Below are 60,948 nucleotides of genomic sequence, written 5' to 3'. Positions count from 1 at the left end.
AATATTATATGTTTATATAATATATTATTGATTATATATATATATATATATATTATACATTATATATAACTTTAAAATTCTAATGTGTTTGTTTATACATTTTTTTGGGTGTGTATACATATATAGTTAAAATTCAATTGTATAAAGTATAATTGGTTTGTATACGTTTGTAGTAAAAAGGGTTCAATCATGGAAGGAGAATCATGAGTATTTTTTGTTATATAAAAGAAGAATATTGGGAGATGTTGGAGATAATAATGAACATTAATTACTCTTCCTTTCTTTTTAAATTAATATTAATTATATTGTATAAACAAGTGTTAAATACATTTGGTCACTAAGGAATGTCTATAAAATGTAATTAGTAAAACTTAGGCCTTAGTTAAAAAAGTCTGAGGTGTCTGTATGTAAAGTTTTGCCATATTTTATTCAATGTACCATTTCAATATTAAACTCAAAACAGTTTTTAAAAGAGGGGAATATTTTAGTTGCATTATAACCTCATTACAAATAGTGAACAAAAAAGATATTAATTTAAATGTTAACGAGACGCTATAATCATTAATCATAGATAATATGTGTCACTACAAAATAGAATTTACACATTTTTTTGAGGTTAAATTTTTTATAATCATTTACAATTTATTTTTAATTCTACATTTCCTATTTCTATTTCTTTTTTTGTTCTTCACATACAACATTTGAAAATAATACATTTTTTTTTTCAGGATCATAATCTTCTATTCAAATAGAGTTTTAATCACCCATTAATATTTGCATAAATAACCAAAACCAGCGAGTCCTTTTAAGGAAATACAAAGCGTCATATAATCCTAAGTTATTTTTTCCCATATTTGGCGCCACTTTCTCCCGCGTTTTTTTTCCTACAACCTCAAAAATTCCGAACAATAAAACCCCTCCTAATAACTATACCAAAAAAAAAAAAAAACCCTTTTTCCTACAGAGAGAACTGAAGAGCCCCAAGAGTACTAGGTCATCGGAGCTGAAAAGGTTCGCCGCCGTTCACCGCCATTCACCGCCGTTCACCGCCGTTGAACGTTCTTGGTTGAGGGAGGATGTTTTATTCGCATACGTTCTTGGCTAGAAAGGGTCCATTAGGGACAGTATGGTGTGCTGCACACTTGCAACATAAGTTGAAGAAACCTCATTATACTTCTACTAATATTGCTGCCACCGTTGGTATGTTTTCTATTTTTTCTTTCTATATAAATAAATTTCTCTACTGTTGTTGTGCTTGTTTATGTTTTCTTGAATATTTGCTCCTTTTTATTTGTTCAATTGTCAAGATTTCTGTTTGTTTTAATGAGAATTGATGGGTTGCTTTTCTTTCTTCTTGAAAGTTTTGCCCCTTGTTATTTGCTCAACTGCCAACATTTCTCTCTGTTTTTATGGGGGTTGATGGGCTGCTTTTCTTTTTCTTGGAAATTTTGCCCCTTTTTATTTGCCCAACTCTGTTTGTATGGGAATTGATGTTTCTTGAACTTGTTTTAAAAAATAGTGTTTTTTTCTTTCTAATTTCACATGGTTAAAATAGGAGTCTTGTTTTGCTGATATCAGTCTGGGAGTTCTTGTATGATACAACTGTGATCTTTTGAATCTTTTAATTCATCTTGGATTTTGTCACTTAAGTGTACATCTTTATATTTTCTGTCGTGCTTTAATTTTCTTGAAGTTTTGCCCCTTTTTATTTGCTCAGCTGCCAAGATTTCCAATCTATTTTAATGGGAATTGATGGGTTGTTTTACTTTTGTTTTTTTTCTTGACCTTTTTTGTAAAGAATCTTTTGTCCTTAGTTTCACATAAAAACCAGGAGTCTTGTTTTGTTGATATCAGTTTGGGAGTTTGGGTGAGATAAAGATTTGATCTTTTGATTCAGTTTGGATTTATTACTTGCACGGATGAATGATTATAATTCAATGTTCTCTCTTTGTTCTAGTCGTGCTAAGTGAAAGCTTAGATTATAATGTGTTTTCATTGTATAATTCAAATTGTTGTTGCAGATTGTTGGTTGAATCTAATTTTATGTATCCAGTATTATTTTTTGTTGCTTGAGAATTTATCCCTTTTTATTTGCCTAGCTGCAGAATTTGTCTCTTTATCTTCTGGGGTTTGATTAGTTTCTTTTTTGTTGCTGGGGATGAGTTTCTTTTCTATACTTCGACTAGTTTATTATTTGATTCTTGTTTTGCTCATATCAATTAGGACCTTTTCTACTATGTTGCTCGGACTTTTGAAAAATGTCATTGAGCGCGTGTATGATCCTTAAAATAGTGCATTTTTGGAGGATCTTACACGGGGTGCGACAACATTTTTGAAGAGTCCGAGCAACTTAGCTTTTTTGAGATTGGCCATTTTTGTTCAGTTCTTGTGATTTGGTCTGGTATGGAGGTTCTGTCATCTGCATGATGAATTGATTTCTAATTCAGTGATTCCATTGCAACTGTGTTTTGTTAGTTATTCATTGATCATTTTAAGGAGGTTATATGAGAATTTTCATTTTGATCTTGACAATTCTAAAAGAGTAAAGTGTATGCTCCACACATATGCCCATGATTGAATAAGGGGAAGGGAGACATTTTAGCTGTGAAAAAAATTAAATATACTAAGAGAGACTTGAGTACCTTGTGAGGAACTCTAGGCATAAAAGATTGGAACTTGAACTTAGATACTACATCAACTCTTGAATTCTTAAGCTAGTAGGAGAGAATAAATGTGTTCATCACACCAATAAACTAAGGTTTAGTGGAATATCCTTTTCAGTAAATGTGAATTCTGGACCTTTCTCTTGAATGAGACTAAAGATTTGAATTTTACAGATGATTCTACCCATGGTTTTAATAGGGTAAAGGATCAATTTTACGTCTAAGCTATTTTGAATTGTAATAATTGTGCTCTTCATTTTGTTTTGGGCACAAAATTCCTTGATAATTAATCAAATAGCTCAAAACTCGGCCCTTTTCCATTTCACTACAAACGACAAAACTAATTAAGAAAAGTTGGCATTTATATACAGCAAACTTTCAGGGGGTAACTGAAAATAGATGGACAAGTTGAATAAAAGAATTATATGTTGTCTCAGAATTTGGACATAATGCAAATAACAATACTAATCATAAGTCATAACAACAATATTTTGGGATGATAATCTGTTGAACTATAGAGAATGAAGAACAAAATTTTCCCATTTCAAATAGTTTAGGGACAGAATCAGCCCTTCATTATCCAAGATGGAGCAATTGTTTGTCGGAGGATATTTTTGAGCTACTTGGCTAACAATGAGTGCATTTGTTAGCTACTTGATTGATTATATGTGTATTTTGTGCCAAATTCAAATGGATGGCAAAGCTGTCCCATAATAAATCGTGCACCATATGTATCTTAAACTTTTAATGGTCCAAATGCTGCTTCAGTTTTTCTGGTATATGCCAAATACCAATTCGAGGCAGTGGTACGTACTATGTACACTTTTACCCTTTCCAGACCCCACTTTGTGGGAAAATATTGGGCATGTTGTTGTATGCCAAGTGTACTTTGTTTTGATTAGTTAATCCTTGAAGCTTTCTTAATTGCTTGATTGTAATATATTATGACCTTTCCCTTGGTAGTATATACTCGGTGGAACAATTGAGGTGTATATAAATTGGCCTAAACACTATCCTCATCAAATAATCTTGCTAAAGTTGATGCTTTTCAAATTTATCATCACTTTATCTCATTGGTATCTTATACAACCACTGATGTTGCTAGGTGACTTGAGCATGATTTCATAAAATGCCAGAAAGGATGTATAAGTTGCACTACACAAATATGTTGTATCAGCTTTGATATGCATATAATATTTTAAGTCTGTTTTCATGATACTATTGCTTATTTTTTGAAATCTATTTCTAGAGCGCATCATGACTCCTGAAGTACCCATTGCACTGCGGACGTCTGGCCACCTTCTACTTGGAGTTGTTCGGATATACTCAAAACAAGTCGAATACTTCTCCGAGGACTGCAAAACATTACTTCATGGAGTTCTAAAGGCCTTTACGTCCACAAATGTCAATCTACCAGAAGATGCCACTCATGCACCATACCATTCTATCACTTTGCCAGAAACGTTTGAATTGGATGCCTTAGTTTTTGATGAAGATCTTGACCCGAATAGGTAATTTTGTATAGTTATTTTTTGGTTATCATCTAGAGTCTGCAGTTAGTTACACATGCATTTTGAATCCCAGGGTTAAGGATACTCATGTTAAAAGTTACGAAGAGATAACTTTGGAAGGTATGTATTGTATTGTATTGTTTACTATAATTCTTCTCTGTATCATTTTCTGTTTAATTTTCAATTGAACTTTCAGTTCTGAAATTCTCTTTGCGCAGATCAAACTCTACCGCATGAAGATCAGTATGTTGCTATTTTCATTGATGAGGTGCGTTCTCTTTTGCTTCATATTATCAGGGGAAGTCTAGATTTATTTTCTTTAAGCTGCAACTCGGTTTTTTTCATTTTACAGGATATAGTGAAGAGTTTGTCAAAATCAGGTGAAGTTTCTGGATTAGGTGCCACGCCTGTGGAGACAGAGTATGGATCTTATTGTCTATAGATGTTGATTTTGCTTCTGTTTATTGACATGTTTGGTAATAGATGTTTTTTCGATGATGCAGTTCTGGTCCTTCAAATCTAGATAGAACTGCTGCTCAATCCCAACATTCTTCCCCTGAGAATCATGCAGGACGAAGCGAAGGAACTGCTCATGATGACATTCCTCAAGATATTCCAGAAGTTGAAATCATGCGAGATGCTGTCCATGATAGCTTCGAGAATGTTGACTTGTGGTCAGACCGAGGGAATGATGTCATGGAACCAGATAAAATTCTGGAGGAACAGATGATGAGAGACAAGGAAACTGCAAGCCCAGTTGTGGAGGAGATGTTGGCCCCTGGAGGACATTCTATACCATCTCAACAGCGAGAAGAACCACCCCCGACTACTTCAGTGGAGGCTCATGAAATTGCTGATCCACAGATGTCATTTGGTGGGTGCAGGGTTCTTATTCTTAAACTGAAGTTGGATAGAGATCATGTATATATATTCTAACATTGAATTCCTTGCTTTCATGGATATTCAGGGCAGCAGTCACTTGACTTAGCACTTCTTTCAACACCTCCTCCCGAGGAGCCAAAAAATAGAAGAAAACGAAAACAACTCATCTATGATGAGGACATAGTATTGTCAAATCGGTATGTTAATGTTTTGTCATCATTAATTATATATTTCTATTCAACCATTAGTCTTTTTGACAATTATCATGTTCAACTTTACAGTGAGATGAAAAGGAGACTACAAGGGTTCGGTAAAAAATTACGCGAAAAGAAGAAGCTTCCTTGTTCTTCTTTGGACATCTGGAAGCAAAACAAGAGACAAAGAAAAGATGGAATTTTCTTTGAGTCGTTAATAACTGGTGGGAGTCTCACTGTTATTATCTTATGAGTCTGAATGTTCTTCATCTAAAATTTCAGCTTCTGTTAATTTGTAGGATTATGTGATGATCTCTGCAATATCTACAAGAAAGACTTCATTTCAGCAAAAGTCAAGATGGCTTCCTCACAGGAGGATCATGCAGGACCCAGCAATTACCAATCCCCTCCACCTGTGAATGATCTTCCAATGGAAATTGAAAGACTACGTGATAGCCAAGACATTGCATCCACCAGTTTGCTGTCTGAAATTTTGCCTTCACCAAAGGAGTTTGTTTCCTCTCCACAGACGTCCATGCCTTCCTCAAGCAGAAGAGATGACTTCAGTCCTGCTACTGCAACTTTTGGGACAGAGTCAGGTCCGATAGGAAGAACCATGGATAGTGGGGTGCGGCCCACACCCGACCCAGCAGCATCTACTGGGCATATCGGTTCTGATATGGAGACCCCTTCAACATGGTTTGGAGGGGGACCAGATGTGGAAGATACTGTTCTATCTGATATTCCTGAGTTTGATAATTCTGTTGGGGTATGTCCGATCAGTGCTCACTTCCATATTAAATAATGAATCTACTCTGATAATTATCTGGATAACATTTTTAGCAGATTTGTGTCATCAGCCTCGTTAATCCCTTAACACATCTTTAATGTTTAGACTGGGATTTGTAAAGGGCTTATACGTGAATGTTCTTGTGGTCATTCTTATTCAAGGCATCATTACCTAGTGCATTGCTGTGGTCAAATTGTTACCCCATAGATTATTCAACTTAGTTCTGCCTTGTTTTGCATCTGATAAATCGCTAAATGCCAATGCAGGATCTAAGTTTTCTAGAACAAGATGACGACACTCCTATTGGTGAGTTATGAACCTTTTTTTTCCTTTTTAGATTTAAGGTTTTGCATTAATTCAGATAAAGTTGGTCAATTTTATGTGCTACTATCCGCAGCATCGTATTTCTGGATTTTTTAATGACGTGACATATGCCTGGAGCTTATATATTCGCATGCTAAAGCAGGACTTCGAGGAACTCCCTCATCAAGTAAGCAACGCGGAACGCCGGATTTTGACACATTATCTGCTAGAACAAGGTAGCACTTCATGAGAATTCTTGTCATAATATAGATTTACTTTGCAAGATATTATTTTAATGCTATTATTGCAGAGCCGTGGCTCAATATCTGAAAGGGCAGTCACCAGTAACCCCTATATCAGAAGAGACTGGAGATATCAGTTTAAATGCCATTTTAGAAGGCAAAAAGAGAAGAATATGTGCTCGAATGTTTTATGAGACTCTGGTAAGTCCTCTACAGTATTTCCATGATTAATTCCTCTTACTTGGGGTATGCATGCAAGCCAGTTTTCAAATATTGGGTACCTAGAGGTCTTCTAATATCTGTATAGCTTGTAGTTCGAATATCATTTATTCATTTTGAACTCTTTGTGGGTGTTTGAACTGTGTCACACAAAATTGTATATATAAGTTTCCCTGTTTAGTTGTATATGTTATGCTTTATTGCTTAATCTTATTTGGTATAGTGTGTATCATTTTAGGAGCTATTTCATAAGATCCTTACTGCTTTCCTTCTGGAAATTGATTACAGGTGTTGGAGAATTGTGGACTTGTACGTGCGAATCAAAATGAGCCTTATGGTGATATAACTCTAAAAGTGACTTCCAAACTGAAGGAGAAATTTTCAAGCTGAGGCCATTGTGCAGATCTACATATAAAGGTATAGTTTGTCCTAGTTTTGACTGCACCCTTTTTATTGTTTAAACAAATTAAAGGTGTGGTCTTCTTATTAGCTTAGTCTTTGATCTGTCAATGCAGAAAAGTATAAGAGGTAGATTTATCGCAAAGCTTCAGGTGGTATTTTATCAGTGAAAGGGAAAAAAACTAGTATGTGTATAGATCGAGACTTGTAACTTGATTCTTTACACATTCCTTACTGGGAGAATTGTAGGAAATTGTTCAATCACACTTTTTATCTATTTCCATCAATATTATACTAGTGACTATTATATTCCTTGTAATTTTTAATCCTTTTTCTAACAAATCTGAATGTGATCTTTTGTTTTGAAATGCAGATAAATCACTGTACATAGATGCAGCACTCAGTAATTACTATATGACGATGTACAACCTTGGCAGCCATTTTGTCTAAACTATTATGTATCAGCAGTTGCTTTACAAGGCAACTGGCATTTTGCTGCTCCTCTTTGGAAGTCTTTGCCTGCTGATTTTAAGTTGTTTTCCCTAGCCTTTAGGTGTAGTTCCTTTTTAAATTTTTTTACTTATGTTTAAAAGTTATATGCTCCCTCAATCATAGAGGGTATCCTTTATAAATGATAACATTTGGTGTGACTTTTTTGTTTTAGTAGTTGAATTTTGTATCATTGTACAAAAATGGTCCTAATCTTTGTGCATTTTAGCTCTTCCGATTTCTATACAAGGATATACCCAGTAGTCTGATACAACAATATACCCGGCAACATGTATGCAAACATTATCTTTACCTTGGGTGAGAGAGGTAGCTGTTTCTAATAGACCCTAGGCTCAAAGACAACATTCTAGAAAAGGATGTAATGCGAGTGCTCTCTGCATGTGTACAGCAACAACTGACCTAGTATATTCTCACAAAGTGAGGTTTGAGGAGGGTAAGATGTACGCAGTTCATACCACTATCTCCGAAGAAGTAGAGAGACTGTTTCCGATAGGACCCCCGGCAATAATGGAGATACGGGAATGGCAAAATGTTGATGACAAATTACAAGGAATATAATACTCACTAGTATTAAAAATGGAAAATATAGCATGAGTATTTCTTGAACTCCTTATATATCACACCTTTCTTTCAGCTGGATGCTTTTGCTGCTTCAAATTGAGCTATGTATAGAGGCACTAATGATTCTCTAGTAGGGAGATGTTCCATGACTATTCCACAGCACAAGAACTCATCAATCCATTTGCTCAACTTGGTAAACTTTTGTTTGGTCAATAGTTCCATCCCTATTGCTTCTTGAATTGCTCCAAACCAGAGAGCTATGTAACTGGCAACGATGTCGAGAAATCCAATGTTGTCTCCTCCAAAGAATTTCTTGTCTTGAAGTTCATTGTCAAGATATTTTAGGACCTCAGAAACTTCATCAAGGCCTTTCTCCTTTTCTTCTCCTTTGCCATAACAAACTTTGTACATTGCGCCCATTAACTGATCACACATTTTGTTAGTAGACAGTAAAATAAATTAAATGAGGTAAGATACGAATATGTCTAAATTATACTCGAAGTTGTTATGCCACACCTAAACTTAACGGGAGTCTTATTATCCTCCTAGACTAATTTTTCTCTATTTTTATGCTCCTTATGTGTGGACATGATTGCTGACACCATGTCAGCACAGAAGGAGCAAACAAATATTCTGCTATTTGGCAGCCATGTCGAGCATTAAAATACAGAAAATGAATTAGGGTTAATAGGATCCAGGTTATAGTTTGAGGGGTACTTGCCTTATCTCTAAATTAAATATAAGGCAGGGACCTTGAATTAAAAAAGGACAAACAAGTTTCTCAATTAAGTGAAGTTTTAAAAATTAGATAAAAGGAACAAAAAAAATTTCAGTTTTTTTTTTTTAAACATTTTCGCTCCAACAACTTTGCACAGTTGTTCGACAACTTTGATAGTTGTTGAGACAACTAATGCAGTTGTCGAACAATTATCCCAATTATTTAAGCGACTTTATTTTTTAACTTAATAATATTATGGGATCCACTTGTCTCCTTTTTTAATTAAAGACTTAGAGGTTCTTTTCAACTCATTTTGCCTATAAAGCACTTGTACTCTTTTTAAATTAAAAACAAAACGCTTCTAAGTTCAAACAATTGTAATAGTTCGTCAGATTAAGGGTTTTTGGTAATGAAGGAATTTTTTGTGATGGAAATTTTTTTCTAGAAAATGTTTCTTCAAAAATAAGTTGAGAAATAAGTTTGATAAACATTGCCTTTTTTGGATAATTCAAATTGAAGAAACTGGACTGAGTATATAATGACAAATTCTTCAAATAAAAATTTATGTCTTCCACCGTGAAATCTGACAAGTGAAGTCTCAAGTAGTGATAATATTCTTATTACTTAAACAAAATAATATTTTTATGTAATCTAGATAAATACTTTGTAATAAGTGGGATGAGGAGTGAAGGTAATACTGCTGAGACAACGAGTTTGGTTAATCACTTTGTTTTTGCTAGTTTCACTAAACTCATTTTATTGACTAGTCAAACATGAGAAAATTTATCAAACATCTTCTAAAACTAATTATTTACCTCTTCCTACTGCAGTGTCGAAGCCAGAATTTTCATTAAGGGGGTTCAAAAGTAAATATACGGATTAATTGAACATCTACTATACATGCATAAAAATATTTTTGACCATATAAAAATAGTATAACTTTTCAATGGAGGATATTCGGATCAACCCCTGAATTCAATGTGGCGCTGCCACTGTGTTACTGAACCTGCTCTGTGCGAATTCAGATTAGGTAGCTAAGCTAAAACACAAAGAACTAATTGCGAGTAATATCATAGTGCATGGGACATATATATATATATATATATATACCTTATCATCAATTAAGTTAGCACAGAAACGAGCGATGGATCTCTGATATGGATCATTAGGCAAGAGAGGAGCAGCACTTTCCCAAGTCTCATCAATATATTCAAGAATTATGAGTGACTCACATATTGGCTTTCCATTATGCACAAGCACTGGAACTTGTTTATATATAGGATTATACTTTACAAGTTCAGCACTCTTATTCGACCTATCTTCTTCAATATATTCATATTCAACCCCCTTCAGTTTCAAGGCTAATTCTACTCTTTTATTAAATGGCCCTGCAAAAATACCATGAACTTTCACCTCTGCCATAGTTGTTTATAAAGCGTTTTCTTTTAGTTGGATAAATTCTGGGGAAAGAATACTTTATACATAAAGGAGGCAATAATTTCATTGTTCAATTATTTAAGGTTGGAATATTATGACTTCAAAATTATGGACTTTTCTTTTAGGATGGCTTAACTACTTACCTCATGGCTCATGTCATGTCCACTAATTAATTCAGTTAAGTGTTTAAAAAGGTGAATTAATTTTGAACTTAATTTTTAATACATCTTCGAAAGCGGGTTCATGTATGATATGAGCTAAGCTTTAATAACTGTAGATTTATGTATCCGATCTCAACTTATTTTGGATGGAGACAAATTAAAGGCGTTTGAGAAGTCCATATGAATTTTGCGAGGTGAGGTTATTCTAGTAACATGACTGCTACAAAAGTATTTTGATGTATTCGTTACGTCCAGGAAAAAAAAAGCTTAGTGATAAGGAAGTTGATTGGACTAATTAAAATACTACAAAGAAAAAGCTGAATTGATTTTTCTTGCAGTCTTACCTATAATCTATGTTTAGATATGTTATTCTGAGGAGATAAAAAAAGCAGCCAAATAGTTAATTTCAACCTTAGAGAGCACGAAATGCAATAGTAGGTCAAAGATGGCGCATAAATATTCAACAAAAGGGCAATCAGATAAATTAAAGTGTCCGCGATACGCAGGATTCGTGAAAGAATTCCACCACAAGGATGTATTTCGGGAAAGGACCTCACCATAAGGATATATTGTACACATTTTTATCTTACATTTCTGACCGAATATATTCAAAGATTAAATGCGTAACCTACTGATTACATGACAACATCCTATTCAACATAAATATCTAATAAAAATCAAAAGGACCAAAGGCAGTGAATAGTGATAGTATATTCTCTTGCCAAGCAAGAAAATGGACCTGCCCCCGCAACTTGCGTTGCGTATGCTTCCTTCTTATTTCATGATTCATGTGCCTTTATTTAATTGGATTATTTATTAATCAATCATACCCTTGACTGTGAAACTAACAACTTAAAGAAAAAAAATTAGAGCAAAGAAAAGGAAAATGGGAGAGGTAATAACAAACAGAAAAATTGAGCTTTCACCAATAATGTAAGAATTCTGATGTATACTATTTTTCCATGTATACTGTTTTAAATTAGAAATTTAAATTTGAGAATCACATACTTTAACAGTCAATTTCTGTAGACTTGGTTTATTAGAAATTTGAATTGAGTGTTTCGTGCACACGATTATTAAGTTAAAACTTTTGTTATATCGAAATAAAATTGAAGTAAAATAAACGTCTTCTAGAATTTGTATATTCTTTAGGATTATATGTTTTTCCAATTAAAGATAAATGAATGAACATTAATTCATGCTAACACTTTTAAAAGGTGAATCAATTTCAGATATAATCTAAAATTCAAATCAGAGTTAAGTAGGTACTTCCTCCGCCTCAATTTATCTGATACACCTTTCTTTTATTTTATCTAAAAAAGAATATATCACTTTTAATAATAAAAACAAATTATTTTTCAAGTTCATCTTTTACCCTTAATAAAAAATGATGCATATAATTGACAAATATTTAAGATTTGTTTTAAATCATATATTTTAAAAATATTCCTTTTTTTATATTATTTTATGTCAAGTTAACTGATGTGACATAAATTAAATTGAAAGGCAGGAAATACAATTCTGATTCCCAGTCAATTATAGTCCATAACATGTATAGCCTAAAGTCAAAAAAGAAATCTGGGAAAGCAGTAGGAAGCACCAGAATGATCATCATTTTCAATTTACTTGGTCAACAAGAAAAGCAAAGCCACATAAACTGCAGATATTTCAATTTCCCCATATATAGTTCTTCTGGTGGTTCCATTAGCTCTCATTACTAGGAAAAAAGGAACAACAATTAATTAGCTTAATTAGCTCCTCTCATTAATTATAAGCAAAAAATCATTCATAAGATATATATGGCAATTTTTCCAGGTTTATTGAGCTGTTTCAGTGGTGGTGTTGGAGTTTCTTCATCTTCAAGAGTTTGTGATGATGTGATCCACAATAATGGTAAGTCAAAGTCATCAGCTGCAAAGACCAAAAAGAAATCATCGTCATCAAGTGCTCCAATTCCTGTTTCTTACTTCCCCATCAACTCACAGCTTTCGCGCCTGTAATACATGCATATATATATATTTCCAAGAATTTTTAATTGGATCGGATCAGACATGGACGAGTTGAAAACTGATTCAATAAGGGAATTTCAACTCCCAAGTTGCACTAAGAAGCTGGATGCATGTTGAATTTTATATGTATATATAGGCTTGTTTTGGAGGTCGACGTTGTGATGAATTGTATTTGAGTTTTTTTACTTTTTACATACTCCATATATTTTGTTGTAATAACCTTTGATTTGATTATATATTATTTGATCAGTTGCTCTAGAATTAGGCTTCTAAGACTTTGTTTTCAGGATATTATTTCCAAGGATTGATTATTAGGGGTCGAGTAATTAATTGGTTGAATGAATAGCTATTAATTAGTATTGTGCACATAGATGGATTGAGTCAGATTGAACTTCCAAGTTGCGTTGAGTTTCATATATAGGCAAGTTTTGGAGGCTGCGATGATCAATTATTCAATTAAATTCGTACTTTGAACTTCTTACACACACACATATTCTTGTATATTAATCTTTAGTTTGAGCGTGTAATGATTTTTCCGAACAACTACAAGGTGCGATCTCTAGCTTTTTTCTAATTAAAAAATAAATTATCGTAAATTGTCAAATATTCCTATTAATTAACACTAATATTTTCTCAAAATATCAGTATGAGGTATTTAGAAAAAACAACAGATAATTTAAGACGAAAAAACCAGTTTACATTGATTGACCGTGACCAAACACTCCTGAATTAATTGTAATTGAAAGGAGAGGATAATTGGGAAGGTATGTTTAGGTCGGGTACTAGAGTATTTAATTATAAGTAAGAGGTCTTTTTCAGTTTTAGTCAACAATATAATACCTTAATAAAATTGATAAACAAGAAAGTGTGATCACTGAGCAGATATGATATGATGAATAAACAACACAAAACCTATGTCATGAGACAATTTTATATTAAGAGGAAGAAGAGAGAAATATTGACTACTGATTAGGTGCAAACGAGCATTAAAATTGTGCATAGAACAAACAAAAAACAAATTTTTAGAGTTAATTCCTCAAAATGTGATTGAAATTATGTAAACATCCTACTAAAGTAACTTTTGTTTCTTTTAGGACAATATTGTCACTGAACTATGCACTTCTTTCCATTATAAGGTAAAACTAAGAAATTGTTAAGGATATGTTTGGAGAACCACAAGAAAAGTGAAATTAGATATAATTACATAGTCCAATTCTCAATTAAGAATAGAGAATTAGGTGCAATTACGTGATGTAATTACAAAATTACATTTTTTTTTTAATTTTAATTTCTCTTTCTTTTAATTTTATTTTTTATTTCTATTATTTTAATTTCTTTTTTATTTCTATTTTTTTCATTTTACATTATTTATCTTTCACCTCTTTTCTTCTCATTTTCCAACCTTTACTTCTTATGATTCAATATAATTACTCGTATTTTTTCTTCATTTAGCGATTATTGCATTTTTATTCTAGTGTTTGAATTAAAATAGTATTTCATTATTGAATTAAAGTAGTATTTCAGCATTTCCTTTCTTTTGAATTATTTACTCGTAGAAATTTTATATAAGAGTATTGTGTTTTTTTCTTGAATTTTCAATTTGTGTTTTGTTTTATGTTTCAATTTATTTGTTTTAGTACTATAGACTTGTTATTTTATATTGCATATCACTTCAAATTGTCGAGTTAATTTTTCAAATTGCCATTGAACTTGTGCAAATATTCTACTAAAGTAACTTTTGTTAATTTTTTTTAGGAAAATATTGTCATTAAACTATGTACATCTTTCCAAAATAAGGTGAAACTAAAAAATAGTTAAGGACATATTTGGAAAGCCATAGAAAAATTGAAATCATATGTTATTAGACAATTTGCGGTGACATGCAATATAAAATAGCATGTCTATAATACTAAGACAAATAAATCGAAACATAAATTCAAAATTCAAGAGAAAAACATAATACTCTTGTATAAAATTTTGACGAGTAAATATAATTCAGAAGAACGAAAAACACATAAGTCTATAATCTCATTCAATAATAAAATACTACTTTAATTCAAACACTAGAATAAAAATTATAAAAATTCAATAATGCGCTAAATAAAGCAAAAAAATATGAGTAATTATATTGAACCATAAGAAGTAAAGTTGAAAAATGAGAAGAAAAGAGATGAAAGAGAAATAATGTAAAATGAAAAAAAAAAGTAAAAATAAAAAGAAATTAAAAGAAAAATATATTAAATTTTATTTAAAAATAAAAAATAAAATGTAACTTTGTAATTACATCACGTAATTGCACCTAATTCTTTATTCTTAATTGAGAATTGGACTATGTAATTACATCTAATTTTACTTTTCTTGTGGTCCTCCAAACATATCCTCACCAATTTCTTAATTTTACCTTATAATGGAAAAAAATGCATAGTTTAGTGACAATATTGTCCTAAAAGAAACAAAAGTTACTTTAGTGGGTTGTTTACACAAGTTCAATGACATTTTGAGGAATTAATTCAAAATTTTACTCTCCTCTATTTTTATTTGTTCATTATTAATTTGATACACCTAAAATAATAAATACAATAATAATTTTATAATATCACTCTTTGAATATAATAAATATAATATCTAGAAAAATATATTAAAAAAATAACTGTAGTTAATGACAAGAGTAAATTAGAAATTAAATGCTAAATTATTTCTTGATTTTTTAAATTGAACAAATAAAGATAGACGGAGAAAATAACATAAAAGTCTGTCATGGAGTATACTCTCAGTCTACTATACTAAAAATAAGTATTCATTTTTAATTGTCCGATTTAAAAGCTCAAGAGATAATCTATCATTTACTCCATCTATTTTATTTTACTTGGCCTTGTTTGCACATTTTTAAGAAAATTTTAATTAAAATATATTTTATTAAATAACCTTATTAATGAGGAAGAAGAGAGAAATATTGACTACTGATTAGGTGCAAACGAGCATTAAAATCGTGCATCGAACAAACAAAAAATAATATTTACTCTCTCCTTTATTTTTATTTGTTCATATTGATTTGCTACACCTAAAATAATAAATATAATAATAATTTTATAATATCACTTTTTGAATATAATAAATATAATATCTAGAAAAATATATTAAAAATAACTATAGTTAATGACAAGAGTAAATTAGAAACTAAATATAAATTATTTCTTAATTTTTTAAATTGAACAAATAAGAATAGACGGAGAAAATAGCATAAAAGTCTGTCTTGGAGTATACTCTTTGTTTACTATACTAAAAATAAGTATTCATTTTTAGTTGTCCCATTTAAAATCTCAGGAGAAAATCTATCACCTACTTCAACTGTTTTATTTTACTTGACCTTGTTAGCACATGTTTAAGAAAATTTTAATTAGAAATATATTTTATTAAATAATCTTATTAATGATGTTTTGAAACTCTAAATTTGACTACTATTATTAATTATTAGTATGAGGAAGAATAATTGGAACTTTTTTAATTTGAGAAAAATAGATAAGTAAATTAAAACCCTATGACTAGGCGGAAGCCAAATGAAATGAAATGGAGAGAGTAGTTTCTAATTAATCATTATTATTAACTATAGGCATTTGTTAATGTACCTTTAAAAGCAGTAAATTTATGGGAAAGGGACATGGGTTGACAATTTTAAAAAAATAATAATCACAATTTGAAAAGGTGGACACCTATTTTAGCCATTTGCCTAGTTGATCATATGCAGTTTCTATTCTCAGTTGATATACTTTTATATCATATTGATACATTTTTATACTATATTAATACACTTTTTAAAAAAGAAAGAGGGGATCATATACTCAATTGATACTCTTTTATACCATATTGATACACTTTTATAACAAGGTAGAAGGGAATTTATGCATATGCAGTATCCATATATCCAATTGATACTCTTTTATACTAGATAGATACACTTTATACCACATTGATACACTTTTATCTTACATTGATACACTTTTTAAAAAAGAAAGAGAGAATCATATACTCAATAGATACTCTTTTATACCACATTGATACACTTTATAACAAGATAGAAGGGGAATTTATGCATGCATATACAGTGTTCATACATTCATACAATCTTTGCAAGCATATACAATAGCTATTTTTTATTAACCGCCCAGCTAAGACAAATAACAATTTTTTTAAAAATAGAAACGAAAAGTATATTTTTACTCTATAATTTGATATCAATAAATCTTCTTTTGTTACACTTTTTTACCGTATAATCTACCTAAAAATTCTTACTCTGCTTCAAAATCCTCTGTTTGATTTTGAGGTTTTTGTTGAAAATGATGGAAAAATCGAATCCATCGAATGGAAAAGCAACCAAGAAAGTGGTGAAAGAGAATCCTTTATCTGTTTATGAATTTACTGAGAATCATTTATCATTAAAGAGAGTAGTTGTACAAATTGTTCCTGATTTCAAGTTGCAATCAAACTCTAAATCCATTGGCCAAATCTCTACTAGAAGAAACACTTGATCGCAGAGTAAAACAGGTGTGAAAGGTAAGGATACTGAATCTAATTTGAAGAAGAAATTGCTCAAATCGCGTACAGGAAAAGGTGGTTCGATGGGAGGTAAATTAGCTTTGAAATGAAAGTTGATGAACACATAAAGTGTGTTAATGTTGTTGAAAAAAATAAGGGAAAATTTGTAAGGGTGTAAAAATTTGTATACGTGTTTGATGGTGGTATTCCACCGAACTTTTGAGATTCAAAAATGAAAATGATACACGGCTAATGGCTATTTTATGAGTATTTAATTGTGCGTGCTATTTTTATGATATTATTTTAATTTTAGGTGCTAAATGAATTGTTGAATTTTGGCACACAGATTAAGAAAAAAGCATTAAAGACATAAATTTAATACAACTTTTTATTTTTACCCCTAAAAAAGAAAAAACTGACCTTATAATACCTTTTCAAAAGTTAATTGATTGTCAAATCATAAAGGTAAATTTGGAAAAAAATTCAATGCACCAATAAATATCTCAATAATTAACTTATCTCGAAACGGAGGAATTACTTATTAAAATAGTGTGTGAAATCAATACTACTAATAAGAATATAGTACTAGTATTAGAATTAGAGTGAGAAATTTCCAGGACGTTTTCCAAGTTAATTAAGTTGGTAGAATAGAACATTCATGAGAGAGACAAATCAAAATTCAAAATTCAAAATTATTCTTTGTAATTTACTTGATCACCAAGCTTACCAAACAAGCTAAGCCACCTTTACATATTAAACTTTCCCTATATACACACACATCATGTTTGGTTAATAGCAGCTCTCATAACTTAACAAAAACATTTTATCATTATAATATTATGGCTTTGTTTTCATGGTTGTTGAGCTGTTTCACTAGCACTAGTGCTCTTCCTTCAAGAGTTTGTGATGCTGCTTGTAAGGAGTTAAAATCATCAGAGAAAATATCTGCAAAGACCAAAAAGAAATCATCAAGTTCTCCAATTATTGTTTCTTATTTTCCTGTCAACTCCCAGCTTTCACGCTTGTAGTATTAATAATAGAATTTCAAATTTTATTACGTTATCAGGTCATTCAAATAATATTTAACAAGTTCTGTTTCACATAGAATATATGGAGATCCAAGTTATTGGAATATTAGTATATTGAATTTCATCGGAAGTAGAGTTGGAATTAGTTGAGGTTTTGATGAATTGCATTTCTACATAGAGGTTGTGTTTGGTATCATGGAAAATGTTTTAGTTGGTTTTTTACTTTTATCTCATATTTGGTTGGTGAGTGGAAAATATTTTATGGTGTTAGGTTGGTGAGTAGAAAATATTTTTTAGTGTTTGATTAGTGAGTGAAAAAATATTTTTTAGAAAATACTACTAACTGTTAACTAGTATATCAGTGTCTCTAGCAACTCAACAATTTGTAAAAAGCATAGCAAATAATATTATAATATCGAATACTAAAATATTACAATCATTAAATTTAAGAAACTATTAATTAGCAAATATAGCAAAGTAAGGACAATCTCAAGATACTACAAGCAATAGAAATATAACAGAATGACAAGTTTATTCAATCTTGTGAAACAAGTTACATCGATAACAAAATAAAATATGTAATTAGCAAAAGTAACATCTTCCTTTATGCATATGAAAATAACAATACATTCAACGAACATTAAAAAGGGGAAAAATTCGGTCTTCACTATTTTTTATTTCAAGCAGTGAAAAATATTTTTGAGTTATGTAAATTTTTTAGAAATGCAAATTTTTTTAAGTTGTGTGGATATGAACGTTGTTGGGGTAGGGATGGAGACATAAGTCACATTTATTATTTTTCAAAAAAATAACTTTCTTTGCTCCATGAGAAAAGTTATTTTTCCTCAAATAAAATAAAATTATCTTAGAAAATATTTTTCCAATATTTTACTACAACCGAATACAAAAAAAATAAAAAAATATTTTTCATCATATTAAACACACCCAGAAGGAAAAACTAATTGGGTCTATCTATGATTTGTATCACTGTATGTATTGCAGTACAAGTTGTGTAGAAAAAGGGATTTTAGTTTTTACTTTTTCAAATATTCTTGTATTGTTTGATTTGACAGATTTGAGTGATTCATTTATTGTTAGGAAAAATTATATCGCACTGTAACTATTTAAAATCTTATTTTTTTTTAAAATAATTATATAAATTCTGATCACTGAAAAAATATAATATATTTGTGTAAAAATAAATGACGTATTAAAAAATATATATATTCATATAAAATTAAGTTATATATTTAAAATAATGTGATATATCATGTGAAATATGATGTATTTGTGTAAAATTAAATAGACATTTGGACATGCGATTTCGTGTTTGTGATATGAAATCATGAGATGAAATTAACGTTTGATCATGCGATTTCATCTCATGATTTTATATCATGACAACATTAAATCCAAATTATCCAAAAAGTATGATTCGAAAGTTTCAAATCATGATTGAGATTTTTCAAATACAAAAATTAATCCATAAATTTATAATTTATAAAAAAAATCTCATCATTTATATTATCAATCGCTTATTTCATACGTAAATAAAATTTATAGTTCATATTATTACTTTTATCAATTTTTAAATTATTTATATTTTGTTTAACCGTTACCCTTATCAATATATAGCTTCATTTGATCATGAAAAATATTTATTTTTTTCAAAAATAAATAAATTATTTTATTAAAAAATGATGTTTAGCGATACTTGAAGTTTTATTTGAAAAAAGTGAAAACAAGTCTCACCTTTATAATTAATTTTTTCTTTTTATATGACTAAACACAACTCCGATAACAAATTTGGCCAGCCTTTGATTTTTTTTAAAAAAAAACACAACTTCGACTTCAATTTTTTTCTAAAATTTTCAGGACAAACGCTTATAAAATTTATTATTACTTCAAGCCAAATCCTAAAGAAAATGGAAGTCAATTTCTTGCCTATTATGATTCAAATTAAGGTCGCTTACAAAATTAGGAGGTTAATCACCAAATATCTCTCCGTTTCTCTTTTCTTGTCTACTATATTAAAAATATATATCTTATAATAGTTGTTTGATTTGAAAAATCAATGAATAATCTTACCTCTTTATGCCGATTTTATCGTAGTTATTAAATATTATTCATTATTCAACGTGTTTTTTAAAATACTAAATTTATTATATTCAAAGGGTTATAGTAAAATTATCCTATTATTTATTATTTTTTTAAGATGTATGCCAAATCAATAAAGGATAAGTATTATTGGAGGGAGTATTTGGTTAAGCCTGAGGTACTCTAATCACCGGCAGAACTAGCTTGGATGAATACCCAAAGAATTTTACACTATTTATAAATGATGATTAAAATTATTTTTTTTATATATATAATAGTTGTTAAACTCTTATTTATACACTTTTAAACTTTCCTTAATAAAAACTTTATCTGTCTATTATCCTGAAAATCAAAGCAGGAAACAATATCCAAAAGTCCTGAATTCTAAAGCATGAAATTTTGGGTAATTAGATTGTTCAGAGAACTTGATGCGTGATAAAAGCATCAATCCAATCCAAATTGCAGAAAATTCATTTTTTTTTTAGGAGAAATATTAATCAAGGGATGTTGGAGATTGATATGTGCCCCTCAGGATAAATTGACAGATTTGCCAACTTACAAAAAGCAATTCAAACCATTGTCTATTATTTTTTTTTTTACCGATGTATAAATAATAATTTTATCCTTGAAAGATTATAAATGAAAGTTTAATAAATTACCTATTTTTATCATTTTCTATAATTTTTTCACACTTCATTAGAAGTAACAATCAGATAGGAGCATATTTGAGCCGATTTGCTAACTATAATTTTTTTTTTATCTATTTTTAATAGTTCAGATTATGTGTGATTAAGTGGTTCCTTTGGTGTGACAGTGTGGAGCTTAATTATGGTTACTAATCAAGTGCTATTAAATTCGGATTTTGCTACGATAATGAATTTCTTAATGTTTAATTGAATGAATTTGGTCCAAATTGAGGCCTTCAATTGACACAAAATACACATTTGCCTCCTCTCTTGCCGGCCGCCTCCAACTCTCTCTCGCTTTTCATCTGTCTTTTTCTCTACTTCCCCCCCATTTCATAATAATGAATTAATTGTTAAATTTTAATATACAGATTAAGAAAAATATTAAAAGCATAAATTTAACATAATTTTTTATTTTTATCCCTCCAGAAAAGGTTAATCTTGTAATCTTTTTCAAAAGTTAATTAATTATTAAATTATAAATATAAATTTTAAAAAAAAAATTAATGATTCGTTTATTTTAAAAATAATTCACTTGTTCCAAAAGAACGGAAGTATTTCCTTCCTAAATCTACTTGGGGCTTTTCAGCTATCAGATGATATGTCATAGCCCCCAAGTTGCCTGATTTTCTTTACTCATTTCTTCTTTTTGTTTTCCATCAATTAAGAAAAAAAATAGAATCTCCCCCTTTATTAGATTATAAGTTAAAGCCCCCAAAAGAATGCTTGGTTGTCTCTTTCAAAGCGTCAAAAGCTACTCAAAAATTGCCTTTTCATGACCCTTAAAGCTCGAGAATTAAAGGCCCCTTTTTGACGCATGCAATTACATATATATACTCTCTGAAATCTACATTTTTTAGAGAAGAAGTCTGCACCTTTAACTGCCTCTAGGGTATCCCTCATCTTCTTGAAAGTAAAGGGGATGGCTCTTGTGAGTAGAATTCCTTCAATTTCTTCTACTTCTACAACAACCCAATTCAGAAAAATCAAATCTTTTGGGATTAATCCTGTTTGTTCCGTCAACTATGCATCACATTCATCATCTTCTTCCCCTTTTACTGAGAAGCATTCAATTGAGAGGTACCAAAGGGACAGTTGGATTTACAAGAATGAATTGGAGCAGTCTGCTTCTTGCCCAATTCTACCTGATCCTAGCTATGTTAGGGAGTATGACATAGCTTTGCAGTTGCCTGAGCTGAAGAAAATGCTTCAGGTTTTGAGGGAGAAGAGAGAAGGAGGAGGAGGGGGTGATAGAAGAGGGCCTGGGAATGTGTTCTTGGTGGGTACTGGACCAGGTGACCCTGAGTTGTTGACTGTTAAGGCTTTGAGAGTTATTCAGAATGCTGATCTTTTGCTGTATGATAGATTGGTTTCTAATGAAGTTTTGGATTTGGTTGGTCCTCATGCTAGACTTCTTTATGTTGGTAAAACTGCTGGTTATCATAGCAGAACTCAGGTTTGTGCAGTTTCTCTGCTGTTTTTGAACATTTCTGCTTAATGTTTTGTTTGATTTGGGGAGTTTTGATTCCTTCAAATGGGCTGAATTCTAGATTTCTAGCTGAAAATGCATTTAAATTTGGGTAAATATTGATCCTTGGCTATGTGACCAAGAGTTCACGGGTTCAAGCTGTCGTAACAGTCTCTTGCGGAAATGCAGGGTAACGCTGTGTGCGATAGACCCTTGTGGTCCGGCCCTGACCCACGCTTAGAAGGAGCTTTAGTGTACCGGGATGCCCTTTGCCCTTTATTGATCTTCTGCCGTCAACTTTTGGCATTCGAATTTCGTGGTGTGTAATCATTTGGGAAATGCTTGGGATGGTTAGAAACTGAACTCACTTTTAGATGAAAGCTTTAAAATGCTTTTGGTGAAAAATTGGGAATCTCAATCATTGTTTTCAATGCGGGGGCTTTTTCTGTTCCATGTTTTAGGTGATACCTGAATTAGCCTAGATATGGAATCTTGTGGCTCAAATGGTATAATTTAGTCAGTGCATTAATGGCGGCATTGATGGTTGAAATTCTAAATGCTACAAGCTTCTTAGCTGAATATTTGTCTTCTGCATGTCATCATGATAACAAGTCAGGTTGCAATTTGCTTATGACATCTATGTGTATGTTGCATTTTGCAGGAAGAAATTCATGAGTTGCTTCTGAGTTTTGCTGAAGCTGGGGCAAATGTTGTGAGACTAAAAGGCGGTGATCCGTTGGTATGTCTTTGGCTTAGGTGTTTGGTTTATGCTTATACATTTATATATAGTTAATTTTTATTATTCTAAAGTTGAAACTTTGGAGCATTTGTTGGATTATCAGGTATTTGGACGGGGTGGAGAAGAGATGGATTTTCTTCAACAAAAGGGAATTCAAGTTAAAGTTATTCCAGGTATGATAACTTTGTGAATCCGGCAAAGAACTCGATTGAGCTATAAAGCTGCAGAATGTAAAACTTCCCAAGTGTCATTAAATTGGTGGCTCGCAAACTTCATCTCACTTAGTAATATTTTTTTAGTTATGAAGATATGTTCTAGTTTAGAGAAGTAGTATATATAATGGTCAAAGAAAGTGTATTTTCTTTAGTATTAGTCTAGGGATCAAAAGGCAAGTACCTCCATAATAAGCACAGGCTTGCAACTTCAAGTAAATGACGTCTTTATTCTGTAATCCGTCTTTTCAAGATTTTCCTTTCAGTTTTGATGCCAAAATTTATGTCTTGGCTTCTGTTGAAGAGGACATCTAGTTATCCTGAAAAATTTACAGATTCTCTCTTGAGAATCCTGTATCTTGATTCATTATGAACCTATTTGTAAGCTAAACATATGTAATCTCCAAAAGGCAGCTATTGCCACATCTGCCAACACTCCAAAGTTATATGTTTACAAATTTTATGGTCGTTGGTAGTTCCTTTTGTTGATTAAATGATTTGATTTGCTAACAGACTCCACCTGCACTTTCAATTGTAAAATCTTTTATAGGTGAGAGTGGGCTAGTTATGTGTCTTGCATAAGTTAATACATAAGGTTGAAGTGAAATCTGATTCTGCCATACACACAACTTGAGGCAGACCTCATTCTGGTCCTTACATTTCAGGTATTACTGCAGCATCTGGGATATCAGCAGAGTTGGGAATTCCATTAACCCATCGTGGTGTTGCAAATAGTGTTAGATTTCTCACTGGACACTCGAGGAAAGGAGGAACAGACCCACTTTTTGTTGCAGAAAATGCAGCTGACCCCGACTCTACATTAGTAGTTTATATGGGCCTGTCAACTCTTCCTTCCCTGGCCTCAAAGCTCATACATCACGGGTTGCCAGCTGATACACCAGCTGTTGCCGTTGAGCGAGGAACAACACCTCAACAACGCATGGTAAACGAGCCCAGTTGTTTCTCTTACACTTCATTATTTGCCTAGGACGTGTCTTTCTTCAGCTACCTTTGAAAATAAATCATTTGTTTTTTGATAGCTGCAAGAGAGAAATTGGAACAACAATTCGCACACATGCATTTATGGAAAGGATATTTACATGAGTACATTTGCTTTATGAAACATTTCAACCCCTCTTCCTGAGAAATTAGATAATGATACTTCCGTTTGATCTACTGATTTGCTAATAGATGGTTACAAAAAGGTATTAGGAAAAAATGAACGTTACAACAAAAGTACCTCTACTTTCCTCCAAGGTTGTGAGATATTTCTGATGTTGACCTTCCCATTGAGACAAAGAACTTTTAAGTTGCCCAGATATTGCAGAACACCAGTGCAAAGATCCTTGGTCCCTCATTGGGGGTATATTGGCAATCAGTAGAACCAATTTGATAGCACCTTTAAAAATGAAGTTGAGCTTGTCCTTGGCGGGTATAAACCTGAACAAATGTTATAGTTATTTTTTCAAAAAATAAATGCTCGTGATGGTCTTCTTTGTAATATTGCCACCCCATTGGTTTGCTTTAAGACTACCTACCACTTCTGCTCTCACATCATGCTCAACCTCATTGGTCACTATAGTCAACAGGGTCGTGAAAGCAGCATTTGTATGAAGTTGAGAAATATGTGAGAAGGTTGTTTATACTATAAGTTAAATGGGAACAAGTGAGATACTGAACCTTGTTTCAAATGTCTAGACTTGGAGAAGCTATTTGAAATAAAGCTATAAAGTGATGTAGATAATAGCAAGGTTTGCGTGTGGTGTTGATCTCAGGGTAAGAAATAGGAATGAGGGGCAACCTTCACATTCAAGGATTAAGCGAGTTATGCTACTTATTGATATTATATCTGAAACAACTTAAGGAAGTATCGTATCATTTGTTTATTGGTGTACTGTTTCTTTTCTGCCTATTTAAGCATTCAACTTGACAAGGATGTTGGATTGCATGGCTGATTACAGTTCCGTTGTAATTCATTCAGGTATTCGCAGAACTGAAGAATCTTGCTGAAGACATCGTCTCACACAAGCTAGAGTCACCAACCTTGATTATCATTGGGAAGGTTGTAGCTCTTTCGCCGTTATGGCCGCATTCAGCCGAAGAGTCTCCTGTCTTGGTTGAAACGACATCTTCAACCAACACATTGTTATAGGGCAGCCTCGCTGAATGGAATGATCATTTGTGATCCCAAAACGTCATCTCTTTCTTGCAGCCAAGCTGGACACTGTTGCATGCTAAATGATTTACACCTTACCGATGCTCTTTCAGATTGCGCAGTGAAGTCCATACACTGGAGGGGGTCTCATTTCATGGTAATATGCGCATATTTGGAGGAGAATCTCCATCCAGCATGCACCGAACGGGACAGATTTTTACTCTCATTCCAATAACTTGGCAACTCTGGCTCTATTTTCAAGAGCCAATAAGTGACACTAAGCTCTTGACAGTATCAGATTCTTTTAGCAAAGACCAATCCATAAGCATTTATCAAGAGGCATGATACGTCCATCGAATAACTGATAATTTTCTAAAATGAGTATATTAATGGTGATGGGTTTTCTTAATGATGTACTTTTAGAATTTGCCTATTTCTGTGCCATTGATTGCATCTCTTATCCTCTTGTTGTTGAGCAACAGCCTTTTAATTCTTTATTTGGTAGTGTTCTTGACCCCTCTTGAGAACTGGAGATTGTCATTTTACTTTTAAATTACACACAATTTCATTTTGACCATACAAATACCTTAGGTTGTATAATTAGATCAAATTACATTCAACACAAATTATAAGATGATTTTGCAAGTATGATTGAACAACATCATTTTCTTTCAGATAGGAACTCAAGAGTAGGTCAAGCAACATGCTCTCAAGCTCCTTTGTTTGCTTGTACCATGTTGTTGATAATGTACAATTGGAAGTCTATCTGAAACCATAATGATATTATGATTTAAATTCTTATTTGCAATGATTTATCAATATTAAGTTAATTCCATAAGATAATAGACTGAAAGCTAAGTCCAATATGTACAAAATATTAGTAAATAAATAGTATATAATAATTAAGTGAATTATTCTGTCTCCTCTTATTCTTTTCTTGTTTAAAGAACAGGATTTTTTAAACTTAAATAAAATTACATTCTGTGTACCAAGTTTGGGTAGTTAGGGCCAAAAGATTTTTTATTTTTCTGCAATTTAAACCAAAAATTATTTCAGCCCCATTTCTAGGTTGTTTGCATTATTGCCCCACTCTAACCCAGCCAAATCTTCTCACAATCCACATATTCTCTCCTACATTCTATATTCCCACGCAAACTTATTATTAGGAGGAGTAATTTAAAGAAGATATTATATTCTCCTACATTCAATATCACTTTCTTTTTTTAGTCTGTTTTAAAACTATTTTTTTTTCTCTTACATTCTGTATAACTTTTTTTGTTTTTTTTAATCTGTTTAAAAAGAAAGTCTTTTTCTCTTATTGGCAACCAACTCTTTGATTCTAATTTTCTACATACATGTAGTTTCTTAATCTTTTTGTCACGTCAAAAACAGACAAATTGAACCAGATGGACATTAGAGTTTCCTGCCATTAGGCTTTAACTATTCTTCTGACAGCAATTTCAAGAATACTTTCAAGTTTAGCAATACAATAGATTTTCAAAGAATGTATTAACTGGCTCGGAAAGAAATACAAACAGAATGGCATGTATACCTCAAAAAATTTGTATGATTATATACATTAATACATATATTACATATACATCAACTATGATATATTACATTGACATTTTCTAAAGAATGAATGAATAAAATGAAACTATGGTTCATTTTAACATTATAACATATAGTAAGAAATAGGAATTGGACTTGTATAAGATGTTGCTTTATGTATCAGAGAATTATCTTCCCAGTTCAGCTTGCATCAGAGTCATGTTCACACCAAGGGTTTGCTTCCAAACATAGTCGAAAAAATAGTATTGCACCTCAAGTAACTCAGTCTGCTCGTCAGAATCACAGTGAGGCTAATCCAAAATTCTCACGATGTTGTAAGAATGTGTGATTAGCTGCAGAAGATTGTGCTTCGGCACATGTTATTCCTCGATAAGGAGTTACATTGACGAATGGTTCATAGTACCATTGCACATGCACTCTGGGACAGGGTACTTTGTCACGTCCCTTCCTGCTTTCCTCAATTCTGGCTGACCTAAGGAATCTCTATGCAAGTCCAGTATAATTGCGTTGAACTCTGTCTCAGACAGTGATGAGTTCAGAAAATGTTGAAGCATTTTTCTTTTGTTGGGAGTGATAGTTTTTTTGTGCCCTGCATAGGCCCTTTGTCCCTATTGCAAAACAAAATACAGAAAATAGTTAGAGAAAAGGCCATACATGTTCAGATAATCCGATTAGCAGAATTTTGTTAAAGAAAGCAAAGTTTTGTGGAAGGGGAGGCAATACCTGGATAGCATGGCCCATGTTTCCACCATGAGATGGCATGAAAACATTGCTGTTCTCAGACACTATGTAGTCAAGAGCAGCCATAAGGGATGCTTTCTTTGCAAACGGCTCAAGTTCCCCCGGCAATGAAAGATCCTCTTTGTTAAAGAATTGAGGGAATTCATTTGTCAATGGTTGCAATGCTTCTTTTCCACCCAACGGAATTCCTCCAGCCCAATAGATTCTCGCACTCTTTGGTGCTCCCAGAGCTTTGAGCAACCTAATCAACAAATGTAAATTTGTTTAGAAAGGAAGTGATTTTTAAGTGCATCAAAAAAAGCAGAATGAAACTTTCGTAAAGGCTATTACGCTAATATGCTAACCTTGTAACCTCCAAAGCGTTCAAAGGGCAGAGACCAGCAAGCTTTCTGTCATGATAGGTCATGTTTGAACGTGAAGTTAAGAGTTCGGGCCTTTGCTTCCTCTCATTGTTTATCATCTCATCGTACTCATGGCTTAAACCAGGAAGACATCCAGTCCTCACCCACACATCTTTTTCCATTCTCAAATGAAGCGCAACATATGGTCCCTTGCTCCTCATCCTCTCAGTAAGTTTGTTACCGAGTTCTAAGATTGATGGCGAAAACCTTAAAGCATGAAATGCCACCTACAAGATCACAAATCAGTATTTAGTCAAATTGACTGCTAATGCCTACAAAAGGAATTATTAGGTGGGTTCCAATTAAAATTAGCAGTTGGTATAAATAAATTAGTTATACGACAGAAAATAAAAAAGGCAAAGCTACTAACAGTCGAGCATTAGACAAAGCACTTAAATAGGATCAGGTTATTATTGCAAACTAACTTTGCCCTACTTATCGAAAGAGACATGTCCTGAATTGCACTACCTGGTATGTCCATGTCTACAATAAAAAACAAACATCTGATGACAAATCAGATAATCTAGTTATTATTGTTTGCCCTAATTGCAATTCATGAATCACTTTCCCGCGAAGCAAATGTCCCCAGACAAAAACAGTTTCCATTATTCCATAAAATGCATTGCAGAATCTTTGAGATTGCAAATTAAACTCGGTTACAGAACAAGGAGGATTAAATTTACCTTGCAGCGAAGTTTTTGAAGATCAGAAGGAAGATCCTTAGAAAGCCTCGAGTCAAGGCTACGTAAAAGTAGAACACCATCCCTCCTAATCTGCAGGAAGATCAATTCAATAATCAAAAATAAGATCCTCTGTAATTTCCCAAAAAATTGTTTCAACTTCAATTCACCAACCACTCCTCTTAGATAAAACCAAAAAATTAAAAACACTTATATCCATAGTAAATATCCTTATGAATAAGTCTTAAGAGTTGAATAGGTATTTGCATTTTTTGGTTTAGGTACCTATCCAAGAATATAGAAAACCATTCCAGCTGCCATATTGTCAAATTTCAAGACTTTATCAAAACTAGCCAACTTGAAAGATACTACTCCAATATCTTCCAAAGATACTCAACTTTGGTATAAACCAAATAACAAGCAATCTTGATATCCTCTAACCACAATATTAATTTCAAAAGCCATCAAGTTTTACAATTTTGATATTTTCTAACAGTGTGGACTTGCTAAAGACCATTGAATACACATTGAACCTCAACTACCAGAGGAGATAAAATCATTTAATCTTATTTTACCTTCCCATTTTGGTTTCTTTGCTTTCAATTATTTTAGGCCGTTGGACCAAACATTAAAGAAGTGGTCCTTGTTACTGAACCAAAACCAGGAAAGTAATAACATCATAGATTAATTAAATGATTCTTCTAATTACCTTTCTAGTATAATGTAAACGTATCCATTCAGGAGAGGCATGGAGAGGAGTCCTTTTCTCCTCCACAGGTCTAGTCATCACGTGTGTGGATGGAAGTGATGAAACGATTCTTACATCATTTGCTAATACTTCCTTAAAGTGATCCAAGTCAAAAATATCGGAGAACTCACTGCAAAGCAAACACCAAAAGCAACAAAGAACATACGTTAAGAAATCAAAAACATCCCACAGTAGCAAAGAAATCAAACTTAAACCAAACACAATGTTAATTTATGGAAATGACTAGTTTTTCAACCAAACTCTTGAAATATTTCTATAAATGATGTGTTCCCAAATAGATGAAATTACCATAGGTTACTTGTTAGTTTTGAATAAGGAAATTAGGAAGGACTAACTTTACTGTTCAAAAAAGGAAGTTATTCAAGTTCAATAAGTTGCCTACATTCAGAGAATTAGGCACGAATGACAAACCATTTCCCTAGCTAAAAGAATCAAACAAACAAATAGATAAACTTCTGAGCTGGAAAATAAAGAAATATTGTTCGACAAAAGGGGTTGCTCGAGTGGTAAGCACCATCCCGCTGCAACCTTAAAATTGTGAATTCGAGTCACCAAGGGACCTCCCGGAAGCATAAAAAAAGAAAGATTGTTCAAAAAAACAAACCTTTCATCACCCCAGATGACATTAACTTGCAAAATGGGAACAACAAGAGCAGCACCAAGAATCCTTGCAATCACCACAGCATCAACAATCTGATTTCTCTGCTGATTCATTCCACCAGAAACCACAACCATCAAGTACCTATTCCTTCCTTTAACAATATCCAAACTTGTTTTCCTATACTCTCTACTGAATTCCAAACAAGGCCTATAACCCAACCCATCAGGCTGTTTCCAAAACTCACTCTTTTCATCCCCATTTTCCTCTTTCCCAACACTCACAGCTCCAGCACTCAGCTGAGAACTTTGCTGCTCATTTTCAAATGACCCCTTTTCTTGAAAAATCCCACATGGGTTTTGTGAAAAAGGAACTAAAGTATCAAAATTAAACCACATCTTTAACATACCAACAAAAACAAAAACAAAAAGAAACAAAACCCAAAATCTTGGATTATTGAGCAAAAGTTTAAGCTTTACAGAAAAAGAAGGATTTTTTCTCTTAGGAGACAGTAACAAAGACTGAAGTCCTGAAGAAGAAATTGAATTTATTATCTGTGATGGTACTGCTATGTAACATTGCTGTTTCTTCTTGTTGGATTTTGACACTGCCATTCTTGAAAATGGCTCCTTACAATGAAAATAATACTAAGTTTATTTCTTTTCTTTATATACGTGAATTGTTGGTTTATTTTTTAGAACAAGATTTTCTATGAGACTTTCTTAGAAAGTTAGTGAAAAAAATAAAATAAAGGGCGGCGGGAAGAAGGAATAGGAGGATTAATGCGCGTTTAGTATTGAACGAAAATGGTAGTAGTACAAGTCAGATGGGTATTTTTATTTTTATTTTGCTTTTTTTCTTGTTTCTTCTCATTGTGAGTAGTGAAAGAGCTGAGGGTATTTATATAAGTTGTGTGAAGTTGGATTTTGGGGAGGGGAAATTTGATTGGGTGTAGGTGTGCATCAGTTGATTCGATTGGATTTTATATATTATCGATTTAATTTATTAATTTTTAATTTTTAAATATATTAAATTAATAATTAAATAAATAAAATATTTTTTATTGATTTTCGAAAACCTTAACGATTCGATTTTTGATTTGACCGATAAGAAAATACTCATAAAATAAAAATAATAATAACTAACATGAAAAAAAAATCGAATCTTGGTTGCAACTAAAAATCCTACATAATGTATTTTAATTTACAAGAATCTTCAAGTTTGAACTAAATATTGTTAGGAGAAATTCAGAGAAATATATAAGAATATATATATATATATATATATATATATATATATATATTCTTATGAGGTTAACGGTTTCCCAATAACTCAATAAGAAAAAATCGAATCGAACCAACAACCCAAAATTTTTTTTTATAAAATTATTAACCCAATAATAATAAACCAATAACATTTTTATCGGTTCGATTTTTGTACACCCTAATTGGGTGGATATGATTTGAAATTTAAATTTTATTTTGGTATGTTTGAAATTAAAATTTTATTTTGATTTGTTTGAAATTAAAATTTTATCATGAAAATTTATAATTTGTTAGAGCTATCAAAACAAAGGGGAGCGGTGAAGTAACTGATAAAGTTATTGTCATCTAATCAGGAGGTCACGCATTTAAGTCTTGAAAACAACTTTTGGCATAAATGCATGGTAAGATTGCATATAATACACCCTCATGGTGGAACTCTTCCTCAAGTTTGCGCATAACAGACACTTTAGTGCACCAAACTGACTTTTTTTTTTGTTAGAGCTATCAAAACATGTGTAATATAACTTTTATATTGTCTTACCAAATTATTAAGTAATACATAAATAAAATATCAAAATATTTCACGATATCACATAAATAAATCACATATATTTTCTGTTATATGTTATTATAAATTTTCAAATACGCGTAATTTGTAAAGATTCAATTATTCAAAAAATCAACAACAATAGTAGCTTACTACTATTTAATGTAATCATTCTATGTGAACAATCTATTTAGGTGGAACATGTGTTTTTTATATAAAATATAAATTTGTGATTTAGAATTCCTACTTTCAAAGAATTTGAGATTTTAAAAAAATTGAAAATTATAGTTAGAATTTTATATAAATTTCATAAATAAACACTGATATATAGCCACACGCCAAATTAACGTGTTTATGCCAACGTCTTGGTTTTTTAAATTGAAAAATAAGTGTGGCAAATGACGATACTACTCTTGGTCAAAAGTAGAATAAGAATAAATCACAGTCCATGAGAGAATTTATATGATTTTTTTTATTTTTTTTTGTGATTTCTTTTTTTTAATTGAGGTGTTGAATTTCTTAAACTTTTTGGCATATTACTCGTGAAAAACGAATAATTGTAAAGCTGTGATTACGATATCTCTACAGTTATTTAAGAGTTTTCACATTTGTTCCAAGGCTAGGAGCCAAAATCTATTGATCATTTGATCCTTCCATTTCATTTTAAAAAGCATAAATAACATAAATATCAACCCTTTTAAAAATAATTATATTTTTTTCTATTTTTTTTATTTACTTTACTTTCTCTCCCTATTAATATACATAATATAGCCGACATATACATATCATTCTGTGTATATATTGGGATTTTTGTAATATGTTTAGGGAGTTGAGATTTTTTTGTAATATTGAAAATTTAAATTGTGTATTTGTGTAATTTTTAGTTTTAAAAATTTAACTTTAGTTACTAATTACTTCATATAATTACTTCGTGATAAAATAACATAATAATAATAATATATTTTATGTAATTTTATAAATAGGATCTAGAAAAGATAAAAATATAAGCAGATCTTTAGAATAAAGAGGTAATTGATAGACTCTTAGTTCGAAACAAAAAATTTTGAATTTTTTTTTATAAAAAAATACAACAATAAAATAGTAAGATACATAACGAATGAAGCAATAAATAAAAATATATATTAAAAAATAAAAGACTAATATTACTAGTAAGTATGAGAGGAGGGGTAGATTAGCTCCTTACTCCTCCCACATAAAAATACAATCCTACTCGACTATCTATTAATCTTTTACTCTAACATTCACCTTCACACTTTCCTAATTTGCAAAAATAAGAAAAATATACTCTTGTCTCTAAGAATCTAAAATGAAACGGTCAACATAGAAAGACCATCAAAGAATATGGTACAATGACCTGGGTTGTTTCTCCCTTAACTAAAAGTCTCGGGTTCAACTCTTAGGTATGAAAAAATTCTTAGTATGGAGTAATATCCCCAAATGAGTCATATTCAACGTGAATCCAGATTAGTCGGACTCCAATATGAATACCGAAAAAAAAAACGCAGAAAGTATAGAAGTAGAAAAAAAAAAAACTAAGGGTGAGCCTGTCGTTATAAACTTTAACATAGTTTTGTCCATTTTGTGATTTTGGTCTATTAGAATTTTTCTTTTACTTTTAAAGTAAGAATAATTCCTATGTTTAATTTTTAGGTAAGTGTTGCACTAATTACATCCTTTGGAATGGCATGATAAATGTTGAAGTGAAGTTAACAATCTTTTTCCAAAGTTAACTTAGATGGACACAGTTGGAACTAAAAAGAATTTTCTAATAATGTAATCATCACTTGAGAAAAAATAAAGAGAAGATAACTATTTCCATGCCCTAACTCCACCACCGCCCAAACATTTTCTTTACTATTATTTTTTTTTAATTTTAATTTATGTGATGTAATTTGATTTGACATGAATTTAAATTAATATTTGATGATATTTGTGTGACTACATAAATTTTATAAATGAAATTTTTAAATAATTTTTTATTTTAAATATTAAATACATTGCATTATTTTAGAAACAAGACAATAAGAAATATAATACTTATTATAAATAAACAAATAATGTACTATATTATTTTTTACAAAGCATTTTCTACTTATTTTAAGAAGAATATAAATGTCAAATGTCATTATATAAAACAAGAAAAAAACTAGCGGGTACCACTTAGTAAGTAAATAAATGAAACCTGATAAATTTGTAATAGATGTTAATTGTAAATTTTTCAAAAAATATTTTAAAAATTATACGTTTAATGAAATAATAAAATCACATAAATTGAAACGGTAGATAAAGTCAATAATAAGAAATACTAATCAAACAATTAGTCAAAACAAGGAACGCTAGAGCGTAATTCGTAAGGTAAGGTGTGGGGGGCTTTTGCCTAGTGGATTTGGGAGGAAAGGGGACTTCATATGTTAATATGGCATTTGTATTCCACATACACTTTTTATGATCATTAGCTGTTTGAGAGGATTTACTATTTTTCTCTTTTTTATAATCTTTCAATTGATTTATATTTTACGTTACATTTTTTTAATCGTTTAAGAGAATAAACTTTTCGTGAGATTATAATTTTTGAACTAATTTATAGTATATGAAAGTTGGTGTTAAATATTCTCATAGAATGTGATAAGGTGGGATGTTTCAAAACTATATTTGATATTGGATTTATATTATATTTAATTAATGATATAATTTAATTTTGAGATAAATTTATATCATTAATTAAATATAATATAAATATGATAGTATGATAGTAAACTAAAATTTGAGATAGGCTATCTTATCCCGACGAGCCCTAATACTCTCGTGGAAGGGGAAAAATATTTCTTTTTTTTTTTTTTCTCATTCGGTATTCGGTACGCACATTGAAATCCGACTAATTTGAATTCGAATCGCGTAGGGTTTCATTCAGGGGGAAGCGCTCCCTATCAAGAATTTTTTTATACCCAAGACTCGAACCCGAGACCTCTGATTAAGGAAGGAGCAGTCTCATCCAGTGCATCACATCCTTTGCTAGTGGAAAAATATTTTATTTCGAGCAATTTTAATTTATTATTCATTTTTTTTTGACATAAAATGGTACTACTACTATTCAAAATTCAAAAAAAAAGGTGTAGTTAAAAAGGCCAAGGAAATGACAGTGAAATAGGATAATGACTAACCCCGGGGAATGGTGTCGTGTAATGAATTGGCCAGCTGGGCAATAAATAAACATATACTAGTTTATGTGGAAAAAGCAACATGTGACCTGCTGCCTTTGCATCCTTTGACAGCCTGTTTCTCTCTATTCTATTCTACTACTATCCTCTTTTGCTTTCTCTTCATAAAGCAACCCCATTATCAGCCTAATATAGCCTTGAACACCTACTTGTGTGTAGTTTTCAAATATAATACTCCCTTCTTTTGAATTTATCTGTTCGATTTTAATTTGACAATGTTTAAGAAAGAAATAAAATAATTCAACAACTTGTAGTCTTAGTTAGACGAAGGGGTCCTTCGAATAGCTGGTAAAATTATTGCTATAAGATTAAGAGGTTACAAGTTCAAGTCGTGAAGATATTTCTGAATGACTTATAAGACAAGACTCCACACAATAAGCTTTTATGATTCGTTTTTTTTTAAACCCAACGTATAGTAGCAGCTTTAATGCATAGAACTGTCTTTCTAATTTTTAAGATATATAAAATATATCGAACGTTCTTTAATATTATGATATTAAATACTCCCTCCTTCTCAAATTGAGATGACATATTGATTAAGAAAAATATTAATAACATGGCTAGTTTATTATAGTGTCCCTATTAAATGATGTTTATATTTTAATTTAAAGAAAAGGTAATTAATGCAAAGGGTAAAACATGAAAAAAAAAAATTATCTGTTCTTGATTAATGAAAAAATATAAATAAAATAAGAAATTAAATTAAAAAATTTTGGACGGAGAGAGTATATTCTATGAAATGTGAGAAATACTTGACACATTTTTGTTCGGCATACTAAAAAGATAGTTGAAAGAGGGGGATTGATAAAGTGGTAATCCTATGCCAGCTAGACAGTACAGTATATTACACGCTGGCATTTGGGCCATGGTGTACGAAAGTGACCTTTCAACATCCTTGCCACGTAGGAAAAAGACCAATGCATTTGGCTTTCCTATATTAAGGGTCCCTTTCTGCACAGAGTTGTCTTTCTTTTAGGGTGCACTGCAGGAGATAAAGAGGCTTATTTACTGACTTCTTTCCTTTAAATTATCCTACAATTTCAAGAATAAAAGGCACTGCAGGAAATGAGATCATATTTAGGGACTTATTAAGTGTCTTTGCTTAATGTAGGACAAATTAGTCCCTTGAGACCAACAACAAGTGTTTATAAAAGTGGACCTTACTCTCTCTATTATTCAAACAAACACAACTCTAAAAACCAATTACTTTCAGAGTTGGCTATGTTTGAAATAGTAGTTTTTTGACCAAGTATTCTCGAAAGTCAAAAATGCTTATTTTAAGAAAAAAAAAAAAGTGGTGTTTGATCTTGTTTTTACAATAAATAAAAATGAAGTATTTTTGAGTGGTAATGGAAACGATTTTTTAGAAGCTGAAAAATAATATACTCCAGTAGTTTTTTCATAAGCATTTTAAAATTTTGGCCGAGAACAAATTCCTGCTTTAAAGTACTATTTATTAATGATTGTTGAAATTGGAATGATTACTCAAATAGAGATTATTATTCCTGAAAAGTATAGTAAATTATAGAACTTTGACCAAACAAATTAATAGTATTAATATCATTTCCAAAAACCAAGCGTATCCTTCTTGGCAAGGGTGTAATATGTAAGGTTGGTTCGATTTTTATTAAAAAAAAATACACCAATCATGTCGGTTTATTAAAATTATAAATTAAATCAAATTAATATAAAATTGATTTTTTTGGTTTAGGTTTTAGTTGTTTTTATTTCGTTTTTTTTTTATAATATTTAGTTTTTATAATTATATCGTGATCGAAGACTAGATCAAATATGTTTTCACTCATGTGCTAATGAAAAATCATAATTATGAAAAAATGAGGAGCGAAAAACTCTCTTAAAACTAAAAAGTGAGATGAAGAGTGAAAAATTTAGATTTTAAGTTTATATTGGGTTTTGGATCATTTAATTAGCAATTAATGAACAAATATTACAACTTAAAGGCTCAAATCTAAATATATATCTACATCTACTTTCAAATTATTGAAAATTACTAAAACTAGTTGAAAAAATATTTAAAAAGTAGATTATAATTATTATTTTGTATATATATATATATATGTATTATGTCGGTTTGATTCGAGTTCAGTTTAACTTTTTTTTTTTTGTCAACACCAAACCAATCAAACCAAACCATAAGTCGATTTTTTTCTCGATTTGGTTTTGATTCGTCGGTTCGATTTGACTTGACGGTTTAATTTGTACACTCCTACTTCTTGGATAGTAATGGGAACAAAGTTTTACATTTTTGGACTACGGCCATAGTTGCATATCAAACTGCGCGTTATGCAACTTGCTCGAACCCCGGTTTGACATTAGATCCACCTGGTCATTGTTATTAACTAATTGGGTTCGAACAATGTTTCATATTTGTTGTTGAAAAGAAAAAAAAACTATTTACAAGGTATTAAATATTTTCAATGATGTGAGACATTTTGAGAAAATTATACAAATTTAACTCAAAGTGGATAATATTACATCGTATTAATTAGGAGTAATCTTAGATGATTTTAGTCTAGTTTAATTGTTATTAAAGCCAACGATATCACGAGGCAAGTATGAAGATGCCAGAGTGCATATGTGATGTGGGACCTAACTTGGTGCCTTTTTCCTTTTATGGGCATGTCGTAGACATTTACCCGTAGCTTTGAAGACACATACATAATCTCTTGACTTAATTGACCGCAAAATACTTTGATCATGAAAATGGCACATGAAAATATTGTATCTCTTACTCGTGAATCATGATAATGAGTCATGTTGAACTTAGAACAATGAAATAATTGTTGGATGTATGCAAAATAATTTTATGACTTTAATGTTGCATATATTAGTATTGCATATCGGTGAAAAAAATAATCCACTCGTGAAATTAGCCCCAATAATTGTTTGTAGAATAGTGTGCTCTTGAAGCAAACGTCTAGTGTTATAGTGGAAAACAATATATGAAGTCTTCAATTCATAGGGACATACTGCAAGAAAATAAAAAATAAAAAAAATCACAGGGACATGGTTTTTATGTCTTGTGACATTAATAAATATGCTGTCACACAACTGGTTGGGAGGGTTTAATAAGAACAAGGCGTTCCCTTTGACATGTTTATTATCATATGCTGTTGTTTCTCTTTCATTTTTTTCTTGGGCCAAAGGAGGGACACTCAACACCGTGTACTGTGACATTCTTATTCCTTTTCTTTTAATTTAGAGTAAATACATAATTACTCTCCTGATTTTATTCGAAATTTATAAAATGATACCTAAACTTTCATTTCGACCTATTATTTCACGATTCTTCTTTATTTTATTGCAAACACACCATTTTGACCCTTAAGGGCTCGAATTTGACTTTTTTAATCAATTAAAAACTGCTACGTGTAAAATAATTGATATATAATCTATATTTTTTTTAAAAAAAAAAAAATAGTATTTATTTATTTTTTAAAATTATCCCTACCCCCTCTCCGCCCTCCCCCCATCCACCCACTCTTTCTTCTTCAACTCAATTCACCATTAAAGCTCCTCCATTGAAAAAACTTCATTAAAGCTCCATTTTACAATTAAATCATATCATTTAACTACCCACCATTTCTTCTTCAACACAGTGTATTCTTCAACACCATTAAAGCTCTTCAACACAATGTCACCATTAAAACTTCTCCATTGAATTTTTTCTTTTAAAAAAAAAATTATATCAATTCATTTAACAAATAATAACCTCATTGTCTAAACACTTTAATAAGTATGCTTTGTTGGTCATTAAGAAAGTAGTAGTAAAAGATATACTTCACGAACCGTCATCACTTTTAATTTGCTAACAAACTTATCATAATTATGGATTAATCTAGAAGTAAGATCTGATTAGACTAAGCCAAAAAGGCACATCCATTTTTCTTCCTAAAAACTCAACTATGAAACATTTTTATTTTTTTAGTTGCTTTTATTTTAATATAGGAATTCTGATGATGTTTCATTTTATTCCAACTCATTAATTATTTTAATCATTGAAAGTCTGAAAGCTCTTTGGCTGCTTTAAGGCTCCACCAGGGACTGCAGTAGGTCGAAAAACTTTATTTTGAATCTCATACAACAAGTAAAAGTTGTATGAGGACTTATTATTTGATGGACATGTGGCATGGGTCCACTAGTCCTCCTTTACTTATTTTTATCTTTGTGGAGAAGCCACCATTGGCATTATTTTTCATCCTCTACATTTTTTGTTCTTTTTCAAATTTAATTTCAATGCCATCAAAATTAAATATAATTTCTTTGTGCAGAAATATTTTATCTTCCCATCTTTATACTTTCTTCGTCTCAAATTATATGTCATCATTTAATTGGATACGATATTTAAAAAATAAGTATTGACTTTGTTAAAGTTATAAAATTACCCTTCTAAAAAAAAGAATAATAGTATTTAAAATCAAGTGGGACCATTTTTAATTGAAAAAATAAATAAAAAAAGAAGTAATAGTATTTAAAGTCAAATGGGACCACTAAGGGTAAAATTGTAATTGTATTTTTAAAAACTTACCAAATAAGAAAAGACGACATTCATTTTGGGACGGACCAAAAAGGAAATGACGACACATAATTTGGGACGGAGAGAGTATCATTTTTCCAAGAATTTTCTTGCTCAAATGTTCAATCTCAGAATTTCTAGTTCCCACTAACTAATTCTTTGTCAAATATTTATTTGATCATGATGCTTTTTTTTTTCCTCGCTATATTATAAATATAATTTTAAGTTGTTATTTGACATGAAAATTTCAAACATAATTTAGAGTTGTATCTGAAAAAAATGAAATAAGTACTAGCTTTTTTCACTCTTAAACGTCGTTTGGTCATGAAAATACAAAACATATTTACTTTAATTGATATTTTAGACGTTGAAAATAGAATTAAAATTGTGTTTAACAATAGTATTTTCTAAAGTATTTTAGGCTTTGAATTTATTTTTTTCTTCTATAAAGTGATAGATTGAATCAAAAAATAAAACACCTCAAGAGGTGTTTTTCAAAAAATAAAAAATTGTGAAAACATATTTCGAAATACGTAATTTTCATGATCAAACAAGTATTTCAAAATAAAATGAAAAAGTATTTCAAAATATTGTGATTAATAATTATGGCCAAACGCCTACTTACTCCTCTCTCAAAAATTTAAAAACAACTCAAATTTATACTCATAATCAAACACAACTCCAACTTCAATTCTTCTCTTGAGATGGTATGAGTATGTTCATATGATGGTATAGCGCAATTCTTGAGTGTAGATTATAAATCTCAAATTACATTAAGTAACATACACACAAAAAAGTTTCGCAAAAATAATGAAATAAAAGTTTAAAACTGATTGTTATGAAAGACGTTGAAAGAGAATATAAAAATCAAAGAAAGAAAAAAAAATTGAAGAAATTTTCAAAAAACAAAAATGTGAGAAGAACATGAATTGAAATAAAATAAAAAGGTGAAGAGGGAGATGGTTACAAAGAAGAATATTACAAAGTAATGACAATTGGGTTCCACAAATTCCAAATGTCAAATAACGAACCCCTCGTACAAGTATGATATGGTGCATCTCATACAAAATAATTTTTTCCCAGTAGGTCCTATGTAGTGTTGGCCTTACCCAGTTACAGGCCAATAAAATATTATTTTTATTTTCCTATCGGTCTAGCGTTCGTTAACTACTTTGAATCATAAGCTAAATCTGAATTCGTGTCACATTACGTTAGCCATTACGGAAAAATATTCTCTATTAAATCCTTTTTTGTTCACAAAAATCAAACCTGAAACATCTGATAAGAATAAACATAGAGCAATTATATTCATTCTATCACTACTCTCTGAACTTGGCTGATGGCCAGAGCTCACCAAGTGGAAATAATGGATGGAAAAAACTATTTCAAAAAAAAAAAATAAAAAAAAATCAGATGGGATCAAAATTTATACTAATAGGAAAAGATGTATGCTATAATTGTAGCCATTTATCAGTTTGCGTTTACTTTCAGAAAAACACAAAAAGAATTTATTTTTTTTAAAAAAAGATTTCAGTATCATGAGATCATATTTTTTATTTCATGTTTCCTTTGGAAACGATTTTTTTCTTAAATGGAGAAGCAAGTATAATTAGTCATATGAATTAGGTTGCAAGGAAAATGACTTCCTACTTTATCACAATTATTTTCCTCGAGGTGATTCCCACCTATCTAGAGTACAAGTCAATTGGAAAAATAATTTTGAAGTGGATCATTATTCATTGCAGATTGATTTGTATTCAAGCAAAAATAAATTTATAATTTTGAGAAATTATGACTGAAAATCATGAAGATCCATTAAAGAAGCTCTCAATCTCCAATGAAATTGTAAAATTATGCTGCCTTTTTGGGACCAAACAGCTGCATGGAAGTTGGAGTAAATTTCAAATTTTTCTAAAAAAAAAGTTTTACGTTTCTCTTTATGTAAAATTTGCTTAAACCGAACGAAAATGTTGAAATTATTGTGTAAATAACAACATAAGAAATTATTTCTTTTTTTTTTTTTCCCCCAATGATTGAAAGAAATTATCAATCAAACAGGTTGTTCTTTTCTCCAAGTGTTTGAGCCCACCCCCCACGTCCTTTTTTTTTTTCGAAAAAATGTTTTGTTACATGAATTTTATCTAATGTGAGATTCAATAAATGATTTTATACCTATAAAGGCGGCGAATTACATTTTCTTTTACTACTATTAAACCTCAACAAATTAAAATGTACTCTTGCTTCTCAACTTGTGTTAAAAGAATTCAATAACCAATTATCCTATGTATGTTGATTAAAAACGAGTCTTTCCAATTTTGTAGCTGTCCACTATTTCAAATCCCTCCGGTCACTTTTAACTGTCCGTTATTTCAAATATAAATTTTTATTTTTATTATTTTAAAAAGTAATTATTTTTTCTTATGTTTTACCGCTAACATAAATCATTTATTCTTCAAATCATTTTTTTAATTATCTAATGTTAAACATTATGATAAAAACCTCATACTTATAAATTATTAGTATTTCTTAAGGAGCGTGCAAAGTGCAACCAAGTAAAATGAAAAGAGAAAAAATAAAAAATTAGAGCGTAAAAGAAAATCCAAGTCCCCATAGGTACAGGAGTAGTAGCTGAGTTGAGGGCAACAACACCTTGCATGTGATTAATTCCATTCATGCAAATTGCAGTTAACAAAAAAGGAAATCAGTTTTTTCCAGAAAAGGGCTACAACTATTTCATCTTTTTTCATTGGTTTAATTCTTATCCCAAGTGGATGCGTGTGTTGAACGTGCAGTATTATTCCTTTGAAGTAAAATAAAATTGAAAAAAAAAAAAAACAAGTCCCTTTTGAACTAAATTTCATTTTAGAGCTGGCATTCCCAATTATTACCTATTCTCTTTTATGATTAATAGTGTTATGTCCAAGACACGAGATACAAGAAATAGTTTTGATACTTTTGTTATACTTCCTTCGTTTCAATTTATCGAGTTAGAGACACATTTCTTATCTCCTAGAGAAGCAACATAACAGTTGCGGGTTGCTAATTTTATTTTTCAAAGTTCGAGATGTGAGTTCAATTACCTTTATATATATGGCTCATCCTACTAAATTTGCTCTAAGCTAAGTGTTTGAGTTAATGTTATTAACTTTAAACATTAATAACATGATTTATTAAATATTTTTTAAAAATTCATCTTAAATTATAAATTTCAAAAATCAATCTTTCTTAATTTTTGAATTCAGTCAAATCCTATCGCATTTTAGAGTGGACTTTTTTAATCTTATAAGTATAGCTTTTGCAAACAGCTCGATCAGTCGAACATAATTAATTGATGCCTGGTTCACAAGTGTACTCATTTTGTAACATGAGTACATACACAAACGAACTCAATGTGTTAAAATTTGTTTATTTTTGGAAAAAGTATTGGCTAATTATAGTTGGAAAGACGTCAAGAACTTTTTATATCAAGGAGGAAAACGAAATGGAAAAATCAAAAAGATCAAATCAGATTTTTTTAAAAATAGAACAATTAAGGCACTGATTATTAACAAGACCGTACGATGAGTTAATTAGCAAATTAAGAAATAAGATAAACCTTAATAATAATAAAGCAACTACTATTCCAAGAACCACAGAGAGGATACCAATCATAGTGGTTAATTTAAAATTATTAGTAGAAAAGTAGGTATTCAATCTTTTCTTGATAAGCATCCATACGTAATTAAAATTTCATATTTTTCTCGTAAGGAGCTGGAACTAAAACTTTAGAGCAAAACACAACTCCTTAACCACTTCAATAATCTGTGGCTTTTAATTGTTTAATCAAATTATGGTTCAATTAATCTTCAATAATATTCTCCAAAATAATTGACACCTAAACCTAATATTTTCATACGTAATCCCTTTTCTTAGGTGGATGTTTGGTGCCTATATGGGTTAAATTGCTGGCCAGCGACCACACCAACTTTTACACATATAACTAAATAATATTATTAATCCAACAATTTATGAATGATTAAGCAATAATTTACTTTAATTTCTAGATTATTTCTAAGTGAAAATAGCTGTTTTGGGGCATAATTACATACAATTGCCTTCAAATTTAGTGCTATATGATGATTAACCATCCCCTGCTTTCAAATAGTACCATTATCTCCCTTGATTCTATGCTGTCAAATGATCAGTTTCTTCGTTAAATTTGAACCGATCAAAATATATTAAAATAAATGAGAAAAATCTATATATATCAATATTTTGTAGAAATGTTAGTCAAGCTAGGATGATTTAGGTAAATATGGGCTAAACAATAGGTAATACCCTAATCCATTCAATTCTTGCCAATTTCAATAATTTGTTTGTTTTCTTATAAGTTATGTAATTATCAAACAAAATTAACAAAACCTTTTCTCTTCTTTATTATTACTATATATGCGATATCAAATTTTCTTTTAATTTAAATATTTCAGCAAAGTTTCTCATGGGTAAATTTGTGCTATATATTTAGCTCAAATTGACCCAACTTCTAGATAAACTGAATTTAACCGATCAAAATGAGCTAATAGAATTTGGGACTGTTGAAAATTCAAAAAAGTAATAACGACCTGTAAAAATAGTATTAAACAGAGATGCCAATTTGCCCTTACATTTTGGGTCTGTTTGGAAAGCTATCTGAAATTGGTGTAATTATTAGAATAATAATTATCAATCAAATAATTAAACAACCTAGTAATTATGACAGCTTGTTTGTTTGACACAACGTAGTTATAGTGTAATTACAAGTGTACCGTTTTGTTGCACAAGTAAAATCATGGTTATATTAAATTTTTAAAAATAAAAGTTAATTATCAAAAATTAAAAATTACTAATATTTGACAAATATGGGATACATAAAGGATATCTAATTAGGCATTTAAGATATATATTGTCTTTTGAAAATATATTAACTAACAAACATATGTTCTTAACTAAAACTAAAAATACATGATTTTTAAGAACATCATGAAATGCATGTTTGACGGAAAGATTAATATTTTATAGATATAATGTCATAGAGTTATCAAAAAAAATTGCCAAAAAGATAATCTATCAATTCTAGCTACTAAAACAATGTGAACTATCAAGTCAATACTACTAAAACAAATAAACAGAACCAAAAAAAACAACACTCGTTAAAAATTAAAAATAAAATAAAAATTAACATAATACTTTTATGTCAAATTTCAGCATAACGTACATAAATATAATTAAAAAAAAATGTAAGTCAATAGCCTTATTCAACAATGAATTCTACTTAAATTTGAAAATTAGAATAGTAAAACAATTATGTTAAATGAAATAAATAAATAATAAATTATACGAACAATCGCATAGAATTACAAGAAATAAAAGTTGAGAAATGAGAATTAAGGAAATGAAAGATAAATAATGTAAAATAAAAAAATATAATTTTAAAACATTACAATAATAAAATAATAAAATTTTAAACAATAGAAATAAAATTTAAATTGAATGAAAATAAAAATAAAATAATGAAATTAAAAAAAGACAGCTTGTAATTAATTACACAATGTAACTACCTGCTAATCAAGTAATTAACAACCTGACTAACCAAATTACACTAAATCTAAGCTTTCCAAATAGCTTAAGTTAGTGGAGAAAATTGAAGGAAAGGTGTTTTTTAAGTCTTGAATGAAGGATTGGTGACATTGACCAACAGATAGGGTCAAACATCATTAGGAAACTTGATTAAGTTAATTGTGGACTTGATTAATATTTTCAAAACTTTCTAATCTTTTCAAAAATACAAATCAACCCAACCCACGCCCCTCTTCAATCCAAATCAACCACTCTCTCCTCTCTCTCCAGCTTCTCTCAACTCTCTCCCAACAAACAGTTCTGCAAAATTTCTCCCTTCAACCCCTGACAACTTCTACCTCCGGCGACAAATAGTTGGGCTTCGGGTTCCCCTCTTTTCTTCCTTCAACCCCTGACGACTTCTACCTCTGGCGATAAATTGTTGGGCTTCGAGTTCCTCTCATCAATCTCGAAAGCTTCTCTCAACTCTCTCCCAACCAACTGTTCTGCAAATTTCTCATTTCAATCCTCGGCGACTTCAACATTCGACTACAAATAGTTGGGCTTCGAGTTCTTTTTCGACTTCAACCTTCAATTGACGTGATAGCCTTGCTCTCCGACCACAATAGCTTTAAATTCTTCATCGTTCTTTTTCTTCTTTCACAAATAAAAATTTATGACCTTTTTAGTTTTGAAGAAAACGAGGAACTTGAGCCAACTTCTCTTATAGTATTGGTTAACAATTTCAATATCTGTTGCACTAATTTGAAATGGGGTCTGAAATGGCCTTTTTATTGTTTGTATTTATAAAAACAAAACAATAATTTGGTTTGATTTGTTCTGTTCTTGTTCTTGATAAAAATGGTAAAATTATTGTTTTTTGTTAAACAAAATCGTGCTACTATTTTTTGTTTCCTCCGACAGATTACCTATTTGGTGCAACATATTAAACATCTGATGCAACAGATTTATTATATGATGCAATAGGTCAACCATCTGATGCACCAGAGGAACCATCAGATTACAATTCTGATGCAACAGATTAATAATCTGATGCAACAGCTTAACTATCTGATGCAACAACTTTACCATATATTGCAACAGATTAAACATTGGATAAAAAATCTAATGCAACTAATTAACCATCTGGTGCAATGAAAGAACCATCAGATTAATGATTTGATGTAACAGATGAACCTCCTGTTGGATAAAATTCCATCAACTCTTCCTACAGGAAATGTCCAAGACTTGATTTTTCCAACTGATCATTCATTTACCGCGATATATGACCCTATGTTGGAAGAAATCTAAGCAATATTGACCGTTGATAACTGTTCCAATAGATCACTCATGTATTGCAACAGATGTGTGACGTATTGCACAGACCATTCATCTTTCTCAATAGATGAGTGATATATTTTGTATTGTCGTAATAGATTACCCAGCCGTTGCTATAAGTTAGTTAACTGCTCTGACAGATCAATCATATGTTGCAAAAGATGTGTGATCTGTTGCACAAACCATTCATCTTTCTCAACAGATGAGTGATATATTTTGTATTATCGTAACAAATTATTTAACTATTCCAAAAGATCACTCATATATTGCAACAGATGATGTCACAACAGTTGTGTGATCTGTTGAACAGACCATTCATCTGTCTTAAAAGATGAGTGATATATTTTGTATTGTTGCAACAGATTACTCATCCACTGCAACAGTTTGGTTTTATGCTGCAACAGATATACTACCTGGTGCAATAGATCGGTGATCTATTGCAACTGTTATTTTACTATTTTGCTTGTTTGATTTACTGTTATTATTTTTTAATGATGCATTAATCAATAATAATATATATATATATTTTATGTTCCTGCTAATTTTAGATAATATGGTTCCCAAAAGAACAGAAATTGAATCAAGTCCAAGTAAAGAAACAAGTGAAGCAGCTAGGCTACATCCACCACTCTATGAGCTTACTTTACAAGCGTTATCTCAATCGGGAGCAGAATATGATGAACAAGGGGAGGAGGGATATTTCAAAAGAGATGATGCAGATGCTAATAGCCCTTTCCACCGAAGAGCTGGTTAAAGTCTTCAGCATTGATCGTTATCCTGTGAGAATACAGTGCGATGGTGCCGCAGATTTAACGGGTGATTTCATGGTTAAGTCAGCCATGGAAAAATCTTTCGACGCCTTCAGAAAAATACTTCGAGAACAAAAATTGGATGCTTATTTCAGAGACAGTTGCTTTGGGAAATATCTTGATTTGTCGGAGGACAACAATGCTCGTTTCCAAATGAAAATGATATGAACTACTCAAGCGTAGGTTTATGTATGAAAACAAAGATAAGATGGATGAAGTGTGGATAAATTACTATGGCATGCCTGTTTGTTTTGGTTGGAAGGAGTTTGCCATAGTTACTGGACTAAAATGTTATCCTCCTTCTCAAGTTATACCTATTTTAACTTTAAAAAAAGCACCCCGCACACCCAAAAAAGGTAAAGGCAAGTCGTGTGATCGTGATGACCTGGTGTCCATTGTTGGTCCAAGCTTCTAAAACAAAAATTTAATAGAAGCGTTGAAAGGTAAAGGACTTTCAAAGAATCATAAACAGTCATTGTGCTTGGTTTGGTTTGGTTTGTACATAATATTCTTTAGGCGAGAGACGTTAACAAAAACATAAGCCTCGGTTTAATAAAGCTTTCCGAGGATCTTTATGCATTTAACAGCTATCCTTGGGGGTATGAAAGTGTCAAAATGACTGTCAAATATTTCTTGACTACGTTAGCGCCAAAGACAGTCAACTTATATGGCTTCCCATGAGCTTTCATGGTAAATGTTTCTTTCTTTTATTATGATATCATTCATTTTTTTTTGCTCAATAATGATTTTGATTTATTGGCGTTATTTTATAGGATTGGGCGTTTAAAGTCATTCCTTATTTGAGACAACAAGTGAACTACCAAGAAGGAGTTTCCTGTCCAAGAATCTTGAGATGGTTGTCGGCCAAAATTGATAAAAGTGCAAAAAAATTTTATCTCTTCAACCCCTCGAAGGATGCAGTTAGTATAATTATAATTAATTTTTTCTTTTAATTAATAATTTTTTTTGAATGATCTAATCATCATTCTAATATATGTAATGATTTATGTTAAATTGTGCATCCGTCGCTAGTTTCGACCAATCGAGAGTTGAAGATGTCATTTTTTCTTACTTTACGGTCTGTGCAAACTTTATCGGACCCTAAGGTCATCGACAGAATAAAAATAGAATTGTTTAGAACAACAGCCTTTAAAAAAAATAGTTTCGAAGGGTGGGCTTATTGTTGTTGTTGTTGTTGATGGTCTTAGTGGTGATGAAGCTGTTGGTGGTGCTAGTGGTTATACATATTTTGCCTCTCTCAGCGAATGTTCTACATGCAAATGTCAAGACTGTCGGGCGAAACATGATGTAGTGATTAATGTTATTAATGCATTAACTGCTTCTGTAAAGGAATTGACATCTAAGAGGGGTCTCATTCCATCAAAGAGGATTTTATTTCCATCTGCTCCATTAGAGATTGGGGCTAAGAGGAGAAGGAGAGTTATTTTCAGGCCATTATCAAGCATCGAAAAAAGTAAAATTGCAACTTCTCTGTCTGTGTGTTGCACTAAGCAACGTACAATGTCCAAAGGAGAGCAGCACGAGCTGAAGAAGGTGAATATATTATATGTCTTCCAATTGACAAAATAAACAAACACATATCTATTTCAACAGATGACACATCTGCTGAAAATTATCAAACAGAAATATACATCTGTTGCAACAGTTGACTAACCTGTTGCACCAGATACTTGATTTGGTACAACATATGTCTCGTCTATTTTAGTAAATCAAATAGCTCTTCGTACCGCTTTTATTTGTACCAACAGATGACCTATATGCTGCAATAAATGATTTGTATGTTGCAACGAATGGTTCATCCGTTGGAAATTATCACACAAGGTCTTCCTCATGTAGAAATTTATCCCAATAGTTGATTCATTGTTGCAACAGAAATATAATCTGTTTGGGATAATTTAAAATGGGAGAAAGACCTGTTTGATTTGCTAGAAGAGATGAGTTATTCTTTTCTATTTTGTTGTATCTCCGTGATTAGCATTGACCAATTCTGACTTTCCAGGTGGATGTAGAAGAAGCTACTATTGAACAACATTGACAATATGCTACTCTTTTTATGAAAATACGGAGAACAGAAAGCACAGAAACCATACGTAAGTGACAATAAAGATCCACGATGAGCAAAGCCAAATTCCATAGCACCAGATGAAGAACAAATTTTTCATACTGAGTAGATCTTTATAGCTTAAGCTTGTCAAATCAAAGCAATCCTTGGTAGTATACTTAAATTGTTGTTGATGTATTTGTTGAGATCTGTACCCATAATAATTTTTTTACATTTCATTTATTCATTAACTTATTTCAGCTAATTTATGAAGGGTTCGATTTATTTTATTTTGTCTACGGATTTTATTTATTTCTTAAATTTGAACTTATTGAAAAGGAATACTAAATTTAAATATTGCAACAGATAATGTATCTGTTGCAACAGATGACACATCTATTAGAAAAATTGAACAGATTTAGACATATGTTGCAATAGGTAGGTGATCTGTTGGAATTTATCAAACAGGTCTTCCCACTGTTGCAACAGATTGACTTTAGATAAAAATATCGAGACAATGCAACAGATGACCAACCTATTACAACAGATAAACTATATGTCAGAACAGGTAGGATTACTGTTACAACGGATGGAGAATCTGTTGCATTATAAAAATTCAACTTTCGTTGGACATGAAAAATTATCACTTCGTGTAAAAAGGTTAAAGTGAATTGAATTGAAATAAAAAAGGTGCAACCCATCGACGGTGTTCAGTTCAAACACCTAAAATAAGATAGGCATCAAGTAGACAGTGTTCATTTTAAACACGTAAAATAAAATAGACATCAAATGTGTCAGTGTTAGTCTGTCACATTTCGCTGACTTGCCGTCACTTGGCCCCCAAAGGTCATTTTCCCCCCCATTGTCTTATATATTCATCTTCCTCCTAAAATTTAACCCTAAATTCTCAAATCTTCTTCTTCATCGTCACCTTCTTTTATCTATTCAAATTATTTATTTCCTTTTTTCCAACTGAGCTCTACAATGTCGTGCGCATCTTTCACTGTTTTTGTGATAAAGATTTTCGATATTGTAAGTGCGGTCATGAAGCTCTGTTAAAGACTTCTTGGTCTCAACAAAATTCAGATCATAGGTTTTTTACTTGTAAGATTTCAAAGGTAATATCTTTTTTATTTAATTAATTGATTAATTATTGACTTATAATTGTTTTGTAATTGTGTTCTCTCTTTTTTTTTTTTTATAAAAATTAGGTGGATGCGATTACTTTGATTGGTATGAAGAACGACACCCTTCACAAGCAAATCGTGTAATCTGGGGTTTGTTGAATAAAGTCAAGGCTTCTGAAGAGAAACAAAATCGAGCAAGAAGATACTGCATTGTTGCCGTTATTGCTACTGGTTTTGTGTTGTTGGGCACATGGATATTCAAGCCTAATTGCTAAAATTTTTATGGTGGTGTGTATATTTGCTAATGGTTTGGTGTTGTCGAGCACATGGATATTCAAGCGTAAATGTTGGAAAATATCAAAAAGATTTAGGCATATGTTGTAAAATTTAGGTCATCTGTTAGAAATTATTAAACAGGTCTTCCTACTATTGCAACAGATTAGACTTAGATTATTAGATTATTAATAGAAATAACATCACCGTAATGCAATAGATACCAACCTATTGCAACAGATAAACTATCTGCCAGAACGGATTAAAGATACTTTACAATAGATTGACAATCTAATCTATTGCATTATTAAAAACTCAACTTTCATCAGAAAAAAATTATTGCCACTACATGTACATGTAATAAAGTGAAGGGTGACTTGAAATTAAAATTTTCTATTTCACGGGCTCTTCTATATGCACAGGCTTCAAGCGTTCAGTTAGTACCACATAAGCCCAGACCTCTTGCAGGTTTTCCACAACGTTGTCACATAGAAAAGTCGTTGGCTCGGCCATTTTTGTGCCGGTTAGCAAACATTCGATGTGTGCAAGAGCGTGCGAGCCGCTCGCTTTAGCGGCATCATCTTTTGGAAGGATCATTCCCCTGTTTCGACCTTTAAAATCCTATGGTTTCTTCATCAACACTTCCTTTGGCAAATGATTCATCAGTTTATTCTCCCTTAACAAGTTGGGTAACAGCACCATCAGTGGTTCCACGAGGAGAAAAAGATCGAAATCATCGATGAAAGGTACGTTGGAGTCATAAACATTGATCTTTTCCTCCTCGAGTAGTATATCAATAACCCGATAATATATGCCGTTCACGCTAATGACTGCAAGAATCCTTTTTGCCTCGATCCAGCTCTTGTCGTGTGGATTTGGCCTGTCCCCTCTAACATATCTTAACGTTTCTTCTTCATTCAAAACCAACGTAGGAACTAGGAAATCAAGTCCCACGCCAAGGGCTGACGCCTCTCCATTGAGTTGATCGTACCTATCCTTGAATTTCTTGCAGAAGTCGAGGTCCATTATCCTATCGGCTGCATCATAAACTTCCTGATACGTTAATTGCCTTTTCCTCATGAGGCAGAGAATTATGTCAACATGCTGTGAGATAAGAAGTCAATTTTTAAATAGATTAGTAATTGTAAAGATGCAGTGGATGGTCCATCTGTTGCATAGGATTCTCTGAATCAATAATCCAACGCAACTTATGCAACAGATGGATAATAAGTTGCAACAAAACCACTACCAGTTGCACTAGTATACAAAGTTGTTGTAACATATGTGAAATCTGTTGCGTAACTTCTTCTTCATGGGGTTAATTAGAAGGGCTAGGTTAGGAAAAGTAAACTTGCCTTGTCCTCATTCGGCATACGCATATCAGTCATAGTCTGGAAGTCTTGGGGGGAAAAGGGAGGCCTGGGGTAATCTGGTACGCCTGGCTTGGTATTTTTGGCCTGTCGCAGATCCTTCTTCTCTTCAGCACCAAGTTTCGCGTATATTTCCACCTTCTTGACTGGTCCCTGAACTTCAACAACTTTTGGAGAAGGAGGAATTATAATTTCTTTTAATTTTCGAGCGGAGAGTATATCTCTAATTGCTCTTTTCTTTCTCCTAACCAACGTTGTAGGAGTGTGTGGCTCCCTCACCTTTTTGGATGGTATGACACACCTCTTGGATTTGAATTCCTCGATAGCTTTAGAGATAGCCTCTACTTTTTCAAAGAGTTTATCCTGTCTGTCTTTGCACGCATCGCATTCGCAATGAGAACACGAGTCTGAAGAGGGGTGAGAGGGACCTGTGTAAGGGCAAAAATGGGTGTTTTCAAACCTATTTATTCTTTTTTGAGCATCAACATACTCATCATCGTGAGTGGTAGCAGCATCAGTATGTCTGCCAACAACAACAACAACTCTACCAGAAGAAGCACCCAGATCTGCCTTAGTAAAAGGTTGGTCATGAAGAGCCTCAACATTAGGATGACCTTACCTAACTGCTCTTCTTATGGTTGTTGCTCCAACCAATTCCTTCTTTATTAACTCCACAGTTGGGTCTGAAATAGTATCAACATAACCTAAAATAATATAAGAAGTCATCACCGACTCTTCCCCAATAAGCACGATCCATGGATGCACAACCTATAAAAAAAGACAGATGCATTTAAATCATATAATATAATAATTTTCACAGTTGGGCTACATTTAAAAAAAAGACCTATATGTTGCATAGTTTGAAGCATATGGTTAAAATCCGTTTGAGTATGGTTCAGAGAAACAGAGCAACACATGGATAATCTGATGTAAAATATCAATCATCTATCGCAACAGATGAACGATACGTTATTAGATTAAACATTTGTTTCATAATTTGCAGTAGATGGTTAATCTTTTTGGAGTAGGCTTCAGAGAACCAAAGCAACAGATGGGTAATCTGATGCAATATATACCCCGTTGCAACAGATGTCCCATCTGGTGCATCAGATATAACATCTGTTGCACTAGATATAACATCTGTTCAATATCTTTCTTATCTTTGAGTAGAATTATTTTACTTTAAGGAGACGTACTGCATCATCCGGAGGGTTAAAGAGATCAGCCTCCTTAATATTGGTGTTGCTCTTTGCAGCCAATCACCTAAACATCCTTGGATGAGAAACCTCATCCGGGTAATCCATTAACTGCTTTCGGAGGGGAAGAATGGCTTCAAATGCTCAATCTTAAAAAATGTAAACAGGAAGCAAGCAAAAAAAATAAATCATAATAACTATATTCAATATAAATTAATGGATGAGTAAAATTAGTGATTAATTTTACCATGAAAGCCCAAGGAAAGCCGTATAATATGGTCGTCCCTGAGAATAGCTTTGTCAGTAAATATTGGACAGTCACGTAGAAGCTGTCATATCCCCAGAGATGATTGTTGAATTTATCAAAATCCTCAGCACGCGCTAACAAATCATCTTCTATGACCTTGTTAACGTCTCTTGCCAATATAACCGAATGGGCAAACCAAACTAAGCATAATTGCTCCCTGTACTACTCTGGTATGGTTTTATCCTCGAGATCTATCAACAAATCCGATGCTTTATAGCTACGTCGAGCAATGTCTAATAACCCATCTATTTTTTCCTTGCATTTTCTTGCCTTGGATCTTTTGCGGGGTGATGGTCCTTCTGGACGATGGCATCTCAAGCTTGTCACTATGAAAAACTCTTGCAAGCCAAAACAAACAGGCATGCCATAGTAGTTGATCCAGATTTCATCCATCTTCTTTTTGCCCCCTCCTCCGGATCTTTATCATCCCCCGCGTACTTGATCTTGCGCTTGAAAAGACCATATATCATCATCATAGAGAAACGGATACGGGTAGAGGGGTCCTCAGGCAGCTCGAGAAAGCTTCCAAAGTAACTCTTCTTAAAAAGTCCTCATATGTTTTCGTTCTTCATAATTTTCATAAAATGTTCAAAAAATTTCCCCATCTGACATTTAAGTACAATTTGACCAGTTAGTTGTTTTCCTTCTGGGTTATTTATCGGCATCACAACTTGAAACCTGTCAATAATAAAAGTTTTTACAGGATCATACTGGGATATGGATATTAACTCAGCCCCGTCGGTGATCCATTATCATCATGTTGATGATCATTCTCTTTCTTTTTTTGACTCTCCAATTCCTTCTCTTTCTCACTTTTATTTTCTTCATCACCATCTACGGACCCTTATCCACCTCCCTCAAAGTTATTTTCAAATCTCTCTTCAGCTTCATTTTTCCCTGACTGAGATTGTTCAGGAAGCTCCTTCGAATCCCTCTATACGGTAGCCTTTTTTTTAGTGGTCAGACGTTGATCCACTTTCACTTTTTTTTCTTTTGGGAGACAGGTTTTACCTACAGACAAAGAAAAATAAAAATTACATTACCGTTGATGTATGCATAGATTTTAAAAAATACATTACAAACACCACGAATACCGACTCACCAATAGCCACCACCACAAACACCACCAACCAATGCCACCACCGGTGCCACCACAACTACCACAAACACCACCACCAACACCACAAACACCATCCAACTATACCACGACAGTCAACGGAACACCACGACGGAAATTAGGGATTTCTCGAGTTCTTCCTACGATTTTACCACCGAAACTCTAAATTGTAAACCCATTCTCAAAGATAATACAACTAAAAGTTTTATTTTTCATCATTAACTTAAAAGCCCTTATTTTTTAGGAAAAATAAATAAATATAGAGCTCTTCTCGAATTCTATTGCCTACGAAGACAGAAAATGACTGATACAAGCAAGAATGAAGTCGAAAATAACACCTATGTGGTCTAAAATAAGAAGAAAAATAATCTGTTGTGGAGGGTTGAACAAATTTGTTGAGTAGTTGTTGTCTGTACTGTATTATTGAGTAAGAATGAGAGAGAAAGAGTCAGACCTCGAGATTTGAAATGATGAAACGTTTTGTATGGGTTGGTTTGTATTTTGGAATAGAATGACAAGTAGTTTCTAAAATGTTAATTTGGTCCGAAATGATCTTAATTATTTTTAAAATCATAAAATATATGCGTAATTTTTAACCCTCTTATCATGCAATTGCCAAAAGGGTAATTCAATTGAAATTCTACAAAATTAATTGAAGTTGTAGTTGACCGAGCACTCTAGGAGGTAACTCTGTGAAAAATCACCACTGGTCCTAGATTAATCAATTTAGGTACTATTAGTCTAACATATGACCTCAATTGAAATTGTAAAAAATAAATGTTCAACATGTTGCGTCAGATTTCTCATCTATGTAAATTATCAATCAGATTAGGTAACAACAGATTACAAATCTGATATAAATTATCAAACAGATGAAGTTATCTGTTGCTACAGATTACCCATCTGTTGTAAATTATCAAATGGATTATCACATGTCACAACAGATTACCCATATGTTATAAATTATCAAATAGGCTCTGCCAACTGTTGTGGCTGACCCTATGAGAACTCACTCCTAGCCCTAGATTAATCGATAATTTACCCTATGAGAACTCACCCCTAGTCCTAGATTATTTAATTTAGGTATTAGTACCCTAGTCCTAGATTAATCAATTAAGGTATTAGTTTAACGTAAGAGGTAGTAAGAATCAGTTCGGGTCAGAGTGATCGATCGACGACTCTGTCGGGAGGAACGCAGTATCGTCTTATTATGCAATTGACAAAAGACTCAATTGAAGTTGTAGTTGACCCTATGAGAACTCACCCCTACTCCCAGACTATTCAATTAAGGTATTAGTACCCTAGTCCTAAATTAATCAATTAAGGTTTAGTCTAACATATGAGATAGTAAGAATCGATTCGGCTCAGAGTGATTGATCGACGACTATGTCGGGAGGAACTCAGTACCATCTCATTATGCAATTGCCAAAAGACTCAATTGAAGTTGTAGTTGAACCTATGAGAACTCACCCTTAGTCCCAGACTATTCAATTAAGGTATTAGTACCCTAGTCCTAGATTAATCAATTAAGGTATTAGTCTAACATATGAGGTAGTAAGAATTGGTTCGGCTCAGAGTGACGATTCTGTCGGGAGAAATGTAGTACCCTCTCATTATGTAATTGCCAAAAGACTCAATTGAAGTTGTAGTTGAACCTATGAGAACTCACCCTTAGTCCTAGACTATTCAATTAAGGTATTTGTACCCTAGTCCTATATTAATCAATTAAGGTATTAGTCTAACATATGAGGTAGTAAGAATCGGTTTAGCTCAGAGTGATCGATCGCCGACTCTGGTCGGGAAGAACGGAGTACCGTCTCATCATGCAATTGCCAAAAAACTAAATTGAAGTTGTAGTTGACCCTATGAGAACTCACATTCAATTAAGGTATTAGTCTAACCTATGAACTCAATTAAATTAAATATAAATAAATGTTCAACCTGTTGCAGCAGATGTCTTTTCTGTTGGATCAAATCAAACAAATTATGTAATCTGTTGCAACATATTATCCATCTGTTGTAAACTATCAAATAGATTAAGTCATTTATTGCGAAAAATCACAAATCTGTTGTAAACTATCAAACAAATTAAGTCATATGTTGTAACAAATTACCCATCTGTTGAAAATTATCAAATAGGCGTTGTCATCTACTGTAGTTGACATTATGAGAACTCACCCCTAGTCCTAGATTAATCAATTAAGGTATTAGTTGAACATATGAGGTAGTAAGAATCGGTTCGGCTCATAGTGATCGATCGATGACTCTTGTCGGGAGGAACGCAGTCCCGTCTCATCATGCATTTGCTAAAAGACTCAATTGAAGTTGTAGTTGACCCTATGATAAATCACTCCTAGTCCTAGATTATTCAATAAAGGTATTAGTTTAACATATGAGGTAGTAAGAATTGGTTCGTCTCAGAGTGATCGATCGATGACTCTTGTCGGGAGGAATGCAGTACCGTCTAATTATGCAATTGCCAAAAAACTTAATTGAAGTTGTAGTTGACCCTTTGTGCTCGTTCATCCATCTTTAATTTCACCTATATCAATGTAGGTACTATTATTAATCTTAACATCAAGTTAATGAGAGCATATTTCAACTCAGAGTGATCGATCGATGACTTGGGTTGGGATGAACGCAATACTAACACCATGCAAATACAACGACTCAATTGGATTTGTAGTTGACCTTGTGAGCTCATTCATTCATTCCTCGTTCCACCTAGATCGATGTAGGCACTATTATTAATCTTAACATTAAGTTAATGAGGAGCTCATTCTTTCATCCCTAGTTCATTCTAAATCAATTGCAATGAAATCTGTTGCAACAAATAACTGAGCTGTTGGAGAATTTCAAACAGATAACAATATCTGTTACAACAGATGATATTTCTTATTTAATTATCAAATAGACATTTGCATCTGTTAAGACGGATGACTGAGTTATTGGAAATTTTCAAACAAATATTGATATTTGTTGTAACAGATGACGTTTTTTATTTAGTTATCAAATGACATTTCCATCTGTTGTCACAGATGACTGAGCTGTTGGAATTTCTCAAACAGATATCTAAATTTGTTGCAACAGACGACATATCTGTTTGAAAATCTTTTTATTTTCTTTTAGTTTTAAAGCAAGCTACTGTCCGAGTAGATAAAGTAGTAGTATTACTAAAGGCGGTAAAAATGTTTCTTGAATAACTCAAAAATCTCATTGACTAGTTTTGTCCTGTCTTTTCAATGTCACCCGTTTTCTTCCTCATGCCCCTCAAATTATTAGTGAATATTAATTAATGAATATTGAAACCCCTAATACTTCTTCCGTTTCATATTGACTTGACACTCCATCAAGAAAATATTAATTAGGGGTTTATTTTACTACGAAATTAGCCTTATTAATTATATTTTGAAAATATAAATTTGAATAAATACACTTTGTTTAGTCATTTAATATTAAGAGTAGTACATCTAGAAATTAGAATTATCTCATCTCTCCTCTCATCCCCTTCAACCCTAAATCTCTCATCTTTTTTCTTTCTATCCTCTTTAGGGTTATCACAGCCTTTTTTTTCTCTTTTTTTTCTCAAAAATTTTTGTTTGGATCTAAACCGATCGATATCCATATCTTAGATTCCTCGACTGAAATTGTTGTTTTAACCCTCTTTTGACATTAAGGTATGATATGATTCACTATTGCTCTTACATTCTCGTCTTCTTCTTGCAACTTTATTTACATCTTTTTGGTTATTTAATTACCATTTTCCCATATCATATTTATTTAAAAAATTTGAAGGAACTTTTAATTGTTAAATAAACATACCGAGAATTTTTATTATAAGATGCGAAAAAAGTCATCTGTTGGGAGAAGTTTAAAAGCCTCGTTGGCAGTATCAATTTTTTTATGTATTTTGTTTATTTCTTTATTGTTGATGTTGTTATTGATGTTGTTGGTGGGGTTGGAACTTGTGGTGTGGTGTGGTTTAGACGGTGGGTGCTTCTTAGCTTAAAAATAGTGAAGTACGAACAATCAACACAAGGAGTAAGGGAGAAAAAAATAAAAAGTTTAAAGTGAATAAGAAGAGAAGAGTTGGTTACCAAAATTAAAAAAATATATACTGAGTGAGAATTGAACTCAAGACCAAAAGAAATAAATAGCCTTAAGCACCCCATAAACAACAACTAGGCTAACCAAACAACTCTTACTATGTGTGCTCACTGATTAGATTATATACATTTTTTTCTTTATTTCCACATACATATATAACGTTCGATACGAGTTCAGTCTGTGCTCGCGCACCCGGAGGACTCCATGTGGGTTCGTGTCTTGTTGTTGATGGTGTTGGAATATAGGATGTATGCTTCTTTGTTGTTGATGATATTGTTGGAACAAATATTGTTGTTTTCTTTGTTGTTGATATTTTTTATTTGTTGTTTGTAGTTTATGTTGTTGTTGATGTTGCAACAGACAGAGCAAATGATGGAACAAATCAAACCACAAGCAAGGCTACTATGTATTCCAACAGACTCCATATCTGTTGTATCAGACTCCATATCTGACGCAATAGACTCCACATCTGACGCAAACTATCCGAGATTTAATGTAAAATTGCTGAAACTATCCAGGATTTATGTGTTGTATGTGTTACTTAAATAAAACTGGTGACTTTATTAATATGTAAATTAAAAAAAAAATAGATCTAAATACAATATTTTATCTTTTTGTTGTATTTCCGAAAGAGACAGATTGGTAATCTGTTTCAAAATATATTCCACTTGTCAGATAACTTACAGCATATGGACAATCTGTTGCAACAGATGGATATATCAGTTTGCTTTTCCATCAGCTGTGGCATCTGTTGGAACTTGCTAGTCATCTGCTTATTTAATTTCATCGAGAGCAATAGATTTTTCTAAACACTTTTTTGCCAAACTCAATTTTTGCTCTTGGATTGCTTCTCTTTTTTTCTTTGCATCCTTCAAGCTGGCCTCCAAATTCAATTTTTGCCCTCACTCCAATAGCAAAAATTTAGTTTGGTTGAAGGATGCAAAGAAAAAAGAGAAGCAATTCAAGAGCAAAAATTGAATTTGGCCAAGAAGTGTTTAGAAAAATCAATTGCTCTCGATGAAATTGAATAAACAGATGACTAGCAAGTTGCAACAGACGCCACAGCTGATGGAAAAGCAAACTGATATATCAATCTGTTGCAACAGATTATCCATATGTTGTAAGTTATCTGACAGGTGGAATATATTTTGCAACAGATTACCGATATTTCTCTTTCGAAAATACAACAAAAAGATAAAATATTGTATTTAGATTCGGTTTTTTTTTTTCTAATTTACTTATTAATAAAGTCACCAGTTTTATTTAAGTAACACTAACACACACAACACATAAATCCCGGATAGTTTCAGCAATATTACATTAAATCTCGGATAGTTTTCTAATTACATCTTATCCCGGAATTTTAAATTGTGATACATATGTTAAGCAGTGATACATATATGGACTAGTGATACATATGTATATGTATCACTAGTATATACATATGTATACAGTATTGATACATATGTCTACAGTAGTGATACATATAGCATATGTATCACTAGTAAATATGAATCCGGGATTTTATGTAATTTTTTAAAACATTAAGGGATATTGTGTAATATGGTGTCTTAAATATGAAATTTGTGTAATTTTTCCTTTTAAGTGATATGAACAGTCGTGGCTTTTTATTTGACTAAGTCCAGTCCCTTCCAATTCAATCATTTTATAAATAGGTCCTTCTGGCCTCCTCGCTCACTCTCGTTCATTCTACTATACTTACAATACTAATATGTCAGATCTAGATTCGTACAAGAAGGTTCATATCGAGTCCTTGCAGGAACTTCAAAGACAGTTTGATG

The 60,948-nt window shown here is 31.7% G+C and overlaps 4 protein-coding genes across 6 annotated transcripts; 2 read left to right on the top strand and 2 right to left on the bottom strand.

Moving 5' to 3' along the window:
* Positions 1 to 737: 737 nt before the first annotated feature.
* On the top strand, positions 738 to 7,971 carry LOC107838842 (sister chromatid cohesion 1 protein 3). Of its 3 annotated transcripts, none has more exons than XM_047397176.1 (14): positions 739 to 1,200; positions 3,913 to 4,174; positions 4,248 to 4,294; positions 4,393 to 4,442; positions 4,527 to 4,594; positions 4,678 to 5,048; positions 5,142 to 5,253; positions 5,338 to 5,474; positions 5,550 to 6,019; positions 6,307 to 6,346; positions 6,507 to 6,579; positions 6,654 to 6,786; positions 7,093 to 7,221; positions 7,320 to 7,971. In XM_047397176.1, exons 1-13 carry the CDS (start codon positions 1,077 to 1,079, stop codon positions 7,192 to 7,194), a joined length of 1,989 nt encoding a protein of 662 aa, XP_047253132.1. In that variant the 5' UTR covers positions 739 to 1,076; the 3' UTR covers positions 7,195 to 7,221; positions 7,320 to 7,971. The 3 variants fall into 3 exon arrangements, with proteins under 3 accessions (XP_047253133.1, XP_047253132.1, XP_016537562.1); XM_016682076.2 differs by having other exon boundaries at positions 741 to 1,200; positions 7,577 to 7,971; XM_047397177.1 differs by lacking the exons at positions 6,654 to 6,786; positions 7,093 to 7,221; positions 7,320 to 7,971 and having other exon boundaries at positions 738 to 1,200; positions 6,438 to 6,566.
* A 123-nt stretch (positions 7,972 to 8,094) lies between these two features.
* On the bottom strand, positions 8,095 to 10,481 carry LOC107838848 (probable glutathione S-transferase). The gene is made up of 2 exons (XM_016682087.2): positions 10,103 to 10,481; positions 8,095 to 8,697 (listed from the first exon to the last, which is right to left on the bottom strand). Exons 1-2 carry the CDS (start codon positions 10,412 to 10,414, stop codon positions 8,344 to 8,346), a joined length of 666 nt encoding a protein of 221 aa, XP_016537573.1. The 5' UTR covers positions 10,415 to 10,481; the 3' UTR covers positions 8,095 to 8,343.
* Positions 10,482 to 21,498: 11,017 nt separating this feature from the next.
* LOC107856759 (S-adenosyl-L-methionine-dependent uroporphyrinogen III methyltransferase, chloroplastic) lies at positions 21,499 to 26,033 on the top strand. The gene is made up of 5 exons (XM_016701747.2): positions 21,499 to 22,399; positions 23,073 to 23,150; positions 23,254 to 23,323; positions 24,028 to 24,305; positions 25,344 to 26,033. Exons 1-5 carry the CDS (start codon positions 21,866 to 21,868, stop codon positions 25,512 to 25,514), a joined length of 1,131 nt encoding a protein of 376 aa, XP_016557233.1. The 5' UTR covers positions 21,499 to 21,865; the 3' UTR covers positions 25,515 to 26,033.
* Positions 26,034 to 27,042: 1,009 nt separating this feature from the next.
* On the bottom strand, positions 27,043 to 31,166 carry LOC107856758 (O-fucosyltransferase 20). The gene is made up of 6 exons (XM_016701746.2): positions 30,285 to 31,166; positions 29,621 to 29,789; positions 28,915 to 29,004; positions 28,175 to 28,458; positions 27,813 to 28,071; positions 27,043 to 27,697 (listed from the first exon to the last, which is right to left on the bottom strand). Exons 1-6 carry the CDS (start codon positions 30,890 to 30,892, stop codon positions 27,467 to 27,469), a joined length of 1,641 nt encoding a protein of 546 aa, XP_016557232.1. The 5' UTR covers positions 30,893 to 31,166; the 3' UTR covers positions 27,043 to 27,466.
* Positions 31,167 to 60,948: the final 29,782 nt, after the last annotated feature.

Source organism: Capsicum annuum, chromosome 1 (genome assembly GCF_002878395.1).
Source record: "Capsicum annuum cultivar UCD-10X-F1 chromosome 1, UCD10Xv1.1, whole genome shotgun sequence".
NCBI classification, from domain to species: domain Eukaryota; kingdom Viridiplantae; phylum Streptophyta; class Magnoliopsida; order Solanales; family Solanaceae; genus Capsicum; species Capsicum annuum.
This window is presented reverse-complemented; position numbering and strand designations above follow the sequence as displayed.

What these genes read in the sequence shown, in the direction of transcription:
- LOC107838842 (XM_047397176.1), top strand. Translation starts at nt 1,077, where the DNA reads ATGTTTTATTCGCATACGTTCTTGGCTAGAAAGGGTCCATTAGGGACA. An exon ending in CGAAGAGATAACTTTGGAAG is followed by an intron (nt 4,295 to 4,392) that starts GTATGTATTGTA and finishes CTCTTTGCGCAG; the next exon opens with ATCAAACTCTACCGCATGAA. An exon ending in AGTTTGATAATTCTGTTGGG is followed by an intron (nt 6,020 to 6,306) that starts GTATGTCCGATC and finishes ATGCCAATGCAG; the next exon opens with GATCTAAGTTTTCTAGAACA.
- LOC107838848 (XM_016682087.2), bottom strand. Translation starts at nt 10,414, where the DNA reads ATGGCAGAGGTGAAAGTTCATGGTATTTTTGCAGGGCCATTTAATAAA. An exon ending in CTAACTTAATTGATGATAAG is followed by an intron (nt 8,698 to 10,102) that starts GTATATATATAT and finishes ATGTGTGATCAG; the next exon opens with TTAATGGGCGCAATGTACAA.
- LOC107856759 (XM_016701747.2), top strand. Translation starts at nt 21,866, where the DNA reads ATGGCTCTTGTGAGTAGAATTCCTTCAATTTCTTCTACTTCTACAACA. An exon ending in TAAAAGGCGGTGATCCGTTG is followed by an intron (nt 23,151 to 23,253) that starts GTATGTCTTTGG and finishes TTGGATTATCAG; the next exon opens with GTATTTGGACGGGGTGGAGA. An exon ending in TCAAGTTAAAGTTATTCCAG is followed by an intron (nt 23,324 to 24,027) that starts GTATGATAACTT and finishes CTTACATTTCAG; the next exon opens with GTATTACTGCAGCATCTGGG.
- LOC107856758 (XM_016701746.2), bottom strand. Translation starts at nt 30,892, where the DNA reads ATGGCAGTGTCAAAATCCAACAAGAAGAAACAGCAATGTTACATAGCA. An exon ending in GTCATCTGGGGTGATGAAAG is followed by an intron (nt 29,790 to 30,284) that starts GTTTGTTTTTTT and finishes TTTGCTTTGCAG; the next exon opens with TGAGTTCTCCGATATTTTTG. An exon ending in TTCAAAAACTTCGCTGCAAG is followed by an intron (nt 28,459 to 28,914) that starts GTAAATTTAATC and finishes GTGATCTTGTAG; the next exon opens with GTGGCATTTCATGCTTTAAG.